The sequence below is a fragment of the Nicotiana tabacum genome, chromosome 9 (genome assembly GCF_000715075.1).
Source record: "Nicotiana tabacum cultivar K326 chromosome 9, ASM71507v2, whole genome shotgun sequence".
Taxonomy (NCBI): domain Eukaryota; kingdom Viridiplantae; phylum Streptophyta; class Magnoliopsida; order Solanales; family Solanaceae; genus Nicotiana; species Nicotiana tabacum.
In genome coordinates, this window is record NC_134088.1 from 114,230,796 (window position 1) to 114,302,884 (window position 72,089).

At 37.0% G+C, this 72,089-nt stretch overlaps 4 protein-coding genes across 8 annotated transcripts; 2 read left to right on the plus strand and 2 right to left on the minus strand.

The window, feature by feature from the left end:
- Window positions 1–11,815: 11,815 nt before the first annotated feature.
- On the plus strand, window positions 11,816–13,969 carry LOC107787777 (WUSCHEL-related homeobox 3-like). Its single transcript, XM_016609383.2, has 2 exons — window positions 11,816–12,280; window positions 13,300–13,969. Exons 1-2 carry the CDS (start codon window positions 11,867–11,869, stop codon window positions 13,564–13,566), a joined length of 681 nt encoding a protein of 226 aa, XP_016464869.2. The 5' UTR covers window positions 11,816–11,866; the 3' UTR covers window positions 13,567–13,969.
- A 14,914-nt stretch (window positions 13,970–28,883) lies between these two features.
- On the plus strand, window positions 28,884–30,289 carry LOC107787773 (mitogen-activated protein kinase kinase kinase 20-like). The gene has a single exon (XM_016609381.2). It carries the CDS (start codon window positions 29,164–29,166, stop codon window positions 30,112–30,114), a length of 951 nt encoding a protein of 316 aa, XP_016464867.2. The 5' UTR covers window positions 28,884–29,163; the 3' UTR covers window positions 30,115–30,289.
- A 453-nt stretch (window positions 30,290–30,742) lies between these two features.
- On the minus strand, window positions 30,743–34,929 carry LOC107787779 (uncharacterized). 3 transcript variants are annotated; one of them, XR_012695028.1, is made up of 5 exons: window positions 33,640–34,926; window positions 33,068–33,410; window positions 32,819–32,985; window positions 31,832–32,598; window positions 30,743–31,000 (listed from the first exon to the last, which is right to left on the minus strand). XR_012695028.1 is itself a non-coding variant. In XM_016609386.2 (5 exons), the coding sequence occupies exons 2-5, from the start codon at window positions 33,739–33,741 to the stop codon at window positions 32,308–32,310; spliced, it is 903 nt and encodes a 300-aa protein (XP_016464872.1). In that variant the 5' UTR covers window positions 33,742–33,748; window positions 34,762–34,929; the 3' UTR covers window positions 30,743–32,307. The 3 variants fall into 3 exon arrangements, 1 of the variants encoding a protein (XP_016464872.1); XR_012695029.1 differs by having other exon boundaries at window positions 30,743–31,007; XM_016609386.2 differs by having other exon boundaries at window positions 30,743–32,598; window positions 33,640–33,748; window positions 34,762–34,929.
- Window positions 34,930–43,268: 8,339 nt separating this feature from the next.
- LOC107787778 (putative respiratory burst oxidase homolog protein H) lies at window positions 43,269–48,449 on the minus strand. Of its 3 annotated transcripts, XM_075222076.1 has the most exons (15): window positions 48,321–48,449; window positions 47,363–47,542; window positions 47,117–47,279; window positions 46,806–46,854; window positions 46,616–46,729; window positions 45,733–46,539; window positions 45,396–45,488; window positions 45,179–45,294; window positions 44,993–45,095; window positions 44,640–44,731; window positions 44,412–44,559; window positions 44,199–44,330; window positions 43,971–44,099; window positions 43,805–43,883; window positions 43,269–43,721 (listed from the first exon to the last, which is right to left on the minus strand). In XM_075222076.1, exons 2-15 carry the CDS (start codon window positions 47,523–47,525, stop codon window positions 43,612–43,614), a joined length of 2,298 nt encoding a protein of 765 aa, XP_075078177.1. In that variant the 5' UTR covers window positions 47,526–47,542; window positions 48,321–48,449; the 3' UTR covers window positions 43,269–43,611. The 3 variants fall into 3 exon arrangements, with proteins under 3 accessions (XP_075078177.1, XP_016464870.1, XP_016464871.1); XM_016609384.2 differs by lacking the exon at window positions 48,321–48,449 and having other exon boundaries at window positions 47,363–47,703; XM_016609385.2 differs by lacking the exon at window positions 48,321–48,449 and having other exon boundaries at window positions 46,616–46,722; window positions 47,363–47,701.
- Window positions 48,450–72,089: the final 23,640 nt, after the last annotated feature.

The following is a 72,089-nucleotide window of genomic DNA, read 5'->3' on the forward strand; positions in this document are numbered from 1 at the left end:
TTTTGTATATTCTACTAGCAGCTCATATACTTATGATATCAAGTCTTGGAATTTTGCTAGTTGACACTTGATGATTTTGAGTATTTTATTTCACCATACCTGTTAGTAAAATCGTCCACACTTTATTTTATTAAAAATTTTACCTCTTAATTATTTAATAATTAAGAATCAACTATTTCTAAAATGTTAAAAGAATAGATCCATGGCTAGTTCACTGTTGGCATGCCTAGCGGCGACGTTCGGCGCCATCACGACTTATAGGGAAATTGGGTCGTGACAACTGTATATGGACAATCCAGCCTAGGGAAGATCCATCCCAAATATATATATATATATATATATATATATATATATATATATATATATATATATATATATATATATATATATATATATATATATATATGAATATGATAACTGACATGCAGTCACTCAGTACTGTATAGGGCCAATCCAGCCCAGGAAAGTTCCATCCCTCAATATAAATAATTAGGCAAGATCCATGCCCAGGGAAAATTCATCCCTTAGTAAAAATAATTAGGCAAGATCCATGCCCAGGGAAGATCCGTCCCTCAATATAATATCAATTGCGCTCACTGTGGGTGTGCAGACTCCTTAGGGGCTCCTTCATCCCAAGCGCTATAATAATCCAAATCCAGGCATAAATCAATAAAACATGTTACGGCGTGCAGTCTGATCCCATAAATATCACTCACAATCTGGCCCTCGGCCTCACTCAGTCATCAATCTCTCCAGTATCTCGGGCTCACAATGTCATGAAACTAGCCCAAAATGATGATATGATGTATCAATAAATAGCAACAGAGACTAAGATATGATATGCAATGAATGAACATAACTGTGTACGAAATTACAATTTAAACATATAATTCGACAGCAGGAATGACCTCAGTGGGTCCAAATAATACCGACATTTGCCTAAGCATAATTTCTAATATGAGACACAACTCAGTTTCTCTAACACATGAAAAATACATGGAAAATACAAGTCAATTGGTTATATAGCTCTATGGAATCGACCGAGTCTCAATTTCTACGGTGCACACCCACACGCCCGTCATCTAGCATGTGCGTTACCTCCAAACAAATCACATAACACGTATAATCAGGGTTCATACCCTCAGCTCTAAGTTTAGAAGTGTTACTTGCCTTCAACAAGCCAAATCCACTACTGAGTAAGCCAAGCGATGCTCCAAAAATGTCATCTCGCTCGCACCGACCTCTGAGCGACTTGAAACAAGCCAAAAGCAACTCAAATACATCAATTAATGTCTAAGAAAACAATTCTAAATGATAAATCTCAAATCCTTAATCAAAAGCCCAAAATCGACCAAAATGTCAAATCAGGGCCCGCGCCTAGGAATCCGATAAAATTTATAGCATCCGATAACCCATTCAGTTATGAGTCCAACCATACTAGTTTAGCTTAAATCCGACTCTGAATCGATGTTCAAAACTCAAAAATTTGCTTTATGAAGTTTTAGACAAAACCCCCCAATTTCCTCTTTAAAATTCATCAACCAATTGCCAAAAATGAATATGGATTCAAAAAAATAAAATCAAAACCAAGTATAAAACACCTACCCCAATCCTTGTGAAGAAATTTTCTTCAAAAATCGTCTCAATCTGAGCTCCCAATCTCAATATATGATGAAAGAACCAAAACCTCGAAATATATAGAATCTGCCCAGGCATCGTCGCATCTACGACACACTTAGCCGCTTCTGCGGCGTCGCTTTTGAGACAAACGTTCTGCTTCTGCGGAGAGGCACTAGATAAATGGCCCTCACACCTGCGAAAAAACATCCACTTCTGCAACATCACAAGTGCGACAAAAGGACCTGCATCTGCGCCAACTCTCGCTCCTGCGTTCAAAATCTCGCATATGCGCGTACATAGGTGCACTACAAAAATTTGCTTTTGCGATCTTACTCACCCAGCTCTCACCTCGCTTTTGCGATGGGCAGCACGCATCTGCGAAGTCACTTCTGCGGCCAAGACTTTGCATATACGGCTACACCAGTACCAACAACTCTTCAACAAGGCAACAAGAGGAAAACTTATCTGAACCACACTCGTAACTCACCCGAGCCACTCGGGACCCCAACCAAATATACCAAAAATTTCCATAACATAATACGGACCTACTCGAGGCCTCAAATCACACATAACAACATTGAAACGACTAATCGCACCTCAATTCGAACTTGCATGAACTTTGAACTTTCAACTTCCAAAACTCGCGTTGAAACATATCAAATCAACCCTGAATGAACCCAACTTTTGCACACAAGCCCCAAATGACATAACGAAGCTATTCAAATTCCCGAAACCACAATCCAAACCTAATATTATCAAAGTCAACTTCCGGTCAAACTTATGAACTTTCCAAACCTTCAAATTTTTAACTTTCGCCAATTAGCGTCAAATACTTCTAGAATTATCCAAATGCAAATCAGGGCATACGCCTGAGTCCAAAATCATCATCCGGACCTAACGGAACCATCAAAACTCCGCTCCGGGGTCAAATTCACAAAAGTCAAACTTAATCAACTCTTTCACTTAAAACTTCAAACATGAAATTCATTCTTCTAAATCACTTCCAGATAACCTGAAAAACCAAAACCGATGATTCACACAAGTCATAATACATCATACGAAGCTACTCAAGACTTCAAATAGCAGGAAGGAATGCCAACGCTCAAAACGACCGGTCAGGTCGTGACATTCTCCCCCACTTAAACATACGTTCGTCCTCGAATGTGCCAAGAGTTGTTCCAAAAGCCATCAAATCGCCGTGTATCCTTACCATGCACGTACTCGGGGGTGATCCCACGTTACCCTATTCCATATAGGCCCGACAACACAACATAACTGAAGATCATTACTCTATCCTCAGCCTATAAATGACATAATCCAATTTCTAACATTTGGAATTTCCCACAAGACCCGAACCTCGCATCTACACACTGTATAAGTCTAAACAAGTTGTATCAAGCCATAGCCATAACCCAAGATGTGATCACATGACATACCGCACAACTCGCATACTCGTAGCAAAATTTCCGATCATGGTGGCTACTCAGAACAACCCAATACTGATAATAAACCTCATATCAAACAAAACCTCATTCTAAAACCTTCGCACACTGCTGATGATGAAAGAAACATGCAGTAACTCACAACCGTTAATCAGTCTAACAAGCCATGGAGGTCCCTCTCCTTCGACAAGAACTATAGCCAATTTCTAACCTGATCAACGACATTATCCTTCCAAATATACTGCAAATAAATCCGATAGCACCCATTTTAGGTTCGATGACCTCATCTCATCACACAACCACTCTAGTGATATTCCACATCAATAAAACCTAAAACCACAACCCACGCAATCTGTGCACCAATAAGAAATAACCCAAATGTACTCAATCATGGAAAATGACTCAAACGAGAGAACCATCCCACAAGTTCCACAAGTACCACCACAACCGCAATGCTACAAACCCATCTTACATGGTAGAACCAAGATACACCAATCTAACACAAAGGATCATATCCCGACATAACCTAGCTACAATGAGTGACCCCATCCAAACACGGGTCCATATGAAATACCTCAAACCACCATGCTCAAAATCAACAACTCCACGTAATTCGACATCAAATACCCGAAGTGTATGACCATAACCACAGAGAATCAAATAGCAAAATATACCACAGTCTGGAGAGAACATAACCAAGGCGCAATCAATCATTCGACACCCCAATAACCATCTCGCTCAAATCCCGCTACAAGACCCCAAACAGAACCGCATCATGTGTGCTTATAACCAACAAATCAAAACCCTTCGTAACATAGAGGAGTAACACAAAGATCATATCAGAATACGAATAAGTTCAACTCTAACCGAATAGCACATCCTCCAATAGTAGCAGTACGGAGTCGACCATACACATTCTTGTTGGGCCTACCAATAGGCCCCAAATCAACTCTGGCCATCCACAAATAGATAAATAATCCTTCGAAAGTACACAATGACCTAACCATAACGTATACTATCATTCGGCTAGCTTTGAGCACATCTTCACAATCCACAACCACGAAACAATCTGCTTCCGAGAACTCCCGGTCTCCAAATCCATAGAACACCCGAATCACTATATCTGATCCCAACTCCATCGCTTGAATGTCTAGCACATCTCTCATACACGATCATCTACGAGGAATAATTATATAATTCTTATGTGCCACATAGAAAAATCTGAATATCAGTAGTCGGTCAACTAGGCGAGTACCACAATACCAATAAAGTTTCTGTAAACCAACACTCAGTGCACCTTCTGAAATGTACGCTCTCCTCAGGAAATACCAAGTAGTAATATTATTCATCTAGTCATCTGAAATAGCCCATGTTGTCTAAGAATTCATGTCCTTCCTTTCAAAACTAAATCGTGACCTTGCACAAGTAAATCTTAATCCCACACAACATATCGTATCTATCATGAATATGAAAAGTATGAGAATCTCATAATCAACTCTGAGTCACAAGCAAACTACATACTCAATTATCCATGAACCTTCCATTTAATCTCATCCAGGAGAAAATCATAACACGCAACACGCTCATCACGCCAGCGGAAAATATACACCTCGAACCGTGGTAGAAACCATTGAGACCACTTTGAAATCTATTTGCACATAACCCAGCTATCAGAACTGAATCCCTCTAACTCAACCAAGTCACGTAGGTCGCCAAAACCCAAAAGCATTGCCATGAAACTTCTGTAGAGGCTCACCACATCATAAGTACCCAAAGAACCGATCATATCCATTACCGTGATGATCCAAGTTATTACCAAGTTATCCTATTTTTCTGAGTTCCTTTCGAATTACCCTCAAATGGAAACTTCCCTTGCCAGAACACCACGATCATTAGCCAGAACTCACCCCACGAGATCCTAGCATAAAACTACACTGCCTTAAGGCCCATAAGATGTTGTATTCCCTCTTAAGCACCCCAAAAGTACCACAACCGAGACGCCCACTCTAAAAAGACCTTCTGTGAATCTAAAGTCGTTTCCTTCACCTTCTTGATATAGAAATGTAAAATCCATAATGATATAGAAATACCGCAAGTCCCGACACCATCCGATGCAAATCTCAGATTCTAGCCATATACAAGTCCGAAAAATTCTTAATTGCCACATATAAATCTTGAATCCATTAGAACCTTCTCTAGAGTCCTCCACTCTGCTCAAATCTCAATTGCACCGCCCGAATGGGCCGAACGACATGTGCCCCATTAGCACAACAATACTTAAAGAAGTACCCTGACTTAACGCAACCGAGAAAATTCATCCATCGTGCATACTACATCCGTCACGAATAACAACTCAACTCATTCCATAATTTTCATATACCCATAAAGTGTAATATAACCCGTACCCAAAAATTTCTTTACTCGAGTCATCATCGATCTCAACCTCTGCAAGTCATATCTGATTCACAAGTATGCCTCAAATCGAAATCAGTACAACACATAACCATGCAATTAAATCATCGATAGCAGACTCGCCCACTTGGCTCAAAGCCATAGAACAAAACACTAGATAACTCATAATACCCATACTCTATTACTGCCATAATCCCGTACCGAAGTTCAACTCAATCCTTCATAAGCTCATGGAACATAAACCATCTAATACCTCAAATCATCTGCAAATCTCGCATTCATCCACGTGACGATCAGGTAAACTTTCTCAACCAAATTCAAATTCAAATCTCAACACATATACCTCGTTGGTAGAAAAGAACCTCTCCATGCAACATTATAAGGATCACACCTCTGTATATTACTCCGCAAGAGATAACCCACCTGTTTAGCCTCAAATTGGCATCTTGCTATACCCTTTTGTGGTCACGATTACTACGCCATCACTTAATCTTCCTGAGTCTAAACTCACAACAAGACATGAAACTCTACTTCGTTCCACATTTAATCAACATGAAAACTCTTTCAACACACTCATAACTCGAGACTATACGTCACATCAAGACAGCAATCTGGAACCCAATAGTCCATTTTACATCTCAAGCAAACTATTCTCGTCATAATAAAACTATCTAAACACATTCTGTAGTCACATCATGCTCATCATATAGCCATCCAGCCACTCACCGAGTTACAAATTCCAATCATAGGGACGCAATCAGACATATAAGTCCAAAAGTATGTGCTCACACAACTAAAATCTCTGTTCTCAAGCTGCAGTCAAAACCTGGCCTCAAGTCCTCCAGACTGGCCCATCATCAACGCACCGAAATCACATCTCGCACCTCATCCATGGAATCACCAGCCGGCGATGCACAACTGATACTGAGCGCTCACATGCGCACACGAATGTGTGGAGGGAATTCAAAGAGTTATTTTCCAAGCTGAATCAATGTCGCACGATAAGCAAAGAAAGATGAGAAGTTTATCCTAAATGCCCTGTAGCCTCTCGATGATTGGTATGGACGTCATCATACCGATATGCACGACTCTACTAGACACTTGCTCATGGCTTGTAGAACCTATGAACCTAGAGTTCTGATACCACCTTGTCACGATCCAAAATCCAACTAGCCGTGATGGCACCTAATCCAACCCGATAGGTAAGCCAGTTAATAATAAACCAGTTCAAACGATATTTATTAAGAGAAGAAATGATAATACAACTGAACCGTTATACAAGAATTCCTAAGTACTGGTAGTACAAATCATGAGCTTCTAAGATTTATAGTTTACAAAGCTAGTATGAAATAAATACATCAATGCTAGCTTCCGTCATACACAATAACATCAGCGTCCAAAAATCTGCACACAAGATACAAAAGTGTATTATGAGTACAACCGACCCCATGTACTCAATAAGTAACAAACCTTTAGGCCTTTATTTTGGAATTATTTATCAGAATAGTGGAGAAAACATGATCTTCTTATGAAGTGCTCAGAATTTGAATTCTGCCAAATTATGCTTTCAGTGGAGTCTTAACTCACCAAATGAAGCGTATAACTTCTCTCATGTTCATGTCTGTGAGTATCAAGTCTAAATTACTCTGTCTTTTACCAAGTTATGTAAACTTATATTCATTGTTCAGGGATAGGTTCATCTAGCTTAGTTGGAGCTGCCTGCTGCACTTTCTTTCTATATTTTTATTGCATTTGGATGTGTAATATTACCTCAATTTATAATCAGATATTTATTTCATATGTAGGAACAAGGTCTTTCAGAGTGGCCGCCTAATGTGAGTCGTCGTTCCATAAAAATATCTACTCTTAACTATATCCATCCTTGCATATTTACCTTAATGTCATTCCTCTATTTTTGCCCTTTTCGGCTTGCCTTGTAACATTACGGACCTTGAATCTGTTACAATGAATTGATATCTATTAGATACATTATTGTAAATGATTCAAATGCCCTTTGATGTTTGACCTGTAGGAGCTCAATGTGATGACTTTAGTTTTGAGCATTATATTGTATTTAGAGTGCAACTTTAATTCAGCAAATCAAAGAGTAATTTCTCACTTATATTTTTTTCTTTATGAGTATAAATTCGTGCTTGAAAAAAATCTCATTACTAATGGAAGTTTGTCTTAAGTTACATTGTTGTCATTTACATTAGCAACCTACTGTGAACTTTTTATCTGTTTCTCAGCCATATCTTGATGTAAACTTGATGAGGGGCGAACATATTGAAAATTTTGATCAGTTGAATGTCATCTTTGACAACAATTCTTCATCGTCGCGCTCAAAGCAGCCCTTAAAGAGGAGGTGCAATGAGGACACTTTGGTCGATATGATGAGTGTTATTGCTGCAAATATCGAGAGGATTGCAGATGCCTTGATAGAGAGCAGCCAACGCGTGTGGTTGGTCGAGGTGTTTGGCATGATAAAATAAAATTTCTGAATTCGATGATGATTTAGCAATCAACGCATGTGAGTTTCTTTCTCTTGATGAAAGAAGAGCAAAGATGCTCCCCAAATTCGAGAAAAACAGAGTTAGTGCGTCTTGATTAAGCTTCATTTGGTGAAATAAAATTTGAACCAAATGTGTTGTGCATTATGAATGTACTTGAGACAAAAATTTCTGAATTTTTATGTTATGTGGACTAATCCTTTTTAAAGCCAAGTACTGGTGTAGCATTACCCAAGTATGTTGTAACAGCTCTTGCGGATTGGTGGTCCCTAAAAAAAATTTAGACAAACAATCCAGTGAAATTAATCTTTTTGTTAATTAGTCTAAATTTACATCCTTTGTGTTTTCTTTTAACCGATCCGTGCATCGCTCGGGTAAATATACGTAGTATATATAACAGTAAGAGAGGTTTTCTTAGACTTGATAAAACACAGTACCTCTCATTCACTATTTAGGTATTTGAAACCCAAGCATATTCATGTGACGACCCTTCCTTAGAAGCATTTGACAGAGATTTTCTCTTCTTCTCTTTTTTTTTTTTAACTTTTTTGTAAATGAATGAGCATGCTCATCTTTCTTTTCGAACATGAGGAGCATTTACATATTTTTATTTAGTAACCTAAAAAGAAATATACAAGCTATTAAAACAATTAAAAATACTGATAGCGTTAAATATTTTATGTTACTAGCGTAATAAGTTGCATTCAGTGGCGGAGCCAAAATTTTCATCAAGGAGTATCAAAATATAAATAATTAGATACATCGAAAAGTCAAGGGGAGTCAACGTATTGTAAATATACATAAAATATAAAAATTTATCTAGCAATATAGTGTAATTTTCCGGCTTGGTTCAATGTGGCTCCGTCAGTGGTTGCATTGGGTCTATTTAACCCTCACCCTAAATAATAACATACTCATTGCAGTGGCAAAACTATGAATTTCTCCAAGGTGTTCAAATGTAAAAGAAGTGAAAAAAAGCATTCCAACAAAGGGTGTTCAATATGTGTTATATACCTATAAAACGTAATATTTTACCTATGTACACGGTGTAATTTTTCGACGAAGGGTGATTAGTTGGCCACCTTTATGACCATGTGGCTTCGCCACTGACTCATTGTGATCTCACAAGTGAGTTCAGGGAGGAGAGTGTACGCATATCTTATTACTACCTTGTGTGAAATAAAGAGATTATTTCCGATAAACCATCGACGGAAGAAAATTTTTTCTTTACCCGTTTTTTAAGCCCTACCTTACATGTAGGACAAAAAAAAAGACGGTTTTTGCAAAGGTTGGACTTGCGACACGTAGTAATTATCTCACTACAAACTGAAACTAACTAAAAGGAAACACCCAATAAGAGAATTTAGACAGCTGGGCGTCCACTACATTTACGGTAATTAATGAGATAACAAGACTTTATTTTATCTCAATAATAGAGTCTACACACGCACAAAAAAAAAAAAATATTGAAGAAGAAAAGAAACCCAAGTCGAAGAAGTCAAAAAATTACTTGAATTAATACGTTCTTTTTAAATCAAGAAAGTGCATTAATTGATTTTTATTATAGGTTACGCATATGTTTGTGTCAATAAATTTTTCTTTCCCAAGTCCATTTAAACAATATGTTTCTAAAACAAGGGCGACTCAAGGGTCAAGCAAGTGAGGCCCTTGCTTTAGGCCTCTCAAAAATTGGGGCCCCCAGATACTGTTTTTAATTATTTTTATGTCTTTAACATTTTTTGTAAAAACAATTGAATCTTGTTAGAAAAATCTTAATTCTTTGTAAAAAGAAAGAAGTAGTTATAAAAAAGAATAACTTAAAGAAGGAGGCATGGGCAATGAGCCTTTACGTGTAAAGAAATGTATTATTTTTCTGCCAAACAAAATAATATATTGAATAATTCGAATTGCACCGTCATTTTCATATTCCTTCTCATGTTTTCAAGTATTTAAGTAAGTAAATTGAAATAGTGAAACGCTTTCATGCATTGGTTTATTTTGATATCAATCGTCAATTTATCAACTTTCAGAATCAGGTTTAATCGTTCTAACTTTCTTTTTATCTTTTTTTTAAAACAAAAAATCAGAATTTAAATGTACCAACAACAAAATATGAATAACTTTGATACAATCTCAAAAAGTTACTCTTAATAAATTTCTACCAAACAATAGATAAAGTTAAATAAAAAGGTATAGGGAAGTGTTGTTAAATGAACAAGTCTCCAATCTTTTTGAGTTAGATGGTAATGAAACCAAAGAAAAAGAAGAATTCTGAATGTCAAAAACATTTTTTTTAAAAAATTAAATAAAAAATAAATCTATAAATAAATATAAATATAAATATTGCTTTAGTCTTCTTAAGGCCTCTTAATAAAGTTTGTTTTAGGCCACAAATATCATTGAGCCGCTCATGTTCTCAAACCTATAGGGATTATGAGTTTACTAAAAAATAATACTACAATTATAGTATTGTTTATATAGGCAAGAAAGTTTTTTATCTATATTTCAATTCCTCAAGACACAAGAGATTTTTTTAAAAAAATCTGGTTGATGAAATTCCTGTCTCCGTACATAAAACAAACTTTTGGTAAGAAAGACTTTTATTTCTTGGATTACTAGTGATAGTGAAACATTGTTATAAACTTTTCTAGTTCACCTTCTTCCTGGGAAACTGTTGGGATTGTCCTCAGTGTACAAATAAGTTGAAGTTGGAGTTATAAATTTCACCAGCTTGGCTAAAAGGGAAAGAAGGAAAAGAGACGTTGGCTTTATTAATGTTGTATCCAATGCATCCAACTTCCTATCTTGTCGAAGTAATGAGAATGAAAAATCGTGATGATGAAATCATACAATCACAATTTTCATTTCTTTCCCTACGAAATTAATCCACGTGTGTTGTTGTCCTCGTTTATCTTTTTATTATTGGTTGTTAAAAAGTCAAACAACAGTGAATTTAGGTGATGAATCAAGTCTATTGATTTTAATTATAACGACCAACCATTAAAATAAGGTAGAGGAAAAAACCAATTTCATTTGTATCTACTTAATTAACCCTATTTAAAATGTATGAATAAGCTATAGGCACACACGCAGACACAAGTTAATGCGCATTTCAGAGTGAATTATTTTTTCTTTGATTTGTTAGATGAATAGAAGTTAATGGGCGTTTCAGAGTAATAGAAGTTAATGGGCGTTTCGGAGTGAATTAATTTTTGTGTGATTTCTTTTTCTTTTTGCTAATGAAAGAAGCTTTTATTGAATATATACTCTCATATTTTGTTAATTCTGAGAATTATTTCATTTTCCTCTGAGATAAAAAATTTATAATGTGTTGTCAGACTCACTTAACTCTTTTAAAGCATCATTTCTAATCAGCTTGCACAAACCTCGACTAATTTTAAAGTATCCTTTCTGACCAGTTTGCCCTCGACTAATTTCAAAGTATCCTTTCGGACCAACTTGCCCGAATCTAGACTAAGTTTTAGTCCATATCATTTTCACTCATCCAAGACCAAAACATATTCTTTATCATCCCTTTAATATTCTTGCGTCAAATGTGACAAACCCTAACTTTTTATTTGGTACTTCCTTTTTCTGGTGGCTCTCTCTGTATTTCCTTTAATCTTTAGGTAGTACGTACCTATAAGAAATTGTGCAGGACCAACGGTGAAATTTTTGACAATAACTAGTTATTGTGTAATAGGTGCACATTTTATTCAGTCTCAATAATGTAATTATGATTCCAAACTACCTCATTCAATTCTTCTATCACATTTTCCTCTATATATACCTATGAAAAACCTCATTCTCCAAACAGTTTAATCAGTTGATCTAAGCCTTAACCTTTTCAGTCTCAAACCCAAGAAAAAGAAGAAAATAAACATGTCTTTTCTGAAAAGAGAAAAAATGACAAGACCAACAAGGTGGAGTCCAGCCCCAGAACAACTCATGTTCTTAGAAGAAATGTATAGGAAAGGTTTAAGAAATCCAAATGCTACTCAAATACAAAATATTACTGCCCATTTGTCTTCTTATGGAAAGATTGAAGGGAAAAATGTGTTTTATTGGTTTCAAAACCACAAAGCTAGAGATAGACAGAAGCTTAAGAAAAAACTCCTTGCCCAAATGAACCAACAACAATTTTTTTCTCAATATCCTGTTGATGCTCATAGTACAACCACCACAAGCACCAACACAAACAATCTTTTTCACTGCCCTACTGATCACTACTCTCATAATTCTTCATCTGTTGTGAACCAAATATGCCCTATTATATCTACTGAACTTCTTCAAGAGGTAGAGACGTACACAAAATAATACTATGCTCTTCCCTATATTCAGTTTTATTATTAATACTATTATTATATTTTGGTTTTATTCTGCATGAGGAAACTATTTCATAAGCTAGTCAACTTATATCTTTAGTTTTTGAAAGTGACAGAAAATGGAGGAGCAAAGAAACATAAGAAAGCTTGCCTTCCTTATTCCCCACAAAAAGAAAAAGAAGTAGAAAAAGTTAAACTTGTCCCTCTTTGATTATGTAAGAATTTTAGAAAAGGTTTATGATATATATTCTTGGTCACTCTATTTATAGCCTTGAGATTTTTGGTTGGATAAATTTTCTAATATGGTATTAGATCCAGGCTTTGATAACCTCAATTCAGCTCAAAAGCTCACTTACTAATTCAGCTTGTTGAGACTTTCCCAAACTCTCTCTCTCTCTCTCTCTCTCTCTCTCTCTCTCTCTCTCTCTCTCTCTCTCTCTCTCTCTCTCTCTCTATACACACAAAAAATTCCGGGCCTACTCATACTTTCTCTCTACACTTCAGCTTCACTCTTCAATCTTTCAAAAAAAAAAAATAGTATATATATAGAAGAAAAAGCAAAAGTTTGTTTTTTCATTGATCAATTACACATGCAGGATGATGTTAGAGAATATACTTGTATCTTGTTGGTTAATTAAATATTTTCATAGAAGTTTAATATTTAGGATCATCATTCCACGCAGTCTTAAAGTTTTGGGTTAGAGGCTCAAATTCTTTCATAGATTCTTAGCAAACTACTCAAATCTTGAAACAAATGAACATGATTAGAAAACTCTAGCATTCCATCCAAAAAAAAAGGAAGAAAAAGAAGAAAACAAAGAAAGGAAAAGAAAGAAACAAACAAATAGTGTATTATACTATCAATGAAACATAAAATATGCATGTGAACGTTGGTATTTTTATATATGATGCTTTCGAGCTATGTTTTAAGATCTTAATTTTTTTATTCTTACTCATTTATTTTTTTAACACTCTTTTTTGGTATTATAGGGTGGAATCAAAGATGAATCATCTCGAGTAATGACTTACCTATATCCAATGGATATTTCAAGACCAGTTGAGAATATTGAAAATTGCATGATAAGACCATATGGAAAAGATTGGGTTTTGATGATGAATATTAGTCCAAATACTTTACCTTGTATCAATAAACCCCTCAAAACCCTACCACTTTTTCCTATAACAGAAACCAATGGCCTCAAGGAACAGATCAGTACAAAATCAGCTTCCACTTTAAGTCTTTCATTTTCAAGTTAACTCTTTGGCTGAGTCACTTTAATTTGCATGAGCTCCATGCATACTAGTAATAAGATATTTATTATACTAGACCACGAGCAGTAGAACTGTGTTTTTTGTTCTTTGTTCTTTCTTTGTATCATTAAAAGGGGAGCTTTTGTGTAGCTGGTAAAGTTGTTGTCATGTGACCAGGAGGTCACGGGTTCGAGCTGTAGAAACAGTCTCTTGGAGAAATGCAGGGTAAGACTGCGTACAATAGACGCTTGGGGTCCGGCTCTTTCCTGAACCTCGCGCATAATAGGAGCTTAGTGCACCGGCGGCCCTTTTTGTACCATTAGAATTCTTTGGGAAAAAAAAACGTACGGTATAGAATAATGTCTGCAGTTTAATTGTTATCATCGTGTACCTTGTAAAGAGTTGATGAATGGAGTGTTATTTAATTGATGGTTTCTGTTAAAAGTCTGTATAGTAGTATATCTGAATTGCTTATTAATTCTATGTTAACAGTCATTTTGCATGAGCTTCATGCATACTAGTACTAGCCAAAGAAGATCTATGGAGTACTAGATCAAGAATAGTTTTAAGTTTTTATATGAGATGATCAGATAATTCAATATGGTACTGGAGCTAGTATAAGTCATAAAATCGATCCTGGGTTCATACCTCTCCGCCTCAAAAAAAATATTTTTATTTGTTTTAACCATGAAAAATGAATTAGGCTTCGAGGTAGATCCACGATTTAACGTTGATGGGCTTAACCTTTGAGGTTCTTAGACCGAACACATTGTATTATTGAAATTATAGGTTTAGAATTTAATATTTGTTGAAAGTTTACTGTTCTTTTACATGTATATTTATGTCCGTGTCATAATACGGAGTTCATGGAAAGAGTTTGTGTATGCTCTTAATCCAACACTCCAATAAAAAGTTGCATAAAATAGTGCCTGCACTTTAACTATATTTGAGCGTGTACTCACTCTGGTAAAGAGTGGGATGGACCGTTAGTTTATTGATGGATTCTGTTAACAGTCTGTAGAGTAGTGAAATATCTGAGTTGTCTAATTCTTGTTGTAAATGGTGACTACTCAACTCATGCTGCTGCTGCTGCTCTTCTAACCTAATCAATGCATCCATCTTATACTATAAATTAGAGTAATGGCCGGACGTTATGGGTGTGTCAATCCAAGGGAAAATGATCAACTCTAACATTTGTTTCCATCTACTTCAAGCTTGGTGGGGCAATGGCGGATTTATTTATATTCCTGTAGCAGCTAAACGTTTAGTAAATATAGCAGCTAACTACACCTTTTTTAATTAATTAGAAGGGCAGTCCGGTGCATAAAGCATCTCACGTTCACGCAGGGTCCAGAGAAGGATCGCACCATAAGGAGTGTGATGTCGGCAGTTTACCCTAATGCAAGTATCACTGTTCCACGGTTCGAACCCGTGATCTATAGGTCACACGGAGACGACTTGAACGTTGCTCCAAGGCCCCACTTCCTTTTTGTAAATATAACGCAAAACGACAAATTAATCTTGAATTGCAACCAATAGTTACCTCCTAGGTGTGAGCTTTTGCCAATATGCCGAGGTCCAAGTTTATGTTAAATGTTAATGTGTACTATATATTGTAGACCTAGTTAAAGGGTTCATACTTGTCGCAATAACTTGATTTTCATTTCAAGTATACTTACTTTCTTCAACAAGTTCAAATACTTTCTCAAGTATGTTCGCATTATGGGTTTATTGAGAGAGAGAGAGAAATAGGTATACTAGTGAACCCATTAACTCATCGTGAATTCTCCTCAACAGAAGACTTACTTAGATCTGCATGCACGTATGGGCTAAGTTTGGTAGCTAGGTGCATGTAATAGATGAATTTTTCCTATATATTTTTCGTCTTGTCCTATATATATATATAGTACTATATTTTTTGTTGTGTCCTATATTTGGGTTTTAATTATGGCAGCAAGGAGAGTTGTTATATATTGAAGTTTTATTTACGTGTTTTTTTTAATAGCCAAAAACATTGCTTTTCCAATTTTCCTCATTGTTTTTCCAATATTTACGTGTTATTCGGCGTAATAATTTAATAATAAAAAGGTTAAGATATCAACATGAAGTTGTTAATAATGAATAATAATCTATTTCCTTTTATCCTATACTTATTTATATTTTGCTTGTTCAACCAGCTACGTACAGTATAATATGAGCTATTCTATTGATAGAGTACTTGTTTATTTAAATCAAAGATCAGGGTATAATGATCCAATCTATGATCTTTGAGCACGCGGCTTAATATTTGTCACTAAAATTAGCTTTAGATCAGTGATTTAAAATAGCAATATAACATTTTGCATATATAGCTACTAAACACATTCTAGCTATTCAAGCAATTATTGCCACGAAACTAAGCCACAACGCAAAAAAAAACTTTGCCAAAGAAATTTTACAAAATTGCAAATAGCTATGGAAATTTTAATTTTTGTACTCCCTCCGTTCCAATCTATGTGAATCTGTTTAATGTGCACGTATTTTAAAAAAAATAAAGACTTTTAAAATTTGTGGTCATAAACAAGTCAAAAAGGGGTTCATAGTATTTGTTCGATAATAAAAGTTTCTCATTAAGGGTAGAATTGTATGTTTAAGCTAAATTATTTTCAATTTTAGAAAGGGATCATTCTTTTTGGAACGAACTAAAAAGAAAATAGGTTCACATAAATTGGAACAGGGGAGTAACTATTATTAGGTACTAGCCACGGTTTCCAAATTTGAAGTTAAAAATCCGTAACTATATATACATAATGTTGTAGTGTATGTGAAATTAATGCAAGGGATTTTATCTATTATGAAGTGGGTCTTAATCTTTAAAATATTGTTTAGATGTAATTATCAATAATTCTTAGCTCTAGAGTCATCTCTCTAAAAGAAAAAAAGAAAAACGAAGTACAAACAACAGTCCCTTAAAAAATCCAACGCACAACTTTTGGTGATATTTTATATCAGAAAGGATAACGTTGATCTGTTCATGTCCCAAGGAATTAAGTAATTGGCAGACAAGAGAATATATGAGATTAGTGAGTTTGATGAGCCTATGCCATATAAGCCACTCGATCCAAGCAAGATGACCTCACTCTTATAGTATTATAATAATAAATTTTTATCAAATTCTAATGTTTATCAACGTATCTTTGAATTCCTCTCTCCCAGTTGTTCAAAGTTAATGCTACCATTATTTTAATATTATTTTTTAAATGTAGAAAGCTCAAGAGAATAGATCAGAAATTAAAAAAATTTCGCCTTGCTGTTATAGCGGGAGTTGATGTTCTAAATTGACAAGTCGCGGGTGTAATTATTGACGTACAACTTATTAATGAGAACTTTAAGTAGTGTGAACAAAAATACAACAACAACAATCCAGCATAATTCCACTAGTGGGGTTTTGAGATGTTAGTGTGTACGCATACTTTACCCTTACCTTAGGGTGTGGTAGTGTGTACGCAGATCTTACCCCTACCCTAGGGTAGAGAGACTGTTTCCGATAGACCCTCGGCTCCCTCACTCCAAGAACTCCCCGCATTGCTCTTGGGGTGACTCGAACTCACAACCTCTTGGTTGGAAGTGGAGGGTGTTCACCACTAGAGCAACCAACTCTTGTCAAAAGTGTATAATTTTATATAAGTGTGAACATGACATAAGTGTGTAAATTTATATAGCGAAGGCCGGCCAAAGAGAATCAATTAATTTAGTTTGATTTGAGTAGGCAATCACAATAGAGCATGAGTTTAAGCTAGCGTTTGGTCATAGATTTCCAAATTTATTCTGAAAAATCTAATTTGGATGAAATTTAGTTTGAAGATAAAAATGTGTTTGGACATCTGTTTTGGGTGAAGTTTGGTTTGGAAAAACATGAAATATGACTTATACCCACAAATTCTAAAAACTATCACAAATACCCAACAGTACCATTATCAATAACATTCATTATATTATCGCAAACCATAGTCCTCAACATAAATAAATTTCATTCAAAATTATCATTTTTATAATGAACTACATGATACACTATCAGATGACCGAGAAGACGAAGTAACATCATTACAAAATAATAAATGGTGGGATCTTTTATAAAATATAAAAATTTGGGGCAATTTTTAAAAAATATAATAGTAATATTTTGGCCCAAAACCAGCTATTGGGATTTGGCCAAAATGTAGGCAAAATCTATGGCCAAACATGTATTTTTTAAATAAAACCTAAATTTATTTTGACAAAATCTATGGCCAAACGGGTCCTAAGTGACTACTAATTAAGAACAAGAAGTGTTATACTTCTAGAGGATGAAAACTGGAAAAAGAATAACCAGAAAAGGACTGAAAAGTTGTTGGTATAGCATTTTTATAGCCTAAACATACATCATTGATCATGTACAAGACACTCAAGAGAAGAAAAGATGACACGAAGATAGTTAGCTGCAATATAACCGACATAAGACCGACAAGTTATTTTTAAGCAAAAAAATAGAATCTAGCACAAAAATCATTGCAACGCGATAATGAAAGAGTAAGGTATTAGGCGCCTCGTACATTAGAGTGAACTAATTCAATAGTACCTATAATGACTCTTGCTATAAGAATATTACTTTATAATACGCTTAGACCTCTTACATACATAAGGTTACAACAATTTAGACACACCTACAATGTCAATGTCATGGCAGAAACATCATTTTTATCCACATTGGACACTTCTTGGAAAAAAGAATTAAGAGAGCTAAGGCAAATAAAGCTGCTCTTAATCTTTGTACAGGATGGTCTTATACTTTAAATCATTCTAAACATAATGCAGGAAGGATATAGATATTGTGGAGGCCTCAGATCTTCACTATAAAAGTGGAAATGGTGACAGAACAACTCGTACATAGTATCATTACTCACAGTAGTACAGGGAAGGTGATTAATGTGACAATGGTATATGGATTCAATGATCCAGCACTAAGGTCTGACTTGTGGGAGAAACATAAAGATGCTAGCTAATCAAATGGTAGGAGCATGTGCAATTATGGGAGACTTCAACTCTATACTCAATCAAGAGGATAGAGTGGTAAGTAAGGTGACTTATACAGAAATAAGGGAGTTTAAGGAGTGTGTTGAACAGTGTGAACTACAAGAACTGAAATCATCGGGGTGCTTTTATACATGGAGCAATAAGCAAGAGGGACAGGATAGAGTGCTAAGCAGGATTGACAGTGTAATCACTAACATAGACTGGTGAATAAACTACCAGCATCTGAGGTTCACTATATGCCAGCAGCAGAATATGATCATAGTCCTACAATGATCAAATGGGAGGGGACTGGCACACCTAAGATGAAGATATTTAGATACTACAACATGTGGAGTATGGACAATTCCTTCATGACAAGAGTGGAGGGAAGCTGGAGATAACCAATAAAGGGGACACGCATGTTTAGAGTGGTTGGGAAATTAAACAGGCTTAAAAGAGTACTGCTAAAGTTGAATAAAGACAAGTTTGCAGAAGTGGAGAAACAGGAAGATGAAAGTATGAAGAAGCTGATGGAGTGTCAAGAGAAAATACAAAAAGACCCCAGGAATCAATTCCTATACAAAGAGGAGAAAGAGGTGACAAAGCAATACATATACTGGAAGGAAGCAAAAATAAAATAATGGCTGAAATATAGAGACATGAACGGAAGTTATTTTCACTCGGTGATTAAGGCAAAAAGAGCAGCAAGCGGAATATTCACAATCCAGAACATGCAAGGAGAAATAGTTCAATCAACAGATGCAGTAGCTGATGCTTTCAGGGATTTCTACACAATATTGCTGGGCACTGATCAGCAAAATAGAGATCATGTGGCAAGCCACATAGTCAAAGAAGGAAAGATTGTATCAGAAGAACAAAGAAGTCAGTTGATTAGAAATTTCTCACAAAAGAAAGTTAAAGATGCACTATGGGATATAGAAGGGACAAAGGCACTAGGCCCTAATGGGTATGGAAGTCAATTTTTCAAGGATAGTTGGAACAATGTAGGAGAAGATGCCAATGCAACTGTGCTGGAATTTTTCCAATCTGGGAAAATGCTCAATGCCCTTAATAGTACAGTGATCACCCTCATACCAAAATCCTCTCATGCTGTAACAGTTGAAGATTATAGACCTATAGCATGAAGTAATGTGGTGTATAAGATAATTTTAAAGATATTGTGTAACAGATTAAAATTGGTGCTGCCAGAAATCATATCACAAAATTATAGTGCATTTGTAGTTGGGAGAACAATAGTACAAAACATCTTGATATGTCAAGACTTGGTCAGATTATATAATAGGAAACAAGCCACTAAAAACTGTTTGATTAAGGTGGATTTGAAGAAAGCATATGACTCCATTGAATGGAAATTTGTGGAGGAAATGATGCATGCACTAAACTTCCCTAGGACCTTCATAAGATGGATTATGGCATGTATTACATCAACTAGTTACAGCATAAATTTAAATGGTGGATGTTGTGGCAAAATAAAGGGGAAGAGAGGATTAATACAGGGGGATCAAATCTCTCCTTTACTATTTGTGGTATGTATGGAATATTTCACGCGCATCATGAGGCATGTTGCTAAGCAGGAAGAATTTGCATTTCATACAAAATGCAAAGGATTAAAGCTGACTCATCTTTGCTTTGCGGATGATATGATTCTATTCAGTAAAAGAGATTATCCATCGGTAAATTCTGTCATCCATCCAGGAATTTGTCATATGCATAGAGAACTCAATTGGTAAATTCTGTGTTGATGCACCTACACTCATACTGGGCATTCATATTCTTACTACAAAAAAGGGTCATGAAGGACATTGTAGCTATATGTAGGAACTACCTATAGGATGGGAAGAGTGTCACAAGCAAATCACCACTGGTAGCTTGGGACCAAGTATGCCGACCAAAAAGAGAAGGTGGATTAGGAATACAAGAATGCTTGGTATGGAATGAAGTAGCATTGGCAAAATATGTATGGAATATAAAACAAAAAAATGATTCATTGTAGGTTAAATCGGTAAATCACATATATATAAAGGGCAAGGACTGGTGGCAATACAAATCACCTCAAGATAGTGCATGATATTGAAAGAAAATATGTGATATAAAAACAGTGTTTGCTGCAGGTTTTGAACAAAAAAGGTTGAAGGGGCAAGTGAAAACATACACAGTAAATGATGGGTACCAATAGAGAAGAGGAACAACACCTAAATGGCCATATGCACAATGGATTTGGAATAGATTGAATGTTCCCAAACATTGCTTTATAGGCTGGTTGATCATGAGACAGAGATTGCTTACAAGGGATAGATTGCATATGATGGGAATGAGTCAGGAGAAAACATGTTTACTATGTAGAATGTAGGATGAAACAGTCCATCACCTATACTTTGAGTGTCAATTCTCCAGAAGGTGCATTGATGAACTATGCAATTGGCTGGGAATAATATTGAAGTAACCAGATATGCAGAATATTTGGAGGACAATAGGAAGATGTATAATATGCAGAGGATTTGTGGCCTCAATTATCACAGCAGTAATGTATGGGATATGGCGAGCTAGGAATGAAGCACTATGGAATCAGAAAGTACCATTGCCAACAAAGATGTGGAAGAGCATAAAAGAGGATAGCAAATACATATTACAACTCATAGCAGTCAACCGGAAGAATAGGAAAGAAACAGAGTAGATTAACAAATTGTATAGTTAGTGAAAAAGCTTCTAACTGGGCAAACCTACCTAGTAGGGATGTGCAAGGAGATGAGAAGAATGATACATTTTAGACTTGAGCTAGATAGGATAGCTTATAGATTATGGATTGGAAATATCACATGTAAATAACTTGTCTGGTAGGGATTAATAAAGATTTTCTTTCACAAAAAAAAAAATGAAGTGCATGCAAACAATGTTCAACAAAAAATCCATATTTTTTAGAGCACAAGACAAAAGACGCCCTGATTAATAAGATTTTCACATATCTTACACTAATGTTTCAATTATTATAGGTTTCGATTACTATAGGTCTACAGAAAACCTTTATATATAGCTTTTAATGAGAAAGTAGAAAACATAAGAAAAAGTTCAAATCGATAACTTAATCAAGTGAACAAAGTTATAATTGGAATACAAGATGCCTAATCTTTTTCGAACTTTGCAAATCATTTGAAGGTGGGATTGGAAAAGCAACAAAGGCTTCCATCACATCTCAGCTCCAACAGGAGATTCAGAAATGCAGATTCGTCATTATGGAATTCGGAGGAGAGACTGGTTGGGACTCTAGAGTATTGCAACCAATAATTTGCACTTACCAAATGCAACTTTTAACTCGCAATTATCAACCACAACATATAAGTCACAATAATCAAATGCGATGCATTCAAATTCGACATATAAATCGATCAAATGTGACATACAAATCGTAATCGTCAATGCGACATGTAACTCGTAATCGTCAAATGCGACATATATAATTCGTAACTGTCAAATGCAAACGTTACTGTCAAATGCCTTATAAATAGATGCAACTTTAATCTCATATTTGTATGATTTTAGTGTTTTATAGCTCTCTGATGCATAAAATTCAAAATGAAAATAGGATGTAATATGGCCAAATTTTTATGACATTTGCCATGACATAATATCCATTATTAGGCCAAGAATTTCTTTTTATAAATAGAGGAGTTTCTCCTCATTTGAAAACACACCAATTCAAGAGCTTTTCACTCTTGTTTTTCTTTCTCCTCCTTTATTTCATTATAGAGTATTTTGTAAGAGAGTTAGTGTTGGGAAACACTTGTGTGAACCCTTTCTTTGGAGTGATCTTGTGAGGTTATTCTCTTAGGGTATTTGGTAATTAGAGTATTTACTCTAATTTTGTACTCTCTTTTGTACTCTTGCTGGTATAGTGAGATTGTTTCTCTTCGCTTGTGTACGTAGGTCACCTTGACCGAACCACGTTAAATTTGTGTCTTCTTTATCTTCTTTAATTATCGTTATTATTAACTTGCATTGTCTTTGTTATTATCATTGTAACGTTGTTTGGCTAAATTTCGCACTACCCGATTTTCCGATCCTAACAAATTGGTATCAGAGCCAGATCTAACCAGGTTAGTTTAAAAAGCCAAAATGACCCTAACAAAGTCTTATGTTGATAAATTTGGCCGAAGTAAAAACTTCGGAATGTGGCAATTAAAGATGGAAGCTATCCTAATTCAGGATGGCTTAGATTTGGCACTGCAAGGAAAGGAAAAGATGCCAGATAAAATGACGGACGAGGAATTTACCGTCATAGACAAAAAGGCAAAAGCAGGTATTATTTTAAATCTTTGAAATGAGGTTTTGCGTGAAGTTACAGCAGAAGCTTAGCCAAAGGCATATGGGAAAAGTTTAAAACCCTATATATGAAAAGAACAGTAGAAAACAGGCTTTACCTAAAGCAAAAACTCTACACTTTTCGTATGGCTGAAGGTACCTCTATACTTACACATCTTGATACTTTTGATTCTCTTCTTATGGATTTAAGTAACATAGATGCTGAAATCAAAGATGAGGATCAAGTTGAGTTATTGCTTGTTTCCTTACCCCAATCGTTTAAACATATAAGAGATACTATGCTTTATGGAAAGGATAATATCTCTTATAAAGATATCAAATCTATTTTGAAATCAAAAGAACAAATAGATAGAGATATTACTGGGGAAACTAGTGGGAACCAAGGGGAAGGCTTATTCATAAGAGGTAGATCCAATAAGAAAGATTCAAGTAGTGAGAAACCTAAATCAAGGTCAAAATCCAGATACAGAAATGTCATGTGCAAATATTGTCATAAGAAAGGTCACATTATTTCTGAATGCTTTAAATTGAAAAACAAAGAAAAGCATACAGAAAAAAAAATGAGCACAAAAATACTGACACTGCCGAAGCAAGTGTAGATGCTGATGAGACTGAGGGAACTATTTTTTTAGCAACTAATAATAGTTTTAAATCTAACAATGAGTGGATTTTAGATTCGGGTTGTTCTTATCATATGTGTCCCAGTCAGAATTTATTTACCACATATGAATCTATTGGAGGTGGAGTTGTCTTGATGGGCAATAATGTTGCCTGCAAAGTTATTGGAAAATGTACAATCCGAATCAAAATGCATGATGGTGTGGTGAGAACTCTCACCGATGTTAGAAATGTTTCTGACTTGAAGAAAAATCTCATCTCTTTGGGCACTCTAGAATCTCTTGTGTGCAAGTACACAGGTGAAGGTGGAGTTTTAAAATTTTCTCATGGTGCTCCTGTGATCATGAAAGCACGCAGATATGGTACGTTGTATACTCTTTTGGGATCTACTGTTACAGGTGCTGCTGCAGTTTTAATATCAGATAAATCAGATTCTGACATCATCAAATTGTGGCATATGCGATTGGGGCATATGAGTGAAAAAGGTCTTTCCATCCTCAGTAAAAGAGGTCTCTTATGTGGCCAAAGTACCGGAAATATGGAGTTCTATGAACATTGTGTGTTCGGGAAGCAGAAAAGAGTCGGTTTCAAATCTCCAGCGATTCATAGAACAAAAGGTACTTTGGATTACATTCATTCAGATCTTTGGGGTCCTTTACTTAACCCATCAAAAGGTGGTGCCAGGTATATGTTAACTTTCATTGATGATTATTCAAGGAAAGTTTGGGTTTATTTCCTGAAAAATAAAAGTGATGTTTTTTTAAATTTCAAAAAATGGAAAGTTTTGATTGAGAAGCAAACAGGAAAACAGGTTAAGCGGCTTAGAACAGATAATGGCTTGGAATTTTGTAATGATGAATTCAACGAATTTTGCAAGAATGAAGGAATTGCTCGACATCGTACTGTGAGAATGACACCTCAGCAAAATGGTGTGGCAGAAAGGATGAATAGAACTCTTTTGGAAAGGGCTCGTTGTATGATTTCAAATGTTGGGTTGACAAACGTCTTTTGGGCAGAAGCTATCTCTACAACTTGTTATATTGTCAACCGAGCTCCTTCTGCACCTTTGAGCTTTAAGACTCCAAAAGAAATGTGGTCAGGTACTCCTGCTAATTATTCTGATTTAAAGATATTTGGTTGTCTTGCATACATGCATGTAAATAATGGAAAATTAGAGCCAAGGGCTAAAAGTGCATTTTTCTTGGGTATGCATCTGGAGTGAAAGGATACCGACTATGGTATCCTGATCCCACGGCACCAAAATTTATAATTAGCAGAGATGTAACCTTTGATGAATCCTCTATGTTACATTCTAGAAAAGAGTCTTCTAGTTCTTGTAATACAGATAAAGGAAAGAGTACACAGAACCAGGTGGAGATTGAGATTGGCATTCCTTCTGAGCCAAGCTCATCAACTTTGGAGCAAAATACAGTTGAAACTCCTGAAGTTGAGACAGAAGCTGAAATTCCTGAAGTTGAGACTCCTGAAGTTGAACCAGAAGAAGAGGAGTATTCTATAGCCAAACATAGACCAAGAAGAGAAGGTAAACAACCATTAAGGTTTGGAGATTATGTTGCATTTGCTTTTTCAGTTGCATAGGAAACTGAAGAAATTGGAGAATCATCAAAATATTCAGAAGCAGTTTCTGGTGCTGACTCAGCCAAGTGGCTGATTGCAATAAATGAAGAAATTAAGTCTCTCCACAAGAATGGTACTTGGTCTCTTGTGAAGCCGCCATCAGGAAAAAGAATTGTTGGTTGCAAATGGGTCTTCAAGAAAAAGGATGGCATTCCAGGGGTTGAAGATGCGAGGTATAAGGCACGATTAGTTGCAAAGGGCTATAGTCAGGTACAAGGAGTTAATTTTAATGATATTTTCTCACATGTTGTTAAACATAGCTCTATTCGTGTCTTGTTTGCCTTCGTTGCCATGTATGATTTGGAATTAGAACAACTTGATGTTAAGACAACTTTCTTACATGGCTAACTTGAGGAACAAATATACATGCATCAACCCGAAGGATTTGAAATTGAAGGAAAAGAAGATCATGTTTGCTTGTTGAAGAAATCCTTGTACGGATTAAAGCAGTCTCCAAGACAATGGTATAAAAGGTTTGATTCCTTTATGTTGGGTCATGGTTATTCGAAGAGCATGTATGATAGTTGTGTTTACTTCCGGAAGTTAAATGATGGTTTATTTGTGTACCTATTATTATATGTTGATGACATGCTAATTGCTGCTAAGGATTTAACAGAAATTCACAATTTGAAAAATTAGCTGAAAAGTGAATTTGAGATGAAAGATTTGGGAGCAGCTAAGAAAATCCTTGGCATGGAGATCAAAAGAGATCGAAAAGCTAACACGTTATTTCTGACCTAGAAGAAGTACTTGGAGAAAGTCTTGGAGAGGTTTGGCATGAAAGATGCTAAACCAGTTAGTACCCCACTTGCTGCTCATTTTAAGTTATCAGCTGCTCAGTCCCCGCAGTCAGAGGAAGAAAAGAGGTACATGGCACAGGTTCCTTATTCCAGTGCAATCGGCAGTATTATGTATGTAATGGTTTGTACACGTCCAGACATTTCACAAGCAGTGAGCGTGATAAGTCGGTATATGGCTTGCCCTGGTAAAGCATATTGGCATGTTGTGAAATGGATTCTCAGATACTTGCGAGGTACTTCAAACACATGTTTGGAGTTTGGGAGAAATACTAACACTTTGATTGGTTTTGTAGACTCAGATTATGCAGGTGATCCTGACATTAGAAGATCACTGATAGGCTATGTATTTTGCTTCGGTGGTTGCGTTATTAGTTGGAAAGCTACATTACAACATGTAGTAATTTTATCTACTACCGAAGCAGAATATATGACAGTGACCGAGGCGATCAAAGAAGTTTTATGGTTGAAGGGTCTATTTGCGGAACTCAGTTTACACCAAAGTGATATTACCATTTTCTGTGATAGTCAAAGTGTCATTCACTTGACTAAAGATCAAATGTATCATGAGAGGACGAAGCACACTGATATAAAGTATCATTTCATCCGAGAAACCATTGCTGGAAGAAAAATCTTTATTCAGAAGATTAACACTAGAGACAATCCTGCTGACATGTTCACAAAACCTCTTCCAGTGTCCAAGTTCAAGCTTTGCCTGAACTTGATTGGCGTTTATGAAGAATGATTTTGCCCATTGGGGTTTTTGCGGATAAGGTGGATCAAATTTACTATAAATAAGCCGAAATTAGGCCAAGGTGGAGATTTATAATATGGCCAAATTTTCATGACATTTGCCATGACATAATATCCATTATAACAAATTTGTGGTTCATGACATTTGCCATAACATAATATCCATTATAACAAATTTGTGGATCATGACATTTGCCATGACATAATATTCATTATTAGGCCAAGGATTTCTTGCTATAAATAGAGGAGTTTCTCCTCATTTGAAAACACACCAATTGAAGAGCTTTTTACTCTTGTCTTTCTTTCTCCTCCTTTATTTCATTATAGAGTATTTTGTAAGAGAGTGAGTGTTGGGAAACACTTGTGTGAACCCTTTCTTTTGGAGTGATCTTGTGAGGTTATTCTCTTGGGGTATTTGGTAATTAGAGTATTTACTCTAATTTTGTACTCTCTTTTGTACTCTTGTTGGTAGAGTGAAATTGCTTCTCTCCGCTTGTGGACGTAGGTCACTTTGACCGAACCACGTTAAATTTTTGTCTTCTTTATCTTCTTTAATTGCCATTATTATCAACTTGCATTGTCTTTGTTATTATCATTATAACGTTGTTTGGCTAAATTTCGCACTATCCGGTTTCCCGATCCGATATAGGATATATAGCTTAATAGATCATGACTTGTGAAATAAAAGAACAAAGAGATTAAAGTATTTAAACAACACTTGCTAAAAAAACAATCATACACGAGTGGGTTGAAGTTCTTAGCTCTATAGAACTAAGAACTTGATGATGATCATTGATAATTAGGCAAATACAAAAGAAAGCACCATGAATGAAGTCTTGACTTCAAATACTTCTTTTAAAAATTAAAAAAAATGGAGTCGTTACTTCTCTTTGAACAAAAAACATTGCATACAATTAGTTAAAAATACGTTTGGCCAGTGAATTTTGGCTTTTTGATTGTTCAAAACATTATTTTCCAAACTGAGAAGCCAATGTCATAGACTCATAGTCTTTGTGTTATTTTCCACTGCCTTATCAGTAAAGATGAATTACACTAGTTTAGGTTGATGTAATTAACTTTCTTTATTCCAAGTTTACCTGATTAAAGTGAGTACTATTTTGAAAAATAGAGAGGTTAGGGGGCTTAGAAGTTCTTGCTTGCTGTTTGTTGTCTTTTTCGTGAGCCTTTAGATCACTTTTTAGGATTGAAATACTAGTCAGTTTAAGTTACTAGGTTCTAAATTAATAATTTGTACATACTCAATAGATATTTTAAGAGAAATATAGAATTTGGAATAAAATTATTAGGTTCAGTCAAACCCGTAGCATGTGTTCTTGCTCCACCCTTGTCTACTAATGAATAAAATATTCTAGTTTTCCATTCTTGGTTAACCATTATGATTCATTTCATTAAAATAAGATTATTTGATGTCTTGACCTTACTTTGAAATGTGCTGGAAATAGGATATTGGAGTGCATACACACTTTATCTATCTATAATTTTGAATTTTTTTGCTTATGAAAAATCAAATCTCATTGATCTTTTAAGTTGTAGCTACCTATTCAATTAAGATAAATACTAAAAAACCATTTTGTTGTTCATAAAACAAATTAAATGAAAGTGAGACCAACATAATACGCATAGAAAGGTGCATACATTTACGCTAATAAATACACAGCTACGTTCGTAGATTCGTGTGTATATGTAGTGCTTAGCCATAAACATTTACTTCTAGATTATATTCCAAACTTAGTGTTTTTTGGAAATTTAAATTTAATTAGTCATAATATTTGAACTGATTGATTTAAATATCTTTAATTAAAGAGACTACATTATCTATAATTACAACTATAAATATCATTACTTTTACATATATGTGCTTTTGAATTTAACTTCCATTTGGTTTAAGTAGAATATCTTAGTTCACGATAAATGTTTTTTTTTATCTTTGGGAGTGTAATATGTAGTTGTAGGAACTAAAAATATTGTACCTATCGTTAAGAAAATAATAATAATGAATGTAATAATACCGTTAATTAATTAATCCTTTTTAATTATATATTTACTAGTAGTTGCCGTTGTTATATTAACCCTAAATAAAAGTTTTATCAAGATTTAACTAGGAAAAGGTTGAGTAATGCACAAGAAATCACAATGGTACATTTAGGAAATCCATGTCTGAGGAATACAGCACTACGCTAGCGGAGGAAATTACCCTCTCCTCGTCAAAGTAGGGTTTTACAATTTGGAAATACAAAGATACCAAGAAAATTAACTAACAGCACCTTAACGTCTACTTATTGAAAACCTTTTCCACATCAAATAAGGATTAAGGAGTTTCTATAAATTAGCTATGTACCATTTGTTATTTTCACAATCATTCATTTAGCTTAATAGAGAAAGAAGAAAATAATTAAGAAGACGAATTATGGAGTGGAAAAAGCTTTCCGTTCTTGGTGCGGGCACTTACGGCAAAGTATACTATGCAGTAAAAATTGATTCGTTTTTGTTACGTGCTTCGGTTGCTGCTGTAAAATGTGCAGATCTTTGGCGTTCAATATCACTCCAGAGAGAAGCACATATCTTGGAAACTCTAAGAGGTAGTCCTAACGTGGTTCAATTCTTTGAAGCAGACGTAAGCATTGAAAACAATATTCCAACTTACAATCTGTTTCTTCAATATGCATGTGGTGGATCACTGCACGATTTGATCAATTCGAAGAGAGGAAAGATGTCAGAAGTGGAAATAGGTTTCTATGCATATCAACTCTTAAAAGGTATTCAAGATGTTCATAAAAAAGGGTGGGTTCATTGTGATATTAAACCTGCTAATGTTCTGGTTTTCGAAGCGAATGAACGTGGCATGCACAAGTTGAAGTTGGCTGACTTTGGATTATCGTTGAGAATTGGTGAAGGAATGGCATATATGACTGGAACTCCATTGAGCAATCGAGGGACTCTACTATATGCACCCCCAGAATCTTTAACGTGTGGTTTTCATGCAAATTCATATGATATATGGTCACTAGGTTGTACTGTGGTAGAGATGATGACTGGGAGTCGTGTTTGGATTTGTCGCGATACTAAAGATTTGCATTGGCAGATTATGAATGAAGAACCTGTGATTCCGAGTAATGTTTCTAAGATTGCTAGAGATTTTTTATACAAGTGTTTTATAAAGGACCCTCTAAGAAGATGGACAACTGAACAACTACTTCAGCATCCTTTTATTCAGAGAGCTTTATGTACTTCTAATTCGATGCCTAAAACTCAAGAGATGATAGCAAGGGTTGGTCCATTTTGTTGTAAACTTCCAACCGCAATACGTGAGAAGGACTTCATCAATTTGCTCTTTGAAAGTAATTTAAGGATACAATGAAGCAAATAAGACAGCAAAAGTACTTAGATGGCTTGACAATAGTGTATTATTTGCAGAACCCACAAAATGAGTAATCTCCATTCTATACCTTAGCAGATAGCTGAGATATGTTGTATTCCTTTCTATTTAATATGGAATCAGCAGTTATGTTCAAGTATAATACGGTGTAATAATTCCTTTTGAATGATGTTAACTAGATTCAATTATTTTCTGTTTTTCATTCAGTTATAGCTACTTGTGCTACAAGGAATTTTGCTACCTTGGGACAGTTAGAGTTACGCCGTTTAAGTACCGGGGCTTGCTAGCTAGAAGACTGTATTTAAAGAGGTCTAGTTAGAAAAACGAGTAAATGGATTATCAATACATATTATGCTTCATAATATACATTGTACGTACTTGGTGATTTTTTGTTCTTTGAAGTTTCCAAACTGCGGTTCTATATAAAGAAATGGCTTGGCATAGTGAACTTTTGTATTCCGCAGCACCAATGAAGTCTGGTTTTCTTAGGTGGAATTCTCTTCACCGCCTTCTCTAAAATTACTGATTGTTCAGTTTCTTCAGGAAAACTGCCTTTCCATTATATTCAGTGCAATATATTTAGTGGGATTCAGACTTGAAACCTCTTATAATCTCAAAAACTCTACTTTAACCACTAAGTCAAACTGTGCTAGAAATAGATATTACAAATGTTGGACTAAATTCGGATAGTTTCCAATCATTGACACATCTATAGATACTCTGATCAAGAGAACACTCTCCTTTCTATTTCGCTGGATAAATAATCTACAAATTAAACTCATATGATCCCAAGTAACTGTACTAGATGAGTAGAAATAGTCTTGTGTGATAAACTGATAATATTCTCAGACCCTGCTTACTCCAAAATCTGCAATCTTGTTTTATTTGTACTTATCAGGATGTTTGATCAGTTTATGTCTATTTACTACATGCAATGCAGACAATGCCACACTTTCGTACGAGCTCAGAAATGATTACTTTCGGATGATTTCTGTCACACAAGAACATTATAGAAAACCAAAAACCAAGTAGTTCTCCTATAAACAGATGCATTTGATGTTTAATAGTAGTAACTAACTACAGTGAAATCCCCCAGCAAGCTACGGGTTACAGTCTTGCATTGACTTGGTATAGGCAGGATGTGTTGTGAAGACTGAGAATCTCACTTCTAATCATGTAATCAACTCGCGCAAGCAAATTACTACTTGAAAACATATAATTTGCCACCAAGTCACAACCAATAAATTAAGTTATCTATTCAAAGCCAACAATCTTGCAAAGAAAGATGAATGAAACATAATCACATAAAGATAAATAAACGTGAAAATATTCCTTTTATGTCAACTCCTTGCAAGGATGATGCTAACAGACTAGTATATACAAGGGTTAAAAGGATCTGCCGGTTAGCAGCATTAAAGGCTATAATTTCTACATACTTCTATGACCAGAGAGTTTTTTTTTGGATAAACCAGAGAGCTTATAGAGTGAGAAATTAAAGAAGGAAAAAGGAAACCACCATAAAAAATTTACTATGCACTATCCTTGCAAGGAGTTGATCAAAGAAATTAGTAATGACAAAAGCAACAAAACATTTTAAAACACAGGTAAGCAGCAGCTATAACTGATGGAAGTTATAAGTTTACCTAACATCAAGTGAATTTCTCTTGCCAATGATTAGTCCAGAAAGGGGAAAGAATACCTTGCCAAAGTTATTAATTATTCACGGCTGTTTCACAGCATTCATCTCAGCTGTTGTATCAGTTCTTCTCATCATTGTTGCCTCAATTTGGTATTCTGGTGACACAGCGTGTAATGCCGCGAAACAGCATTCAGCTTTATGTAAGGAAGAAACAAAAAAACTGAGATGAACTAATCCAGATGAATCACGAAGCTAACGAGTTACCATATATGCAAGGAAATCCAGGACAAAGGTGAAAGCAGGTATTAGAGCTACTATCTTATGGGAAGTTGCCCATGACCTAAAAAGTTTAACACAAATGTAGTTGATCTAAGAAATTAATAACGACAAAAGAAACAAAACATTTTAAAACATAGATAAGTAGCAGCTATAACTGATGGAGGTTATCAGTCTACCTAACATCAAGTGAGTTTCTCTTGCCAATGGTTAATTAGTCCAGAAAGGGGAAAGAAAAGCTTGCTAAAGTCTTTAATTATTCACGGCAGTTTCAAGGCATTACACGCTGTGTCATGAGAGTACCTAACTGAGGCAACAATGATAAGAAGAGCTGATAAAACAGCTGAGATGAAAGTAAAAGCAGATACAACTTCCATGTGTTCTCTACTTCCGCATGGTACTTCCCACACAGGATGACTATCATTTGATTCGGCACTCTGTTTGCCTAGCGAAAACAAACAGCTCGAGGCATGTTGATTTCCTTTAGCGTTGCAGCGCAGAAACAAGTCAGGTGAAGCAAATTCAACTCTTGAGAATCCGTGTCCTAGTGGCTGCCAAGAAAAAGCTGGGATGTTACAGTCAATAGTTGAGAAGGTTCTAAATAAATGTACATGTACCTCCCCAAACAAAAAGTGACCAAAATTATGGTAACTTACAGCTTTTCTTGTAAAAGTATCAAATAACTTCAGGGGAATAAAATGACTACCTTTGAAGCCTGAGACGTACTTTAGAGTTTCCTACATAATTTTGAGAATGTTTTATGTGATGTACCTGATAACGTGCATGTAGAGGGAGTTCCATGTATATTTCCTGTTCATCCTTTTGTTCTGATATCAAATTGGAACCCATTTTCAGATGAACCTCAACAAGTGACCTGTTTGACCGAAATGAGGGTAACTCTAAATTTGTATCTCCAAATACAGCAGCCTCCCTAAGAACTGCAACAAAATATGGACACGGACAAGCCTCAAAATCAAGAGTTGCAGTGGTAGAAACCTACATAATCTGATAGTAATTTACCACCACGCTGCACAAGGTGTTGTAGCTCAAAAGGATCTGCAAAGACTCCAGAAGGCAGTCTTTCAACAATTATCACCTCACAAGATTTTGGAGGGCTAGAAAGGTACTCCGCTGACATCTTCAATCTGAGAGATGATGACAGACGCCGGTGGGAGCCTTCACCAATCAGCTTTCGACGTAAAGCAGACAGCTTTGGTGCTAATTTGACATTGTCTTGCAGCAATACACAGGCGCCGGACAGAATGTCATGTGCAATGAAATCTTCAAACTTTGAGTCTACCAAATTGTCATGTTTGCTAAAGTAGGATTTTGCAACATATTTATCAAGATAAGGTGCAAGGACCTGAAGAAGATCGGAGGAAAGTTACTAAGAGATGTTTTTTTGTTGAGAAAAAAAAGTTACTAAGAATTATTGAAACAAATTAATGGTTGTAAGATTCAATTGAGTCTAAAAGTTTTGTTGGCAACGCCATTTACAGTTTTCTGTAAATTAGTATATTACTATCACCCGAATTACATGCATTGAGAAATAACTGCACATCTTGAGCTTGTTCAGCAGCTAAGTCACTTACTTCATTTGATACTGCAGTACCAAGACATGAGCTGATCGTAGAAATTCGTATCACTGCAACGATCATCACCAAACATCGTGCCAGAAGATCATGAAGTTCCATCGCAGATCTGAACAGGTTGAATGGCAATTAGGCATTGACTCACTAGACGCGTAGACACATAATATGTGTAATGCATTTACACTTCTGACAAACATATATAGGTAGTGGAATGTTAAACCAAATTATTATCCTGATTTAAAAATAAAAATAAAAAAGAATCCTATAGCTTCTAGCACAACTCAATAGATATTATTACCACATTAGTGGATTTACTATTGAAAGAAGAACATCCTACATTCTTGCATAACTAATCAGAAAGTCAGATGACCTCCTTCACATGGCATTTGTACATAACTTCCCGGTTACCAACATAGATTGAGGCTTATGAGATGCAGCTCAAAAAAACCATTCAGATAAAGGCATATATATGATTTATCCCACTCATGAGTACTGCTGAAAGTATGCTAAGCAGATCTTCTTGAGAATGCCTAACATTTTACTTAATTAGAGTAACAGCAAAATTCATTTCTCCTCCATATTGAGTTCATTTTGGGTTCATAACAGTATCGAATCGTCTAGAATCTATTAAAGGAGTTGAATTCAAGCCCTGTCTTGATATGAAACCCAACTCTTGGTTCAATCTTGGCTCCATAATTAGAAAAGTTTTACCATGATTTCAAGTGAAAATTCCAAAATTCAAACGAACATCAACAAATTTTTATATTCTAAATAGCATCAACAAATTAACCACAATAATATACCACCTGATAAATCTAATAGATAAAGAAAATAAAGGCAACATCATTATATATGTTCCACATGAAATTTATTTCTTAAAAAAAAAAAAAAAAAAAAAACAGAAGTAGCGTAGCATTGCAATAAGAAAAGATTCAACTTTTTGTGAAACCCATCATTACACCTCAACACCCAATGTTAACAGCAGCTTAATCGATCAAGTTTAAAAGAGGCAATATTAGAAAAAAATGAGACTAACAAAGAGTTAATGGTTTTTTCAAAAAACAAAATCCAACAAATTTGAATGCACAAAATGAAGAAAACTTAGCTAAAATGGCTTCTTACTAGCTAAAATCCAATTATCCGTGTTGTTTCAAGAGGAACGATCTGATGTTGCAGGAAATCAGATCAAGGGAAAGAGCAGCAGGTAGTGAACCGCTGCTTCGAAGAAAAAAGACATTTTCCGGTCCAAAGTTAGACCGACCGCCGATCAAGTTTGCATTTTTTTCATAATTTTGTTTAAATTATATTTGTATTATATTATACTTTAAACATAATTACTCATATAAAGAATTCACAATCAATTAAGATGTAATTATTTTCATAAGTCTCAATTTCAAATTAGTTCGATCTAACTATATGAATAATCCCTTACCACATTACAATATTAAATATTTCCACTTCTAAATTAAAAATTGAGTATTACAAAATTAGATGTCTTCTAAATATGACACTATTCGAAAGTTATTTAGTTCATATAACTTTTACGAAAAAAATTACTAAAATAAATTGCATAGTAAATATATAAATAATATACAAAAAGTTTTTGTAAGGCCACTTTCACTAGCAAAATTGTAAGTGAGCATACGAGATATCTTTATCTTTAAATTGCGTACGAGGCATTCAAGGTAGTCATTTTTTACGGGTCCATCTCATTCAATAGCCAAAGTAATAGGTATGTGCCTAAGGCAATTATTTTTTGGTTTGGTAGCCAACTTTGTTGAATTTTTTTGATTTGGTAGCCAACTTTGTTGAATTTTTTTGGTTTGGTAGCCAACTTTGTTGAATTATCAACATTGCAGAAAAAAGAAGAAAAGTGTGTGCTAATTGTCAAATATAATAGGTTTTAGAGAGTGAGACTTAGGCTATAAAAGGAGAGCTTCAACTCTTATTTCTACACACTAACAAAGAGAGAAAGAAAGAGTGAGGTTTCACAGATAAGATATAAGAAAATAGTCTGTGAGAAAAATAGAGAGTGAGCGATATTGTAGCGAAGTGGGAATATCAAAAGAGGGTTATTTTTTTTAGTGTTATAGTGGTCTTTGAAGTATTTGACTCGGACCTACAAAGTGTAAAATTTCTTGCTATAGTGATATCAGTTGCTCGTCTCGGGGCAGTGATTTTTTTCCTTATTTTAAAAAGTTTTCCACGTAAAAATCTTGGTGTCGTAGTCACTCCTTTATTCTTGTTAATTTCCATATCTCGGTGCTAAGTTATTATTCCGTTTTTATTACTGTAAATATTATTTCTATAGGGGGCTTATTCCCAACAACTGGTATCAGAGCACAGGTTCTACTAGTTCACAGAAATACTATTCACTGTCGGTAGTACTATACTTGGTAAAAAATAAAAATGTCCGGAGTAAAGTACGAGGTAGCAAAATTTAACGGAGATAGCAGTTTCTCAACATGGCAAAGAAGGATGAGGGATCTGCTCATCCAACAAGGACTACACAAGGTACTAGATGTTGATGCCAAAAAATCTGATACCATGAAAGCTAAGGATTGGGCTGACTTGGATGAAAGGGCTGCTAGTGCAGTCAGGTTGCACTTATCAGATGATGTGGTAAATAACATCATTGATGAAGACACCGCATGTGACATTTGGACAAGGTTGGAAAGCATATACATGTCCAAAATGCTGACAAATAAATTGTACTTGAAGAAGCAGCTATACGCCCTACACATGGGTGAAGGTATGATTTTTTTGTCACATTTAAATGTGTTTAACGGACTAATCACACAGCTCGCCAATCTCGGAGTGAAAATTGAGGAAGAAGATAAAGTCATCTTGTTGTTGAACTCATTGCCATCTTCGTACGATAATTTGACAACAACCATCCTGCACGATAAGACTACCATTGAATTGAAAGATGTCACATCGGCTATTCTACTCAATGAGAAGATGAGAAAGAAGCCTGAAAATCAAGGACAGGCTCTCATCACAGAAGGTAGAGGCAGGAGTTACCAAAGAAGTTCGAGAAACTATGGTAGATCCGGAGCTCGTGGGAAGTCTAAGAACCGATCCAAATCAAGAGCCAGAAATTGCTATAATTGTGATCAACCAGGTCACTTCAAAAGAGATTGCCCAAATCCAAGGAAGGGCAAAGGTGAAAGCAGTGGCCAGAAGAATGACGACAACACAACAGCCATGGTGCAAAACAATAATAATGTTGTCCTCTTTATAAATGAGGATGGGGAATGCATGTACTTGTCAGGTCTAGAGTCAGAATGGGTGGTTGATACACCAACATCTTACCATGTCACACCGGTAAGAGATCTTTTTTGTAGATATGTAGCAGGTGATTTCGGCACTGTGAGAATTGGTAACACAAGTTACTCAAAGATTGCGGGGATCTGTGACATTTGTATCAAGACAAATGTCGGATGCACATTGGTTCTAAAGGACGTGCGGCACGACCTGATTTGCGGATGAACTTGATCTCGAAAATTGCTTTAGACCGAGATGGATACGAGAACTATTTTGCAAATCAAAAGTGGAGACTCACCAAGGGATCATTGGTGATTGCAAAGGGAGTTGCTCGTGGTACGTTGTACAGGACAAATACAGAAATATGCCAAGGTGAATTGAACGCAGTACAAGATGAGATTTCTGCAGATTTGTGGCACAAAAGAATGGGTCATATGAGCGAGAAGGGATTGCAGATTCTTGCCAAGAAATCACTCATTTCTTATGCCAAAGGTACAACGGTAAAACCTTGTGACTACTGTTTATTTGGTAAGCAACATAGAGTCTCATTTCAGACATCGTCTGAAAGAAAATTGAATATACTTGATTTGGTATATTGTAATATTTGTGGTCCAATAAAAATTAAATCAATGGGCGGTAACAAATATTTTGTTACTTTTATTGATGATGCTTCACGAAAATTATGGGTTTATATTTTGAAAATCAAAGATCAGGTGTTTCAAGTTTTCTAGAAGTTTCATGCTATGGTGGAAAGGGAGACAGGCCAAAAGCTAAAGCGTCTCCGAAGTGACAATGGAGGTGAGTACACTTCAAGGGAATTTGAAGAGTATTGTTCGAGCCATGGGATCAGACATAAAAAGACAGTTTCTGGAACCCCACAACACAATGGCGTAGCCGAAAGGATGAATCGCGCAATTGTGGAGAAGGTGAGAAACATGCTTAGAATGGCTAAACTACCTAAGTCATTCTGGGATGAAGCAGTTCAGACAGCCTGTTACCTGATTAATAGGAGTCCATCAGTTCTGTTGGCCTTTGACATCCCAGAGAGAGTTTGGACCAACAAGGAGGTGTCTTACTCGCATTTGAAGGTATTCGGTTACAGAGCTTTTGCACATGTACCAAAGGAGAAGAGAAAAAAGCTGGATGATAAATTTGTTCCCTGCATAGTCATCAGATATGGAGATGAAGAGTTCGGATACAGATTGTGGGATCCTGTAAAGAAGAAGGTCATCAGAAGCAGAGATGTAGTCTTCCAAGAAAGTGAAATTGGAACTGCTGATGATATGTCAGAGAAGGCCAAGAATGGTATAATTCCCAACCTTGTTAATATTCCTTCTACTTCTAACAATCCCACAAATGTAGAAAGTAGGATCGACGAGGTTGCCGAGAAGGGGGAGCAACCTGTGAGGTTATTGAGCAGTGGGAGCAACTTGATGATTATGTCGAGCAAGGGGAGTACCCCACTCAGGAAGAAGAACAACCTTAACCTTTGAGGAGATCAGAGAGGCCAAGGGTAGAGTCATGCAAGTACCCTTCCACAAAGTATGTCCTCATTAGTGATGAAGGGGAGCTAGAAAGTCTTAAGGAGGTGCTGTCTCATACAGAAAAGAACCCGTGGATGAAAGACATGCAAGAAGAGATGGAATCTCTACAAAAAAATAGCACGTACAAGTTAGTTGAACTTCCAAAGGGAAAAAGACCACTCAAATGCAAATAGGTCTTTAAACTCAAGAAAGATGGAAATGACAAGCTTGTTAGATACAAAGCTCGATTGGTGGTAAAAGGCTTCGAGCAGAAAAAAGGTATTGATTTTGACGAAATTTTCTCACATGTTGTCAAAATGACTTCTATTCGAACAATCTTGAGCTTAACAGCTAGCTAGATCTTGAAGTGGAGCAGTTGGATATGAAAACTGCATTTCTTCACGGAGATTTGAAAGAGGAGATCTATATGGAGCAACCAGGAGAATTTGAAGTAGTTAAAAGAAAACACATGGCATGCAAACTGAATAAGAGTCGTTATGGGTAGAATCATGCACCAAGGCAGTGGTACAAGAAGTTTGACTCATTCATGAAAAGTCAAACTTACACAAAGACATATTCTGATCCATGTGTATACTTCAAAAGATTTTTTGAGAATAACTTTATTATATTGTTGTTGTATGTGGATGACATGTTAATTGTAGAAAAAGACAAAGGGCTGATCGCAAAGTTGAAGGGAGATTTGTCCAAGTCATTTGATATGAAGGACTTGGGCCTAGCACAACAAATTCTAGGTATGAAAATAGTTCGAGAGCGAACAAGCAGAAAGTTGTGGCTGTCTCAGGAGAAGTACATTGAATGTATACTAGAACACTTCAACATGAAGAATGCTAAGCCAGTCAGCACACCTCTTGCTACTCATCTAAAGTTGAGCAAGAAGATGTGCCCTACAACAGTGGAGGAGAAAGGGAATATGGCTAGAGTTCCTTATTCTTTAGCAGACGGAAGCTTGATGTATGCAATGGTATGCACCAGACCTGATATTGCTCATACAGTTGGAGTTATTAGCAGATTCCTTGAAAAATCTGGAAAAGAACACTAGGAAGCAGTCAAGTGGATACTCAAGTACCCGAGAGGTACCATGGGAGATTGTTTGAGCTTTGGAGGATCTGATCCAATCTTGAAGGGCTATACAGATATTGATATGGCAGGTGACATTGATAACAGAAGATCCACTACTGGATATTTGTTCATATTTTCAGGGGGGGGCTATATCATGGCAGTCGAAGTTACAGAAGTGTGTCGCACTCTCTACAACTAAAGCGGAGTATATTGCTGCCACTGAAGCTGGTAAGGAGATGATATGGTTGAAACGGTTCCTTCAAGAGCTTGGATTGCATCAGAAGGAGTATGTCGTTTATTGTGACAGTCAAAGTGCAATAGACCTTAGCAAGAACTCCATATATCATGCAAGGACCAAACACATCGACGTGAGATATCATTGGATTAGAGAAATGGTAGAGAATGAATGTCTAAAAGTCTTGAAGATTTCTACAAGTGATAATACCACAGATATGCTGACCAAGGTGGTATCAAGAGACAAGTTCGAGCTATGCAAAGAACTTGTCGGCATACACTCAAACTAGAAGACATTGTTACCTCCTCTAGATAAATGAGACTGGAGGGGGAGATTGATGGGGTCCATATCATTCAATAGCCAAAGTAATAGGCATGTGCCTAAGGAAAATTTCTTTGGTTTGGTAGCCAACTTTGTTGAATTTCTTTGGTTTGGTAGCCAAATTTGTTGAATTGTCAACATTGAAGAAAAAGAAGAAAAAATATGTGCAAATTGTCAAATATAGTAGGCTTTGGAGAGTGAGACTTTGGCTATAAAAGGAGAGCTTCAACTCTGATTTCTACACACCAACAAAGAGAGAAAGAAAGAGTGAGGTTTCACAAATAAGATATAAGAAAATAGTCTGTGAGAAAAATAGAGAGTGAGCGATATTGTAGTGAAGTGAGAAAATTAAAAGAGGGTTATCTTTTGAGTCTTGTCTCGGGGCCATGGTTTTTTTCTTTATTCAAAAGGGTTTTTCACGTAAAAATCTTGGTATCGTAGTCACTTTTTTATTCTTGTTAATTACCATATCTCGGTACTACGTTATTATTCCGCTTTTATAACTGTGAATATTATTTCTGTAGGGGATTTATTCCCATCAATTCTTTTTCTCTTGGAGTCACTAATAATTCCGGTGGCAAGTGAGAATATAGTAAAAATATAAAGGGGAGGTGTTTATTTGGTGAAAATAATAGCAGCAACAAAATAAGATTCATGTTTAGGGAGTGTACCAAGTGATTCAGAGCACAATGTATGTGAAGAGAAATATTTAAAAAATTGAATAATTGATACGTCTTAAAAAATATTAACAGAGCATGAGTTAAAGTGACGATTAACAATAAGAAGTGTTATGCTTTCAGAGGACGAAAACTAGAAAAAGAACAATCAGAACAGGACTACGAAGTAGTATTTTTATAGTTGTTGATCGTGGATAAGACACTCAGAAGAAAAAAGATAATAGGAAGATAGTTAGCTGCAAGATGACCTGGCAAAAGACAATTTTACACGAAAAATGAAATGTGTCACATAATCATTACAACCAAAGAAAGAAAGAATAAGGCAAGTTCCACATACATTAGAGTAAACTTTTCAATAGTACACTCTTACTATAGGAATATTATTTTTATACTATGTTTAGCCCTCTTACGTACATAAGGCTACATCTCAGACAAAGGGTGGCAAGTGGGTCGGTCCAGGATCGGGACCGGGACCGGCCCGGGATCGCGGGCCAAACGTGCCAGGACCTTCTGGGCCGGTTCGACAATTGGGACCGCTGGTACCGGGACCGGACCGGTCTCTGGCTGGCCAAACGGTCCCAACAGTCAAATTTCAAAAAAAAATCTAAAATTTAAAATCTAGCCGTTGGGGGCTGTCATAAAATAGTCATTTACCCCCCTCCCCCAACTTTGTTTTAACTCCAAACTTTTTATAATTATACCTTTTCCTTATTTTCAACTATAAATACCCCCTCATTCTTTCATTTTTCTTATAAAATCATCAATCTATCACAATCTCTTTCTAATTTTCTTCTATAATTGCTACTATTGCTTACTTTATTGTTATAATTTGTGAAGTTGGTGAATTGAAGTCTTCAAGTCTTCAACGATAATCAATTTTCAACAAGTTGTTCGTCAATTCGGTAAACTCGTTCCAACTCTTAAGTTTTAATATTATAGTTTTGTTTGTTTGTTTTATTTTCTATTACTTGATTAATTAAGATGGCTTCCTTAAACAACCTTTTTGGTAAAAATAAGAGAAAATCCAAGAGTGGCGAATCTAGTGCTCAATTTGTTCCTCCTCTACTGCCCCAGGCTCCCCGAACCAAACCTCATATCCGTCCTACACCTGCTATTCTTGATAGCGATAATAGTTTATAATGGTCCTCAATTTTGGTATGAAACTGTTTATAATGGTTTAGCACTTGAAGATGAAGAGTTGTCTCAACTTCCGGAAGTAATAGCCTCAATTATAATAAATGCTCAAACTATTTTTAATGCTTATCAAGTTGCATTAAATCATGCTAGACCAAATGTTCCAACTCCGTCTTCTTCTGATTCTCAATCATCTAAAATAACTGCGGGAGTAAGAGCACTTAGTGCTTGGGTGGGGTTTAGGGGTTCTCAAGGTTCTAGTAGTAGTGATTTTTCACAGCTAAATGAGCTTGAAGTTTATTTGTCGCAAGGAATTGAGGAAGTGAATCTCGACGACTCCTTTAATCTTTTGGTATGGTGGAAGGACAAAGAAAAATACTTTCCGGTTCTTTCAAGGATGGCCCGAGATATTTTAAATATTCAAGCTTCAGCAGTAGCATCAGGGAGCGCTTTCAGTCAATCAAGACTTCAACTCGATGATTATAGGGCGTCTATGGGGGAGAGCTTGGAAAAATCAGTACTTTTTAGATAATGGATCCGTTCGGAAAGAAGAAATTTTGGACTTGCTGAATCACAACCAGAGGAAGGCAAAGCTTACGAAGAAATGCTAGCCGAACTTGCGAAAGATGCTGCTTCGCCCGGAAGCGGCGATGACCAAGCTACTTTTCCGCCACCACCAACGGAAATTACTTCGGACCTTGATGGATTTATAAAGTTTGTAAGAGATACCATGTAACTTGTATGAACAAAAATTAGTATGTATTATGTAACTTGTATTTTGGCACATCTTGATAAGTTTCTTTTTCTTCTCAATGGTGGTATTAGCACCTTGTTGTACTCATTTCATAGGGGGAAGGAAGACTAAGAAAGATATTGCCATTTTTTTAATGCTATAATAAAATTACAAGGCATTGCTTTGAATATCTCTTTACTATATTTTTGTCTTTATACTTCAAATTTGAATTAAAAAATTTAGGTCACAATTCTATAATAAAATTTACAATGCATTGTCTTAGATATTTTTTTAAACATCTTTTTGTCTCTAATTTCTATTTAATTTTTAAAAAAAAATCGTTGGGCCCACTTAGCCCGGGACCGTTTGACCTGTTTAATTTGGGACCGGGACCGTTTGGACCGACCCACTTGGCCCGTTTAGGCCCGGAACCGGCCCACATGCCAGCCTTATCTCAGACAAACCTGATTCAGAGAAAGTGTTGGATAGACAACAATATTTCAGAAAAAGTAGGAGCGGAATCTTAGTAGTTGAATTGGTTGGTTACTTAATTTTCACCTTGTTGACAAGGGTTCGATTCCCCACCTTGTAATCCCCTTCCCCATTTTCCCTTCCCTTATTCCCAACGTAATAAATAATAAACAAATCAAAGAAAGAAAAAAACAGAAGAAGTAGGCTTCTGAGATAACTGAAATGACATACTAGGTCTGAAACAGGAAAAATCAACCAAAGGGCAGAATGAGATAGGTTTATCCACAAGACGAGCACGGACTTCTGCAGAAAGACTTGTGCTACTGAAAGATTAGTGAACATGGTCTATACTATCACCTGATTCTTGAATTGAGAGATACATAATGACTTGATAGTGAATGTAGATATTAGCAGCAAATCAAAGTCCATTTCTAAATTTCCCTATACTTATACAGCTAACAATATATTACAATTTAAACTGAAAATACATTGATATTGTAGTGAAATCTCAAGATGGGAAAGTACTATATTCTAGAAGTTCTCTTTATGGAAGTTGAAGCGAGTGGATGAATTTAAGCTAAATTCTTGACACAGCTTTCTGAGTGGTTTGGTAAGTGTTGGACTTCCACAGTAGAACACACCTGCAATGTTACCATAATGTTCAGTAGACATAGCTACTAAGAATTTTATACACAAAGTAGATTCATGATGTCTTTAAACGTACCAATGCGAGATGATGGATGGGCTGCCGCCAATTGAGAGAACACCTTTTTCCAATTTGGTCTAGCGAAATGTGTTCTTATCTGTCAAACATCAAGTGTTGAAACAATTTTAGTAAAAAGTTGAAACTACTATATTTGAGTACTGGAAATTGGAAATAAACAGAATACCCGGCTTTCTGAGACAACATCAACTCCATTTTTAGCATGTTGCAGTGACTGCACCATAGCGATAAGTGCTGATCTAGCGTCTCCTTCTTCATAAACACTAGTCAAGTAGTTGTGCATTTCTATCACTTCCTGGAGAATTTCAAAATACCATGAACATGAAAAATGTATCAGTCCAACTTTGTACTAATTGAGGAAACTTATTGAGAACTCAGGATTCAAAAAACCAACATTTTTGTCATGTTCAGCAATGTCATCCATTACACCCTTAAACCAGTCGAATGATCCTTGTTCTCGTGTCACCCAGTAGAAATATGCTCTTTGAGGACCTTTCTTGCTAGATAATTCATCATCCTTCTGACTCTGCAGTTATTAGATTAAGTTATATTTTCTTGTGTCTCTGGTTATTTTAACAAAAATACTGCTATATGCACGAACTCTTACATGTCCCGATTCTTGGTTTAGTATGTCTTTTATAATGCTGATAAAGGGTGTTGCTCCAATTCCTAAGCCAACTAGCAGAAGGATATCATATTTCTTATAGTTCTGAGCTGGTGCACCGTAAGGCCCTTTGATAATGATACGTGGAAACCTGCCTCGAAAGATAAGATATAAGTTCTAATGCTAATACATGAAGAAGGAAAAGTGTAGACAATAGACATTGTAGCATACTCGGTTTGAGATTGTTCGGCATCATGTGGATTATATGCTTTAGTTTCCATTCTAATAAGATTTTTCGTCCTTGATTGTGTCGCTTGACAAGCCTGCAAATACGAGCTTTAGAATCCCAAAAGCAAAGCACAAGAAGAGTAAAAAGTCTAAATTCCTTATTCATTTCTGCTAATTGTTAAACTTGATTTTACAATTGAGGGTCAAACCAGCAATCATATGGCTAAATCTATGTTTTCCAAATTTGATATGGCATTTGTTCATATCTTTCTTTATTCAGTCAAGTCTTGTACACCTCACAAAATGAAGAGTAAAAGTTATTTTTAGAAATGCGACGTAGTAACATAGTACAATACCTTTTGAAATCTGGTTCTAAGCTCTGTAGTCCAGTCTCCTAATGTACGTATATGGACACTTAAATAGTTGTCGTCTGGTGCAGAAGTGATAGAGAATGGATGCCTGTAAGAGTTAAATAGAAATTTCTTAGCACAAGGATATTGGCAATATTGAATCTGTTTGATGATAATTTGTTCTTCAATTACCATTCGAAGTTTGATATATCTGGACATTTAACAAACAAGTACATCCCGCTCTTGTACTTGAATCCTTGAGGTTTACTCATATACATTGCTAGTACATTTCCTGTATACATAACAGCCTGCATTTTTGTTTTCGGGCATATAAATGAATGCTGAATTTAGCATATCTGCAATTACCAAGAGTTTTTCATAAATTGATGTAAACTTCTTGAAACTAAACCTTTTGGATGTTCACATGGTAGCGGTTCTCATTGACGATTAGAACTCTTTCTGTAGCATATAGAAGTACTGGGACTGCAAGATACATCCATGTCTGCATATCAGAGGTATTCTTGATTGTTCAATCACAAGCATCGCGATAGAAATTTCTTTAACTAACTTGAAAAAACAGTGTTTCTAGCTGTCAAGAGTAAAGAGGTTATATTCATGTTATATTATTTGGACACAATACGATATATGTGCATGTTTCGTGGTCATCAAATAACACTACTACAAGTTCTTCTTTCAATACCAAGTTAACAAGTGTGATGAGGCTATGAAAATGCAAGTGGACATACCGTCTTTTTATACCATTCTTTGGTGAGGAATATGAAGTAGCCATGTAGGATCAAGAGCACGTATACGAGTACCAACAGATGATGTGCATACCAGAACGCGTTAAATCCTGCTAAATGATGAAATGACCATGGCAATTTGATGACATTCCTTCGGAATGAATGTGTTGCCAATGTGAAGGAGAAAAGCATGAGAAGGGTCATTAGTATCCCCGTTACGCCTGGAATAGATGCTACCAGATCCATGTAAGTCGGTTGGTGGTAGTCAAAATTGCTTCCAAGAACCGTCATAAATTTGCTTTTCGGGCAGGATACTAATTTCACAAAGTTGCAACTTGTGTGAAATAAAACATGAATAAAAGTCCCTAGAGTAATTCCCAAGGAAATCATTTTATGGAAATTGATGTTATCATCAAAGGGTATAATAGAACCAAGGAAAGTTTCTCTAAGTTGAGTAAGAGTTCTTCTGCATACTGGTAAGAGAATGAGAGCCATATTGAACTTGAGAGTTTCCCCTGCAGCTTTAGCTATACAAACACAATAACCCATAATCTTGAAAGCTGCTCTCCCCTTAAATTGTTGAACTTTCCATATGAATAATATCAGGTTAATAGACAACCACAACGTTACGACCCAAATTCTTTTCCAGTTATCGTGTATCTTCTCTAAGGTTTTCGTCAAGAATTTGCTCACTGGAGTTCTATATTGTCTAGGGATCATGGTTTTTGCTAGTGTTTGTGATCTTTTCATGTTCTTTTTTCCATCTTCTGATCCTACCATTCCTCTTAGTAGAGATTCAAGTTGCCATATCTGTTACAAACTTGAAGATTTTAAAAAATAAAGAAGACTTGGATAAAAAGATGGCCATCTTTGAGTGGAATATTACCTCAATATATCCTAAATGATCAGGATCAAACTCTTCCATAATTAAAGCTGCATATGTTGGTGCATGTTGCTTGAAGTTTGTCAATTTGTTGGCTGCAGCACTCATCACTAGAACCTTTCAAACAAAAATATCAAGTACATTGACTCACAAAAGAAGAAATAACAAATTCACAAGGTATGTTTTTCCTCACCTCTTTGACCTCTTCTTCTGATAGTTTTCCATCACCATTCTTGTCACACCTACAAGACAAATGGAGCTTTTGAACAATGAGTTCACCTGAACCAGTATTTTTGACACGGAACATAAATACATACATGAAAAAAACACTAAAATTCAACAAATATTAAATTGAGAACTCATAATTTCAAAAGTACGACGAGTTCAGTCCTAAAACATTAAAAGCTAAAACCATCGATTTTAAATTCTGAATTCATATGTGCTTCAAAATGGTCATGTTTAGTTCCTCCACACAAGAAAAATAAAAAAAGCACAAATTCTTACATATCAAAGAAAATATGAAGCCTTGTATCAGGGCATTTAGTTGAAATATCTTCCCAAAATTCTCTAAGTTCTTCAATTGTTATCCCATTTTCTGCATTGATCTTTTTTCGTCTTGCCAATGTATCAAACAACTCCTCAGCAAATTCCTTGCTTTCTCCCATACCTTTCATGCAAAAACCAAACAAAATTATGTCACATTCACCAAAATATTTACTAACATGAATATCAATTGGTCAAAAAAAATACCTATACATGCTCCAAATTTGTCTCTAAAAAGAATCTCATTAACAGCATTTTGATGAAATCTTTTCTCTACACTTTTCCAAGCATCTGCTTCTTTGCCTGTTTTAGTATCAAGAAAATGCAGGCTCTTGAACCCTCTTGCTGTCGCTGATTCTATTCTCACCATTTTTTTCCTTCCAAATGCTGCATTTTCTAAAAGGTCTTCAGCCATTATATAATATATAGATCAATATTTTTTTTCAAGAATGTGTTATAACTTTTATCCTATATATCTAGGTAATATTTATGATCCTATTAAGGAAGATCTGCATATATTTTGTTGCAGAGTTTTATAAGAATTGAATGAGAGGTTTGGAAAGAAGAAGACATGAATTTATACAGGTGGCATAAGAGGGTTAAAGAGGTAAAGTTCGTTAAATTAGTTGTCTTAACTCTTAAATGTAAACTTCTTTTCTCCTTATCTTTTTCTTTCCTAATCATAACCTCCGCACCAACCAACCCCCCCAAATTAAACTGCAGCCTAAACCGTGGTCGGTCTAAGCGTCTTTATTTGTTTAATCGAATAGCGTTTAGTGTATTTAAAATGACAGAAGTTATAATATTTTCTTAAAGAATAATTTTTTATTTTTGAATGATGAGTGAAAAACTATTTTTAGAAAAAATTATACTCCTAAAGATTGTTACAAGTAGCAACTAGAAAGTATTTTGATTGAACTTTTACATACTAAAGATTAATAATAATTATAAGTGTAGCTAAGCAAACAATATGGCGTTAAAAGTTGATTATTGTAGAGAAAATGGCTTTCGTTTATGAGTTATGAAAGTGATTTTCTTCCTTTTGGTAGAAAAATTTATGGTAATTGACCTCACAAAAGTTTTGAAACCCTTGATCACTGAATTATATTTTTGGACTTTGTAAAGGAGATCTAAAATATAAATAAATAGAGACACCGAACTTTACCTTATATGTACACCGTAATTTTCCGGCAAGGTTTCAGATGAACCCCTTCTGCTCCCTTAATCTTCCCTTTGTTGGCCAAATGCCAAAAATGATCATACCAGACATACTTTTATTCTTCTTTTATTCCTCCCCTCGTGAAAATAGTATCACAGGTAGTAATATGAAAGTTAACCTATCTAATTTTCAGTATAGATTTATACAATATTTTTAATATACAAACTTAGTACATAAAAATATTTGAAAAGGACAAAAATAAAAAAAATTGTTTAACTACCCAACTATCATATGCTGCATTCTTTTACAGACAGACAAGTCTTTATTTTGTTTATGTAGTTTGAGGTCATTTTCAAATTATTCTTTAATTCATTTGCTGAATCATGTAGGTTATTACAGCTAATTTATTCCCCCATAATGTGAATACAACTTTAGTAATCTGATTTTAGCCACATTTTAAGTGGCAAATCATATGATTAGATTCGTTCAATCTGAAGTTTGATCACTCTCCTTTTTTCTTGTCCTTTTTCCTTTGTCTATTGTAATAAACAAAGAAGGGACAGAGAAATACGTGCTGAATGATTTTTGGACAAAAATTCTAGAAATCAAACAGCAAATTATTTAATTTATTGTTAGGTAAGGCATGGCATGTTTTTTATGTAACGTGGTTCCATATTGTGAGCACGTTGTGCTCCACCTAATTTTTCCTTTGTTCTTTCCTTTGTTTTATTTCGTGTTTAGATTTTATATTCCGATGAATTTTTGTATTATCAGATCATACGAAAGATAATTACATATAATTGTCACAAAGATAAAATTAGTAACTTGTACGAAACATATTAAATTACGTTCACAGTATAAATATAATCCTATAAATTAATTTTTTTGTTATCCTTTTATGCTTTATAATTATTAAAATTTTAGCAAATAGAAGATTTCTAGCGAAGTTCGTTTATAGGGTACTTAGAGTTGAAACAATGGACAATCTATAAAAGTTTTTTAAACAACACTTCGTATATGTATAATAAATTTCACTCGCTTTACTCGCTGGTTATAAATTTCAAATCACTCTTCCTATAATAATTCTGGACATCAACATCACCAACATAAACATTCCCATGCCAATTGAACTTGCATTTGTTTTTCAATAAAAAAAAGATAAGATTGGGCAGGGAGAGGATACGGAATATTTCCTTTCACGTCATCACTTGTTAAAGCACCATCATCAATGACGTGGCACATTATTTAAACAAACAAAAAAATCACTCAGTATTCGGTACGTATTTTGGGGCCCGACTAATTTGAATTCATTTCGTGAAATCCCGCTTTGGAGAATAATACGCTATCTAGCAAACGCAAATTCGTTTTCGGAGCTCAAACCTTTAGACCATTAAGGACGAAGGGATAGTTACTACTTACTGCTCAACCTTTCGTATTATGTTGCACAATTTAATGTATTTGAAGACAAGACTTCTGAAGAATCACTCTGATCATACACAATGAAAAAAAAATGGAAAACTTAAAAAAGGAAAAATGGTAGGATTTATTTGGGCTTGTGGAGTGGATCTATCAATATAGCCAAGTGCACAGATAGTCATTTTCAGGGATGCTATTTAGAAATTAGTCCGCATTTATTTTGTCCTAAAATTTTAAACTAAAAATCTTAATTTCAGGACAATCTAGGATATTTTTGTCCTGAAAAATTGAATTGAAAACATAAATTCAAGTATGCACTGGCTAATTCCTAAATAACAGCCCTATAAAGTGGTTATCTGGTGTTATTTCTGCCAAATCTAGTTAGCAATTTGTGTGGCCCAATAACTATTTGCATTCTTGTAACAGCCCAAATGAACAGTCGTGTGCCCCCGTACTCTCATTTGTTTTTTTTTTTGGGGGGGGGGGGGGGGGGGTTTAATTAAAAAAAATATTACTAAAGAGATATGTACAGCTCAAAAGAAAAGAAAATAGAATCTAAAATTGGACATAGTCCCAACTAGGGATGGGCATAATACCGACTAAACCGAAAAAACCGGCAGAACCGTGAAATTTGATTTTTCGATTTCGGTTTAATCGATTATTCGGTCGGTGCGCGGTTTTTAAATTATTAAATTTCGATTTTTCGGTACGGTTTACGATTTTGGTGTTTCGATTTTCGATTAAACCGAAAAATCGAAATTTTGAGTATGAGTTGAGAAAAATAGTTTTGAACATATGGGTTCTTGAGAGTCCAAAACTTATTACTCATCTGAAACCCAATACCCATATGAAGCCCACCCAATTTACCCAAACCCATCTGAAGCATAACCTAAGACTTAGTGACTTATGTTACTTCCCACTTCCTAGTCTTCCCCTAACCCTTATTACCTTCCTTAGAAATCAGAAATTAGGGTTCCTCCTCTAGTCCTATGTGCGACTGTTGCAGAGTTGCCGACGCCTGACTGTTGTCTGTTGTGAACCTGTAACGCCTTCTTCCTTAACTCGTCGCTCATCCTTCTTCCTCAGGTTAGTGGTTACCTCCTTTTTCTGAGTTCCTTTTCAGTTTTCTCTCGTCGCTCATTCGATTTTAGTGTAAATCTTGTACCTTTTGGTGTACCACTTTTATACAGGAGTTCCCTCCCCATCATCAATTAAATTATTTTTGCTATTTGATGTAAAATTTGGTTATGTCCTTCAAATAGCAAATGAATTCAAGAATTGTTTGGTATCAAAAGGGGCCTCATCACCTTAGCCCAGTGAATTAACACTTATTTATTTAATTTATATATGTTGGACTTATATAATTAATTTAATTATAATAACTCATAATATTTATTTGGATTAGTTAAAATATAATTCAAGTTATTTATTGAATTTGAATCCAATAAATTATACATGCCTACAAATGCCCCTTACTTCAAGACTTATATTGGTGTGAACTTGTGAAATATCCAACACCAGACTTGAAATACGTAACAACAGATACACATTCATAAGCATTTGTCACCAACTGAACAAATTGGAATTTCACCTTTCTTGAATTGGGAAAGGATTGCACGTGGTTGATTGGCTTGTAAGGACACAACTTTCCGTTCCATCTAAGCTTGCGAACTTCCTTTAGTACAATTGTATTTTTTTTTCTTTTAAATTGGCATCCTTATGTTATGTCTATTGGCATGCAATTTCACCAGTAGTTTTAATTGTGACGCCACGTACCCCATCTTGCTTTAATCTCTTTCTTGTGTCGTTTGAGCTCTAAATTAACTTAGCTGAATAGTTTGACAAATAGACAAACAATTCTGCTTTACTACATGCCGCCAGTTAGAAAAGATAAAACATGTAATTTGCCTTATTCTACTTCAAAGAGGACTCTCTAACCGACCTTTGAATTACACCAATTTGGATATCGATTTCTCCATGCACAACCGACATTCACTACCTATTCCAATTAGGAGACTAATTGTTGCAACTTGTCCCACATCGACAATATTTCTCAATAGCTTCCCTTCAACATCTATTTAAATAGCCTCTTGCTCTCCAATTATAAGCATCAATTCGGAACAAGGCAAGATTAAGGGGCAGCAGTATCCATGTAGTGTCTTCTCCCCTTTTTGTGTGTAATTTTTACTATGTTATCCTCTTTCTTTTCTGTTTAGGCAACGGAAGTAACTTCGTCAAACTACCACGTACTTTAAAAGTTCGCGATAAATACCTTTAAAACTTGAGGCAAAGATCTGTAAGACCTATAAGACCTGTAAAATTTCACGCAAAGATCCTTAAAAGCTTGTGGTCAAGATCTTTAAAAGTACATAGTGAAAACCTTTAAAAGTTCGCGGTGAGAACTTTTAAAATTTGTGGCGAATACCCATAAAAGTTCGCGCAAACATTCTTAAAAGCTCATGGTCGAGATCTTTAAAAGTTCACGGTGAAGACCTTTAACATTTTGCGGTGAAGACCTTTAAAATTTGCGGTGAAGCCCATAAAAGTCTGCGATAAAGACCTTTAAAATTTGTGGCGAAGACTAATAAAAGTTCTTGAAAAGATCCTTAAAAGCCCATGGTCAAGATCTTTAAAAGTTAATAATGAAGTCTTGTAATGATCCGACCGGTCGTTTTGAGCTCTAGCGCGTCATTCGGCGATTTGAGGCCTTGAGTAGCTTCATTTCGGGTATTATGACTTGTACGTGTGGTCGAAATTGAAATTTGGGAAGTTCGAAGTTGATTTGGAAGAAAATTCTAATTTCAGAAGCTTTAAGTTGGAGGAATTTGCTAAGGGTTATTTTTTTGAGTAAACGGCCTCGAAATCGGAATTTGAAGATTCCAACAGGTTCGTATGACGGTTAACGGTTTATTGAGTTATCCCCAGTGAGCAGGTTAATGGTTGCGTGGTGTTGACGAATCTTCTATGAAGAATTCTACTGGCTACCGGCAAGGGATCGAATATGTGAATGTGGCTAGTGATTCAGAGTGCTCATGAAATGTTTAACAGAAAGGTTACTAGAAATTTGGCAGGTTGGTTGTGCAAGATTATGTCAATGGGGAATAAGGGGTATTGGTGGGTTCCAGGGTTATGCAATGATAGCTTCAAGCTAAGTGGGAGAGCCCCACCGCCTACGATTGGATTGCATGGTTGTCTACTTGGGAGGTTTCTGATTATCGGCATATTGGTGGGTTATTACGGCTAAGGAAAGAGAACATAAGTGGTGATTTGAGCAAAGAATTTGAGGAATTGTGTGCTATAATTGGCATTATCGATTCATGTTCAGGATTTGGAAAAAAAACTCAGGATTTATGCTTCACGTAGATGTGATATACAAGGAAAGTGAGTTAGTCGGGCGCTTCTTTGAGAGGGCGTTCATGTGCTAGCAGAGCTTTGGAGTTGATTATATTCGGGATCAAGTCAGAGTGGGTGTATCTCAACAACGGTCCTAGTGGATTTAAAGTTTAAAGTACGGTGCCTAAGGATTTCGAGTCCGTAATATGGTTAAGCATCGAGCTGTCGTACTGGAGTATGAAAGAGACTTGGAATGTTCTATGTTATCATTGGGGATGCGGTGCAGTATCGGAGGAAGGGAAGAAACAACTTCGGATTCATAGTGAAATTATCAGAATGGGTGTACCAATTGAAGATGCGAATATGCGCACATGGAGGGTATGCGTTGGTTTGTGGGTTTTGAGACAACGTGATCTTGTGAAATTGGGTCACTAAGGGAGAGTGCGGGATTTGGTTCGTTACGTTTGAATGGATCTAGTATTATTATTATTATTTCTAAGGCAAATAGAGAATAAATTGGAAGAAGCGGGGTCGGTCGGTAATGGTTGAATTGGCATGATGGTGGCAATGATCGGTTCCTTCAGCGTATTAAGTTATACATGTTCTTTGTGGTGGTACGTGTAAGGCAAGACGACCGCCGTAATTGATTTTTTTTTATTTGGATGCATTCGAGTATTATGGGTCCCGAAAGAGTTATGGTGGTATAGACTACTACTTGAGGTTTATATTTTCTGCGGTTATGGGAATTCAGACACGTGTTGCAATGGTTCTCCTGGAATAAGTAAAGTGAAAGGTTTCTATATGATGAAGTGTGTATCCTATTAGTCGAGCAGGACTTATGATGAAAGTTTTGGGCTTTCGCATGTTGGTAAGATAGGTGCGGTGAGCGACATGAAATTTGAAAGTTGAGGATCAAAGTTGCAGTTCGGTGTTGACATGGATGTCACGAGATCGGATGAGCAGGGAAGGATTCATATGTTTAGAGTAAGCTGGTATCGTCTTTAGCGCCACCTGAGATCGGTGTCCTATATGAGAGGCTTTGTGTACTGATTTGCGGATTTTTGATTTGCTCTACATCATTAGTATGGCCGGTGGTATGGGTGTGCAGACTTGTTACCTAGTGCGGAAGGTCGGGGGAGCATACCCCGCGGAAGGATTGTATAAGTGTGGCATGTAGTCACTTGATTGATTAAAGATTGAAACCAAGTATGGAGATTATGGTCCTATCGCTAATGTGATAAATTATGCCTGGAAGGCGCTCTATTTATTTGGTTGTGAACTGTGGAAGTTTGTTCCAGCTTTAACGGTTATTCATGTGTGTCATGGGAAAATGTGGTATTGTGGATCCTTGAAAGGCTATTAGTCCAGTGTGGTACGATCAGAATCGGCTTGAGGTCCGTGGATGGACCTAAATGTGAATGTGAGCTCTATATCAGGTCGGACGTGTTCATTTTAGCATAGCGTTGATTACAGAGAAGTCTTCGGGCCTTGGATGTTATTTCTGTCGTCAGCTATTCCATGTAATACTTTATTGTGCCATGTGGGTTGTGAGACGGCTTGATTATTTGCACATGTGTTGTGACCCCATGTAGCTTACGATGTTATATGAACAGTATGACTCTTGAGATGCAGGTCATTTATTTCACCTTAGTCGTGCTTGAGTTTTGTAGCGTATGGCGCTATCTGTCTCCCCAGGGATTGTATTATGCACTTAGCGTGCTTGTGGTCGACATTCGGGTATTTTGCAGGTATGAGCATTCTAGCTCGGTAAGTATTTCCTTATAGATTATTATGTGTGGATCGGGTGGCATGCTGCCACAGGTATGTTGTTTGGATCGGGTGGCACGCCGCCACGGGTACCATGGTTGGATCGGGTTGCACACCGCAGCGGTATCATATGTGGATCGGACTGCACGCCGCAATAGTGTGATGTTGAGTACAGTTCCCCATATCTATTCTTGTGTGTTTTGTTTCTCATTTATGGGGAAGGTTCATAGCATCCTTTCGGTTGTTTAGTTAGTTACGTGGGTTGAGTAGTTCTTTTCAGAGTTCGTTTTCCTTATGTATCACATTCGAGATTGTAGTTTGTGGGCACATTGTGGAATCATATGAGATTTTTGGTAGTATCTGGGATGGCTTATTGCCTGAGAAGCTTATACTGGGTGAGACGAGATTACTGGACCTGGGATCAGTGCGATCAGATTTATATGAAGCGTATTAAAGAGCAAATATCGTTATTTGGTTCATAATGAGGTAATGGTTCTTGTCAAGAAGAAAAACTCAATGATTTGTTGACTCGGCAGCTGGTTATGAATTTCTACACCTCTCTTCCATCGTGGCAGCATTGCAAGAGTTGGAACATGACTTATATGGGTCATGGGGTATGTTGTGGGCATCAGATTCGTGAAATTTCGGCTATTGTTATCGGAGGATATTAATATGGTCATGCGACTTATGCGGTGCATGGTGTGAATTCAGCAAAGGTATGCAATCCTATATTAGTGCATCGTGTAGTGATTGATACAGTGTTCGTATGTTGGAGACAAGTCTGGTGGAGAATTCCGGATGTTGGAATTTGGCTTTAAGGCTTATTTGACTAAATAAAAAGGGAGGATAATCAGACCGACTCAAGCTAATATGCTCAACTGGGTTGTGGTAGCATGGGTAGGTGCACGAGGGTTAAACAGTGATTTCGAAAAACTCCAGAGCAGTTCTGAGCACATTCGAGGACGAACATATATTTAAGTGGGAGAGAATGTAACGACCCGGTCGGTCGTTTTGAGCTCTAGTGCGTTATTCGGCAGTTTGAGGCCTTGAGTAGCTTCACTTCGGGTATTATGACTTGTACATGTGGTCGGAATTGAAATTCGAGAAGTTCGGAGTTGATTTGGAAGGAAATTCTAATTTCAGAAGCTTTAAGTTGGAGGAATTTGCTAAGGGTTGATTTTTGAGTAAACGATCTCGGAATCTGGATTTGAAGGTTCCAACAGTTTCGTATGATGATTTTGGACTTGGACGTTTGTCCGGAATGAGTTTTGGATGACCTGAGAGCGTTTTGGCGCCTATTGTGGAAAGTTGGCATTTGGAAAATTTTCATAATTATTGGGTTGAAGTGCATTTCAATGTTATCAATGTCCGTTTGGGATTCCGAGTCTAGGAATAGCTCCGTATGATGATTCGGGCCTTAGGAGCGCATCTGGAAGTGGATTTGGAGGTCCGTAGGTCATTTTGGGGTCATTTGGAGAAAGTTGGAAATTTGGATGATTTTGAGAAGTTTGACTGGAAATGGACTTTTTGATATCGAGGTCGAATTTCGATTCCGGAAGTTGGAGTAAGTCCGTAATGTCAAATGTGACTTGTGTGCAAAATTTGAGGTCAATCGGACGTGATTTGATAGGTTTCGGCATCGATTGTAAAAGTTTGAAATTTCAAAGTTGATTAAGCTTGAATTGGAGGGTGATTCGTAGTTTCGATGTTGTTTGATGTGATTTGAGGCCTCGGGCAAGTTTGTATCATGTTTTGGGACATTTTGGTATATTTGGTTGAGGTCCCGAGGGCCTCGGGTGGATTTCGGATAGTTAACGGATCAACTTTTGGACTAAAGGAATGATGAGGCAGCTGGTATCTGGTGTAACCGCACCTGCGAAGTTCTGGCCGCAGGTGCGGAGCCACAAAAGAGAAATTTGGTTGAGGAAGGCTGGGACCGCAGGTGCGATCAAGTTTCCGCAAAAGCAGAACCGAACCTGCTCACGACAAGCCGCAGAAGCGTTGGCGCATATGCGCATTAGGCCCGTCGAATCGCTTCTCGCAGGAGCAAGACTTAGAGCCGTAGGAGCGGCTGTCACAGAAGCGAAATTCGAACTGGGCAGTGAGGTTTCTTTAAAAACGGGATTTGGACCATTTTTCTCCTATTTTTCACTTTGTTGGGCGATATTTGGAGAGCTTCAAGGGGAGATTTTTATCATCTATGTCAAGGTAAGTGATTCCCGCCTATTGCAAATTAAAATACTTGATTTATATAAGGATTTAAACATGAAAATTAGTAGGAATTGGAATTTTGAAGTAAAACCTAGAAAATTTGTATTCTTGGATTTTGACCACGAATTTGGGCATGGAATTGGAAATAAATCATGTATTTGAGTTCGTAGTGTTATGGATAATGATTATCTTCGAAAAAATTTCGGAACTCGGGCACGTGGGCCCGAGGGTTGCTTTATCGATTCTTCGAGCGGAGTTGGAAATTGTTATAAATTGATTTATAATTAGCATTTGAGTATGTATTTATGGATTTGCACATTAATTGACTAGTTTTGGAGCGTCAGGCATCGGTTTGAGTTGTTAGAAAGGCTTGGGAACCGATTATGAAATTTCGGAGCAAGGTAAGTCTCCTTTCTAACCTTGCAAGAGGGAATTAACCCATAGGTGAATTGATTTAATATGTGTTTCTATTTGTGGGTGCTACGTACGCACGATGTGACGAGAGTCCGTGCGTAGCTACTATTATGCCTATGTCCGGGTAGTTTTAGGTTTACACCTTGCCTTGTTGATAGCGTTATTTGATTACGTTTATTATTTGTCTTGAAAAGAGTTGAGATTTGAGTATGCTTATTAATTGCCTTGAAAAGAGTTGAAATTGAGGATTTCGAAATTTTAAAGTTTTCATTTGATTTTCGTATTTTGAAATGAATTGAGGAATATTATAATAACTTGGGAAATCTATGTTCAACCGCGTCGGAACTATATTTCGCGAGCGGGGTAAACTTCCACTACTCTCATGGGAGCGGTTCGTTCGTCTCGGCAGGTTAATAGATGCATCTATGGTTCGCACCGTTCGACCTTCGGCAATGCACAATTTAAATATTTATATTGGATTGGGCCGTACGACTTCATGTGACCTCGACATGACTTGCGCATGATAACTCTCTGCAACTAATAATATTTGATATTTCTTCATCGGCTTGAGATATAAATTGTTAAATGATGAGAATAAAATTCTGAAATTTCTATTTGTAAGAGGATTGTTTATTTTTTCTGGTTATTGAGTTTTCAGTTATATTATGAAAAATCCATGCTCAATTATAACATCTGTATTTTATTGTTAGCCCATAGTAAGTGTCAGATTCGACCTCTCGTCACTACTTCTTCGAGGTTAGACTGGATACTTACTAGGTACGCGTTGATTTACGTACTCATACTATACTTGCTGTATATTTTTGTGCAGGTACATATATGTCTAGTGGCCTTGTGAGCACTGAGGCGCGGTTATAGCGGGGACTTAGGTGAGCTGCATCCCTTGTTACGATTCGCAGTCATCGGAGTCTCCTTCAGAGTTAATTATATTTTCTCCTATCTAATTTGTATTCTGGACAGATACTATATTTTATTTTACTTCCTAGTTGATGCTCATGCACTTGTGACACCGGATTTTGGGGGTACTTATGGGTTGTTCAGTATTGTAATTGTAAAAATATTTTTATTTATTTTGTAAATTGCGTCTCTTATTACTTAATTGAAGGAAATTATGATTTCAAAAATACTAAAATGAGTAACTAAGACAATCATTTATTGTTAGCTTGCCTGACAACGGTGTTAGGCATCATCACGACCTTTAATGATTTTTGGGTCATGACAAGTCCTTTAAAAGTTCGCGGTGAAGACTTTTTAAAAGAACGTGATGAAGTCCTGTAAAAATTCGCGGCGAAGATATTTAAAAGCTCGTTGTATAAATCTTTAAAAGTCGGCAGTGAGGACCCTTTAAAGTTCGCCATGAGCACTTTTAAAAGTTCAAGACAGGCACATTTAAAAATTCGAGAAGCACATCTTTTAAAGGTTCGGAACAAAAACCTTAAAAATTTGGATGCCTTTAAAAGTTAACGACGAACACCTTTAAAAGTTCGCAATAAAACCTTTAAAAGTCGAAGGCGAATACCTTTAAAAGTTCGCAATGAAAACCTTTAAAAGAAAAACTCTGACATTGACATCCTTTTTTTCCGGTTCAATATCAATATTTGCTTACATAACATGATGTATTGACATCCACAAAATATAACTTGGCTTTATTTTAAACATCGCTATCGTTCATGTCTCGAAGTTCTATGTATTTAAATATACATCCTCATTTTTCTTTTGAAGATAATATTGTTCATTACCTTTGCACCTTTTGTGGTAGGAAATATTTATCTCAATGTGAGTACGTCAAAAATATGAGCCATTTGATTTCTTAGAAACTAAACTTTAAAGTCTGAGACATATCCAAAATTCAGAATCAAACACCTTCAGAATCACCGCATGTAATATTTTGAAACCAACTTTAGATTCCACCACGTTGAAAATATCAGATTTGCGCAGTCTCACCAAAGAATTCATATATTGGTGTAGGAACGTCGAAATTGTGAACGGTTTCATTTCATGAAAACTAGACTTCAAAATATAAGACATATCCAAAATTTCGAATCAAACGTTTTGAGAATCGTCCCAGATATTATTTTGAATCTAACTTTAGATTCCGACACGTTGATAATTTTAGATTTATACAGCTTCACCAAAATATTTATATCTTGGTGTGAAAATGTCGAAATCATGAACGCTTGATTTTATGGAAAATAGGCTTCAAGATCTTAGACATATCCAAAATTCGGAATCAAACATTTTGAGAATCATCCCAGATATCATTTTGAATCTAACTTTAGATTCCGACACGTTGATAGTTTCAGATCCAAGGATTCACCAAAATATTTGTATGTTAGTGTGGGAACATCGAAATCATGGACCGTTAGATTTGTCAAAAACCAGACTTTAAAATATAAAACATATCCAAATTTCAAGATTTAATACCTTAAGGATAGTTTTAGATAATATTTTGAAATCAACATAAAATTTCGATACTTTTATGTCTTGATGTAGGAATGTCGAAATCACCAGACTTTGATGCAAATATTGTCATCATTTCAGTGAAGACGCCATTTTACCATAGCAGCTTGCCCCTTTAAATCAAATGGGATCCAAAGCTTAACATAAGAATGGTATCTCAACTCGATTTTCAAGTGCTGATTGAATGGATTAGATTTCATCGTACTTCATTCGAACGATGATTGGGGCACTATGTATCTTTTGAACTCATGTGACTGAACTGAGAATCAAACTCTAAGATACTTACGTACCTCGGTGAAGAGGATCAAGTCATACCATAGTTCAAAATGGGTGATTGTTTTTTAATGTCCTAACTCTTGCCTAGGCCGCCTCTTTCGAGGTTTTCAACCTAGCAGACTCTTTTTTTTATATTTATATGTCCTAACTTTTTCCTAGACCACTTCTTTCGAGGTTTTCAACCTAGCAGATTTTTGTTTTTTTGGTGGGCCGTACACAGTTTAGACTCATGCGGGCCAGGAGTGTAGGAACATGCAGTTTAGGCTCATGCGTCAAGGAGCGTTGCAACTTCAAGGATAATACTTCTTCAAAAACTTGCCATTGATAGGGCTGATTCTCATGCCATCTGCATCAACCAGCTTGTAAGCCCCACTTGAATAAGCTTCTTGCACGACATATGGCCCATCCCATTTTGAAGTGAGCTTCCCTACAAGTTTATGGGAAGTTATAATGAGTCTTCGAACGGCAAGGACTTCATCTCCTACTTGAAAGGATCTTGGGCGAACTCTTTTATTGAAGGCACGAGTCAATCGAGCTTGATAACATTCAAGACTCTGTTGATCTTCCAACCTCTTCTCATCAAGAGCCTCCAACTCTGCTAATCAAAGTCGTGCATTTTCTTCATCAGTGATCCCTTCTTGAATAGCTAATCGTAATGAAGGTATTTAACACTCGAGTGGCAAGACGACTTCGACTCCATAAACAAGTGCATAAGGGGTCGCTTGTGTTGGCGTGCGATGAGTTGTCCTATATGCCTACAAAGCTTCTTCCATACGGTCATGCCAATCTCGTTTGGATTTGGAGACGACTTTCTTTAACAAGTTGCATAGAGTCTTGTTGAATGCCTCGGCTAGACCATTGGCGGCAGCATTGTACATAGAAGAGTTATGTTGCTTGAAGCCAAAGAGATCACAAATCTTGTTCATCAACCTATTATCGAATAGCTTTCCATTATCCGTTATTATGTAATGGGGAATGCCAAAGCAATAGATTATGTTTACTCGGATGAAACTTGCAACATTTTCCTTCTTTACCTCCTTAAGAGCAACATCTTCAGCCCATTTTGAGAATTAGTCAGTTGCAGCCATGATGTATAGGTTCCCACCAGAGAACTTTGGCAGTGATTCAACAACATCCAATCCCCAAGCGTCAAACGGTGAGGATGACACAGTCAGATGCAACACTTCAGGAGGTTGATGAATAGAATTTGCACGGAATTGACAAGCCTTGCATCTTCGAGCGTAGTCCAAGCAATCTTTTACCATCGTTGGCCAATTATATCCCATCCTTTTTATATGGAAGTAGAGCTTTGGTCCAGACTGATGTGACCCACATACCCCCAGAATGTGCCTCTTGCAAAGCTTGGAGTGCTTATTCTTCCCCTAAGCATCGCAAGAGTACTCCCTCGAATGACCTTCTGTATAGAGTATCTTTGTAGTAAAGGAAGCAAAGTGCACGACGACGAATTTCAGTCCTTCTCCTAAGATTTTCTGGAAGTATCCCATAGCTTAAGTAGTCGATAATGGGTTGTCGCCATTCTTCTTTCTCAGCTTCAGAAACAACGACAAGATGCTTGAGTTCATTTCCTTCACCTTCAACCTCATTTGGCGGCGGTACTACCCATTTTTGGCAAATAGTAACTTGCGCTTGATTAGGCAGGGTTAACGATGAAGCTAGGGCAGCTAAAGCATCAACCTTCTTGTTTTCTTTCCTTGGCACATGTTGAATAGTCACGTCATTGACCCGTCCCGTAAATTTTTTAGCATAATCATGATAAGGGCGTAGTTCAGGTTTCTTGACCTCGTAACTACCTAAAAGCTGGTTGATCACCAACCGAGAGTCACCAAAGACTTGTAATTGCAACCGATTCATTTTGACTACCATTTCAAGCCCAAGTATTAGTGCTTGATACTCAGCAACGTTGTTAGAGCAGAGTTGCGTCAACGTAAAAGAGTAGGGCAGAACTTCACCTTGAGAAGTGACAAATACTATACCAACACCGGCTCCTCCGCAATGTACAGCACCCTCAAAGTACATCTTCCGTGGAGGTTGAACTTCAATGACCATTGCGTCCTCAGCAGGTAGTTCGTCAGTTAGCTCCCAATCATCAGGTATAAGGTGATCTGTCAAGAAGTCTGCCAATGCTTGTCTATTTATAACCTTTTGAGGGATGTACAAAATCTCGAATTGTTGAAATTGGAGCTACAATCTCGCTAGTCGATCACTAAGAACAGGTTTTGACATCACGAACTTGATGGGATTTACTTTAGAAACAAGATGAACAACATGGGCTTGAAAGTAGTGCTTCAACTTTTGAATTGAGAAGACTAGCGCCAAACACAACTTTTCAATTGGTGAATAATTCAGCTCGTTTGGTGTCATCATCCCGCTCAAATAGTAAAGAGAGTTTTCTTTCCCCTCACTATTTTCTTGGGCCAACGACGCTCCAACAAACCTTTCTTGTGCTGAAATATATAGTATCAACTACTTTCTAAGTATATGGGCTGCTAAAATCGGAGACTTCATCAAGTAAGATTAAATGCTCTCAAAGGCATTGCTACGCGCTTGGTCCTATTTGAAAGGGACACCTTTCTTCATAAGGTGACTGAATGGTTGGCACTTCCCATCTAGGTTTGAGATGAATCTCCTAAGGCACACTAACTTTCCTTGCAGACTTTTCAATTTGTGAATATCCCAAGGCTCAGGCATTTTCAAAATTGCATCTACTTTGGCTTGATCAATTTCAATCCCTCGATGTCGGACAATGAAACCAAGGAACTTTCCGGAAGTAACTCCAAAGGCGCATTTCAATGGATTCATCCTAAGTTGGTATCTCCGGAGCAACTCAAACACCATTCTCAAGTCTTTCAAGTGGTAGCCCCTCTTTCTTGATTTTACCACCAAGTCGTCCATATAGTATTCAAGATTTTTGTGGAGAAGGTCATCAAAAATATTCTGCATAGCCCTTTGATAAGTAGCACCAACGTTATTCAAGCCAAAAGGCATTACCCTGTAGTAATAAATACCCTTGGGGGTGCGGAATGCAGTAAGCTCTTCATCTTTTGGTGCCATGCGAATTTGGTTATAGCCTGACGAACCATCCATGAACGACATTACCTCATACCCAGTAGTAGCATCGATCTTCAGCTCTGGAATAGGAAGCGGGAATTCATCTTTGGGACACACATTGTTGAGATCCCTGAAGTCGACGCACACTCGAATATGGCCATTCTTTTTCCTTACACAGACAATACTTGAAACCCACATTGGGTATTTAACTTACTGAATAAATCTAGCTTCAATGAGTTTGTTAACTTTGGTTTCAATCAGGGGAACCAAGTCTGGCCTAAAGCGCCTTTGAGCTTGCTTAACGGGACGAGCGCCATTCTTGACCGCAAGGTGATGGACTGCTACTTTAGGATCCAAGCCAGACATTTCTTTGTAACTCCAAGCAAAGATATCCCTAAACTCCTTGAGTAACTCAATATAAGTGTTTTCTTCATCAACTTCTAGTAAAGCACTTAGGTAGGTGAGTCTTGTTTCTTCATCAGTGCCAAGGCTAACTTCTTTTAAGGCATTAATCGTTGCCTTCACCCCTTCTTCAAGTTCCGGGGGAGCATCTTTCGCATCTTCATCTTCTTAAGGGTCCCAATCGTTGAAGGATATGTGATAACACGGTGAAATATTCTCCAATTTCTCGTCATACTCCATTAGAGATAAAACAACATGCTCGCCTTGTGCAGTAACATAATATGAAGAACCCATACTTTGTTCATCTTCATCACGTTCTTTAGTGTAAACCACAGTGTATGGCTTCACCTTTGGTACCTCATCACACAAAACCATGACTTTTGTTTGTCGATTCATTTTAAAAGGTACCAAACTTTGGAAATCTTTAGAGATCTTCTGAATTTTGGGCGAAACAGGTGTTCTTGTATTTTTATAATTTCTCTGGAACTTATTCTCCTTCTTTAATGGACCCAATCTCTCAAATACGGAAGTTCTCACAATTGATTTTCCAAGTCGATCAAAGACAGAAGGCCTGTTAGAAGCTGCATATTCGTCTTCTACAGTGATATAATTGTTGCTCGCCCTTCTTATGGAGATGCACATTGGTGACTGTTGCTTGTATCCCAAACCTTCACGTGATTTCCTCATCGCAATTTCTGATAGGAGCTTCCCTAACTTTGACGGCTCATTCAGATTGTATCCAGCTTTTGCAAATAGCATGTAAGCGTTAGGATCAAAACCTTCATATGTTCGCTTTGTAGGGAGTGCCACATTCTGCAAATGATTTTGGTCCACAAACCTTGCAAGTGGCTTTGAGGACAACTTTACTGCCTCAATTCATTTTACCGGAAGAGTTAACTCCTTTAGCATGTTAGTTTAAAGATTAGATGATTCGCCTTCATCTTTCTTCCTTTTAGGGACATATTGGAGCTCATGACTTACTTTCTTGCCATAAGACGCAATATCCTCTCTATAAGATTTATTCGCGTTGGGTTGTACCTCCTCAGTAACAATTTTGGCTTTACCAGTAGTCACCTCAGCTCTTTTAGTTGTGGGCTCGTCATTATTGCTTTTCATGCCATCATAAGCTTTTAGCTCCTTTACAATGCGGTTCTTCAAGTAGAACTTTACATCGGCGAAGTGTGACTCAGCCTCGGTGAATGGCTCATCATCAGCAACTATCTTCTTCTCGACTTCACCCTCGTAGTATTTTAAACATTGATGGTAGGTAGATGGAACTACTTTATTCTCATGTATCCAAGGCCTTCCAAGCAAGACGTTGTATGAAGTCTTTGTATCGATCACATGCATCCATGCACTTGATTGCATATCTTCAATGGTGATTCCCAGCCTGATCGCACCTATGGCTCTTTGCCCTCCTTGGATCATCACACGACTTTCTGAGAGTTCGTTCATGGGAATGCCAAGTTCTTTCATAGCGCGAATTGGCAAGATGTTCACTGAGGATCCTCCATTAACCAAAATTCAATTTACCCTTTCATCACGCATATATCCAACCAGGTACAATGGGCGGTTATGAAGAGTATCACCTAGCAGAAGATCATCATTTGTAAATGTGACTTTTTCTTCGCACGCGTTAACTTCTTGAGGAATAGACTCGAAGAGATTTTCTAAAAATGGTGCCAATGGTAGGCCATCCCTCTTTTCTTTCCCTTTATCAGCATTGCAATAAGTGGCCTCAATACCATCACGGAAAATCTTCATGCGGAACCAACATGGCAAAAACTTCTCTAAGGTCACTGGATGTAGTGGCTTTTGAGGATGGTGCACCTCCACTTTTGTTTTCTTCAAATGCTTAACTGGATTCCATCTCCTTGGTCTTTTCACCATTATTTTCCTTTTTGGTTGTTCTATTGATTCTTTTTGTGGGCTCCTTTTGTGGCGCCTATGACAAGTCACCAACGTCCAACCTTCATCATCATCAGGTTGATCGTGTTCAACTTTGTTGTTTTCCAGTAATTCTTCCTTTTTACTTTCTTTAAAACTACATAATTCATCTGGACTGAATGAGCCAAATATGATAGAGACTTGGTTTGTGCTTGCTTTCTCATCTTCAAGCACGATCTTATTTTCACATGCCAAGTCCATAACTTTGTCCTTGAAGACAAATCACTTCTCCGGAGGGTGGCTCACAAGTCGATGACATTTGCAGTAATTTGGGTCATCGATTTTCCCAGCTTCATTTGGCTGCTTCATCTCCAGAAGCTGTAACGACCCAACTGGTCATTTTGAGTATTACAACCCCATTTCCCTATTTACTGCTCAATTCATGCTTTACAGTTGTTTTATGACTTACTGAGTTAATTGGTTCAGCTCCGGTGAGGTTTTGGAATGCATTGGAACACTTAGTTTCAAGGTTTAAAGCTTAAGTTAAAATAGTGATAGGATGTCGACTTATGTGTAAACGACCCTGGAGTAGAGTTTTGATGATTTTAATAGCTCTGTATGGTGATTTTGGACTTAGGAGCATGTCTAAAAAATTATTTGGATGTCCGTAGTGGAATTTGTCTTGAAATGGCAAAAATTGAATTTTTGAGAAGTTTGACCGGGGAGTTGACTTTTTGTTATCGGGGTCGGAATCCAGTTCTAAAACTTTTCATAGTTCCATTATTTCATTTATGACTTGTGTGCAAAATTAGAGGTCAATCGGACGTGATTTGATAGGTTTCTGCGTCGTTTGTAGAAATTGGAAGTTTCATAGTTCATTAGGCTTGGATATATGTGTGATTCATATTTTTAGTGTTGTTTGATGTGATTTGAAGATACGACTAAGTTCGTATGATATTTTAGGACTTGTTGGTATATTTGGTTGAGGTCCCGGGGGCCTCGAGTGAGTTTCGGATGGTTAACGGATCAAATTCGGACGTAAAACCACTACTGGAATCTTTGCTTCTGGTATTCTCGCACATGCGGAGGTTTGATCGCAGGTGCGAAGCCGCATGAGCGCACCAGCCATCGCAAAAGTGAGCTTTCCGCAGGAGCGGAGCGAGCCTCGCAAATGCGAGCCCGCAGAAGCGACTAAGTGAGTCGCATGTGCGGAACCCCTGGACAATATACATTTCGAAGGAGTTCCGAATTTGCCATTTTTGGACCTTCAACCACAGTTTTTGATGCGGTTTTTAGAGAGAATTCAAGGGAAACTGGAGGTAATTCACTTGTGATCATTTCTACTCAATAATATTGAATTATCATCGAATAATCCGACTAGATTATGTGTTTTTGAAATCAAGGATTTGAAAATAAGATTTGAGGGTTTGGAGGTCGAGTTGAGGTCAGATTTTGGTAAAATTAGTATGGTTAGACTCGTGGTTGAATGGGCTTTCGGATTTATAATTTTTGTCGAGTTCCGAGATATGGGCCCCACGGACGATTTTTGAGCTAAATTTCAGATTTTTGTCGGAAAATCCGAATTTTCTTATGGGATTAATTCCAATAAATGTTATTGACTTAATCGAATTAATTGTGGTTAGATTAGAGGCGTTTGGAGGGCAATTCACGAGGCAAAGGCATAGCGGAGTAAAGAATTACACGGTTTGAGGTAAGTAACACTTCTAAACTTGGTTCTGAGGGTATGAATCCCCGAAATTGGGTATGATATAAATTGTTTGGAGGTGACACACACGATAGGTGACGAGCATGTAGACGTGCACCACAGAAATTGTGTCTTGAATAAATCCTGTGCAGTTGTAGAATTAATGAATCATGTTATTATCTAAACATGTTCCACGTGTTAGAGAAATTGAGCCGAGGCTCTTATTAAATATCGTGTTTAGGCTATGTGCCAATATTTTGGGACCCAAGGGGTCGTGTTGCTGTTGAATTAATTATTTCAAAAATATACATTTCACACTCAGTCATATTCGTCCATTGTGAGGATATTTATGGGATCGAGCAGCCCGCCTACAGCTGGCCAGAATTGCTTTATACATTATTATTATATGGATCGGGGATGCCCGCCTGTAGCAGGCCTTAAAGGCTTTACTCTTTTATGGATCGAGGTTGCCCGCCTGCAGTAGGCCTTATAGGCTTTCTTATTATACGGATCGAGACTGCCCGCCTGTAGTAGGCCATCTCGGCTTTATATAGCACATGGGCAGAAGGAACCCCTACGGAGTCTGTACACACCCCCAGCGAGCGTAGACGATTATATATATATTCAGGATGGATTTCCCAGGGCATGGACTTGCCTTACTGATTTATATTGTACTGAATTTACCTGGATATGGATCTTGTCTGTATCATTTACTTTTGGAGATAAATTACCCCAGGGCTGGATTGGCCTTATACGGTACTGAGTGACTGACTGACTGTCGATGTGTATTTATATACGGTTGGAACACCCTGGGCTGGATTGGCCATAAACAGTACCGAGTGACAGAATAATTTGTGACCATTATTTACATGAGGTCTTTCTACTGAGATGTCATATTCCTCATATCATGCAATATTGATCTATTTCACTTGTACTGAGTTTAATTGTTGAACTTGAAAGCATGCCTACATTTCTGTACCATTATTTATACTGGACTGTACCTGCAGAGCTCGTCACTACTTTCATCCCAGAGGTTAGTTTGGTTACTTATTGAGTTAGTTGTACTCATACTACAGTCTTCACCTCGTGTGCAGATCCAGGTGCTCCCAGATACGGCGGCTACTAGATTTCAAAGTTAATTCTGTTGGGGACTATCAAAGTAGTTGTTTGACGTTTGCAGACTCGATTCCTTTCTGGTTTAATTATTGTACTGTTCTATATTTTCAGACAGTGATTTTTATCCGTCAGACTTTGTATTCATATTAGATGCTCATGTACTTAGTGACACCAGATTTTTGGAGTGTTATATTTGAAATTGTGAGTTTCTTCCGCTGAATCTAATTATTTTGTTTTCAAACTTAAAAGATATGGTGGTTTATTAAGATTGCTGGCTTGCCTAGTATTGAGATAGGCATCATCACGACAGGTGAGATTTTGGGTCGTGACAAGTTGGTATCAGAGCCTAGGTTACATAGGTCTCATGAGTCATGAGCAGGTTTGGTAGAGTCTTGCGAATCGGTACGGAGACGTCTGTACTTATCTTCGAGAGGCTGCTGAACCCTTAGAAAATTTCACTTTATTGTATTCAGTCGTGCGAACTTGTTGATTTCAGAAACTAGAAATCTTATTATTCTATTCTCTTACAGATAGTGAGGACACGTACTACCGGATCGGACGGTCAGCCACCAGTGCCACCAGTTAGGGCCGCGAGAGGCCGGGGCCGTGGTAGAGGCTGGGGCCGAGGTAGAGGTCGAGATGTAGCTCGTACCACAGTGGGACCAGCACATATAGTACCACCAGTTACACCAGCTCAGGCACCAGTTATGCCCATTGAGATTCTAGGACTTCAGGAGACTTTGGCCCAGATATTGACAATTTGCACTGGCCATGCTCAGGTGGTTTCGGTTCAGGCCGCACCTGCCACTTCTCAGGCCGGGGGAGGTACTCATACCCCTATTGCCCATACTCCAGATTAGGTAGTAAAGGGACTTTAGATACTAGGGGCACTACCAGCCCAGCCAGTTGCAGCCGCTCAGGCCCCGATAGTCCCTGATATAGAAGATGATGAGCTGAGAAGACTTGAGAGATTTGGGAGGCTTCGACCTCCATCATTTAGCGGTGTTGAGTCAGAGGATGCTCAGGGTTTTCTGGATAAGTGTCAGCGGATGTTTCGGACAGCAGTTATTCTGGAGACCAGTGGAGTCCCGTTCACTACTTTTCAGTTTTCTGGGGCTGCCTTCAGATAGTGGGAGGCTTATGAGAGGCGCAGGCCAGTTGGTGCAATACCACTTACATGGCAGGAGTTCTCCATTCTCTTTTTAGAGAAGTTTGTGCCACAGTCTCGCAGAGAGGAGCTGGCATATCCGTGACGCAGTACGAGATGAGATTTTTTGAGTTGGCTCGTCACGCAGTTCGGTTGGTTCTCACTGATAAGGAGAGGATTAGGAGGTTCATTGATGGCCTCACATATCAGTTGCGGTTGCTTATGACTAGGGAGAGGGTATCTGGTGCCACTTTTGATGAGGTGGTTGACATTGCTCGACAGATAGAGGTGGTCCATAGCCAGGAGCGTGGTGACAGGGAGGCTAAGAGGCCTCGAGGTTCAGGCGGTTTTGGTGGGGTACCTTCTGGAGGGCAGTTCTACCACAACATGGGTCGTCCAGTTCACCGTGGTGCATCATCTAGCCATGGTTCATACAGTTCTCATTAGAGTCAGTCATCTCTTAGTGCACTTCTAGCCCCGAGTATGCCCCGTGCACCATCAGTTCAGGGATCATATGTACCAGGTCCTTCTGGTAGTTATTCTGGTTCCCGAGGTCCGCCTCAGAACTCGCCACCATTCTTCGAGATGAAGTGTTATGAGTGTGGAGAGTTGGGTCATGTTAGGAAATATTGTCCCCACCATACGCGAGGTCCAGTTCAGTAGAGGAATCAGGCTACTACTTTTGCACCAGTTGCTCCACTACCCGCCCAGCCAGCTCGGGGTGGGGCTCAGTCAGCTAGGGGTCGCCCAAGAGGGGGAGGCCGATCCGGTGGCGGTCAGGGCTGATTCTATGCTTTTCCTGCTAGAACTAGATGTTGTTGCTTCAGATGCAGTGATCACAAGTATTGTCTTAGTGTGCCATAGGGAGGCATCTATATTATTTGACCCTGGCTCCACATATTCGTATGTTTCATCATATTTTGTTCATTTTCTGGATATTCCCTGTGAGTCCTTAGTTTCACCTGTTCATGTATCTACGCCAGTGGGCGATAATATAATTGTGTACCATGTGTATCGGTCGTGTGTGGAAATTATTAGGGGACGAGACTAGAGTTGATCTTTTATTGCTTAGTATGGTCAATTTAGATATTATCTGGGTATGGTGAGATATCAGATGTTTTGTTATATGGCTTTGGGCCAAGTGGGGGAGTCTGCTATCTACGATTTGATTGCACTATTATGTGCGGTATTGGTTTCATTCTGAGGTACACTTGTGGATTAGTTATGACTTGTAGAGGTTGAGATCGAGGATGACTTGAGTAAGAAAAATTTCTTGAATGCGGGTTATATTGCACTTTATGAAAAATCATGAGATCATTAAACCGTTATTTTGAAGGATATAGTGCGCACGGAGTTTGAATTTGATTGGTGGTGTTAAGGCATGGTTACTTCTTTGGGGGCTGTTGTGCTAATGTGGGCTTGTGTCTTTCAGCCCGTTCGGGCGGTGCAATTTAGATTTGAGCATAGTGGGTGACTTTCGAAAGGGTTATAATGGATTCAAAATGTATAGGTGTCAATTGAATTTTTTTGGGAATTTGTATATCGCCAGAATCGGTTATTTGCACTGGATGGTGCAGGGCTTGCGGTAATTCTGTATGACTATGGATTCCACATTCCAGTATAAGAAGGGTAAAAGAATAATTTTAAATTCACATGGGGTATTTTCAGAGTGGACGTTTCGGTTGTGGTACTTATGGGGGTGCTTAAGAAGAATACAGTACCTTATGGGCATTAGGGCGGTGCGATTTTATGTCAGGATGTCTTGTAGTGAGTTTAGGGCAAAGATCGTAGTGTTCTGACGAGGGTAAGTGACAACTGGAGGGTAATTTAGAAGAAAAATCGGAGAAAATAGGGCAACTGCGTATGTAATTTGTTGGTGACTTAGAGTTTATAATGAGATTCTTGTGCTTGTCACATGATGGCATGATAGATGTAGTGTGTTGTGCGGAATTAAGATTTACATATACAAGGTGGCAGTTCATTCTTGAAGGGAAGGTCATGAATTATAGATAACATGGTCAGTTTCAGATATTTAGATGAATGTTATAACTGCTCGGTAATCCCTGAGAAGGGTACGCATTTCAAAAGGCGCATTGTGTTATGACTTTCGGATGTCATCGATATTGCGATACTCACCTAGTTAATAGACTACTGATATACGAGTTATTGATATATGGCACGAAGGAATTATGAAAATATTCCTAGTGGGATGATCGTGCATCAAAGATGTGATAGCCATGCGAGTGTTAGAGTTGTGATCAGTTACGATGGTTCATGTGTACTTATTTGATTTCTCATGTATGATATGCTTGGATTAGAGGCCTGTGACCATGCCAGGCGGATTATGTTATTGGCACGTGAGTTGTCCGTGCGGATCCATGTACTGATATTATTGGCACGTGAGTTATCCGTGCGGATCCATGTATTGATATTTTTGTCACGTGAGTTGTCCGTGCGGGTACAAATATTTATATTATTGGCACGTGAGTTGTCCGTGCGGGTCCAGATATTGATACTATAGCACGTGAGTTGTCCATGCGAGTGATGTTAATGT

Bases quoted from the DNA above. Each gene is read 5' to 3' on its own strand.
- LOC107787777 (XM_016609383.2), top strand. From the start codon at position 11,867: ATGTCTTTTCTGAAAAGAGAAAAAATGACAAGACCAACAAGGTGGAGT. The intron at 12,281-13,299 runs GTAGAGACGTAC...TTGGTATTATAG, and splicing joins CTACTGAACTTCTTCAAGAG to GGTGGAATCAAAGATGAATC.
- LOC107787773 (XM_016609381.2), top strand. From the start codon at position 29,164: ATGGAGTGGAAAAAGCTTTCCGTTCTTGGTGCGGGCACTTACGGCAAA.
- LOC107787779 (XM_016609386.2), bottom strand. From the start codon at position 33,741: ATGGAACTTCATGATCTTCTGGCACGATGTTTGGTGATGATCGTTGCA. The intron at 32,986-33,067 runs GTAAATTACTAT...ATTTTGTTGCAG, and splicing joins ACACCTTGTGCAGCGTGGTG to TTCTTAGGGAGGCTGCTGTA. The intron at 32,599-32,818 runs GTACATCACATA...TTTTCTTGGCAG, and splicing joins CTCTACATGCACGTTATCAG to CCACTAGGACACGGATTCTC.
- LOC107787778 (XM_016609384.2), bottom strand. From the start codon at position 47,570: ATGGCTGAAGACCTTTTAGAAAATGCAGCATTTGGAAGGAAAAAAATG. The intron at 44,100-44,198 runs GTTGGTTTTTTG...GAAATTCTCCAG, and splicing joins TTGCTGAACATGACAAAAAT to GAAGTGATAGAAATGCACAA. The intron at 43,884-43,970 runs GTATTCTGTTTA...GATGTTTGACAG, and splicing joins ATGTTGTCTCAGAAAGCCGG to ATAAGAACACATTTCGCTAG.